At 43.7% G+C, this 71,864-nt stretch overlaps 2 protein-coding genes across 7 annotated transcripts; one reads left to right on the forward strand and one right to left on the reverse strand.

The window, feature by feature from the left end:
- Positions 1 to 579: 579 nt before the first annotated feature.
- CCT5 (chaperonin containing TCP1 subunit 5) lies at positions 580 to 13,437 on the reverse strand. The gene is made up of 11 exons (XM_073332363.1): positions 13,227 to 13,437; positions 9,317 to 9,377; positions 9,059 to 9,223; positions 8,405 to 8,603; positions 6,284 to 6,476; positions 5,897 to 6,046; positions 5,448 to 5,567; positions 4,826 to 5,011; positions 3,652 to 3,789; positions 1,593 to 1,773; positions 580 to 869 (listed from the first exon to the last, which is right to left on the reverse strand). Exons 1-11 carry the CDS (start codon positions 13,329 to 13,331, stop codon positions 742 to 744), a joined length of 1,626 nt encoding a protein of 541 aa, XP_073188464.1. The 5' UTR covers positions 13,332 to 13,437; the 3' UTR covers positions 580 to 741.
- Positions 13,438 to 13,465: 28 nt separating this feature from the next.
- ATPSCKMT (ATP synthase c subunit lysine N-methyltransferase) lies at positions 13,466 to 31,289 on the forward strand. Of its 6 annotated transcripts, none has more exons than XM_073332364.2 (5): positions 13,466 to 13,666; positions 20,274 to 20,628; positions 21,354 to 21,491; positions 23,519 to 23,569; positions 29,732 to 31,287. In XM_073332364.2, the coding sequence occupies exons 1-5, from the start codon at positions 13,653 to 13,655 to the stop codon at positions 29,930 to 29,932; spliced, it is 759 nt and encodes a 252-aa protein (XP_073188465.1). In that variant the 5' UTR covers positions 13,466 to 13,652; the 3' UTR covers positions 29,933 to 31,287. The 6 variants fall into 6 exon arrangements, with proteins under 6 accessions (XP_073188465.1, XP_073188470.1, XP_073188468.1 ...); XM_073332367.2 differs by having other exon boundaries at positions 13,470 to 13,666; positions 20,274 to 20,571; positions 29,732 to 30,443; XM_073332366.2 differs by lacking the exon at positions 13,466 to 13,666 and adding an exon at positions 13,745 to 13,826.
- Positions 31,290 to 71,864: the final 40,575 nt, after the last annotated feature.

Consider the following 71,864-nt stretch of genomic DNA (forward strand, 5'->3'; position numbering starts at 1 on the left):
TTCAGCAAAGCACTTTAACATGTGCAATTTTCAGCACGAGTAGTCCCAATTACTAAAGTTAAGCACAGATTGAAGTGCTTTGCTGAAACTGAGCCAAAATAAAGATAACAAATAAAGTAGTCCAATTTAAGAGGAAAATGAAAGGAATGGACTTTCTACATGTCTAAAATACAGCTATTAGTAATAAAAAATTCTGCAACAAAACTGAAAATTAGGGAGGATGGGACAGTGTAAAATCAAATTTATCACGTGAACAAAGAATACTGCATTATTCGTTTGCATATTTAATTCCATACAAGACTCCATTTTTAAAGTTTATGTAAATTGACAGAGAATTTCCAGTCTGCTGCACTGAAAAGCTAGAGAATCCAGACCATCGGACAGTCAATGGAAAGAGATTCTGTCTACAGGCAACAGCAGGAGTCTGCTGCAGGGACAACGGATGAAGGGCCATAAATAATTTGAACAATGGAACATCTGAGCTACCTTTCTTGCCACATATCAGTATAAAAGGATGTATTTGCTAGGAAACATGTAAGAACATACAATGATGCCTCAAATAACTCTTGAAGCCACAACTGCTAAATGGCATTTTATTGTCTTCAACAACTAGCAGTTACAGTATCTAAAACAAAAAGAAAAGTTGTCAAGAAATAAATAGCTGAAGATGAACTGTTGAGATCTCACTAATTTTTGTTACTGCAGTGGCTCCATTACATTTTATTCCTTGTTTTTCAGCCTTCATTCTTCAGATTCTCCAGGCCTACGAATATCATCAATCTTTAGAATCATTCTAACCATCTGAGTAGCCAGAGCAATCTGTTGCTTTTTACCAATTAAGGTTTCTATGACATGCTGTTTCTTCATATCTGTCAAAAGAGGGGAAATATTTAGACATCCCCCCCAAAATCAAAAATTAAAGACACACTAAAAGAGCCCGTAGAGCGCAAATCACATTTCAGATTTAAAATTCTACCACCATACAATCACACCCTTCTACCAAATCCCAGAATTTTGGTATTATTCCCTTTCAGCTGTTTAGAGATTACAGTGAGGTATCATTACACATACTGAATCTATTTCCTTAAGTTAAGTATCCTCACACCTTCCTGTCAACTGTCTAAATGGGCCATCTTGATTATCACTACAGAAGTTGTTTTTTCCTGCTGATAATAGCTCATCTTAACTAATTAGCCTCTCAGTTTGTATGGTAACTTCCAACGTGCGTGCGTGCATCTCTCTTACTATATGTTCCTTTCTATGCATCTGATGAAGTGAGCTATAGCTCACGAAAACTTATGCTCAAATAAATTGGTTAGTCTCTAAGGTGCCACAAGTACTCCTTTTCTTTTTTCTAAAAGCAAAGACAGTTCCAAGTCAAATTCTCACCTGAACTCATTCTACTTATGCCAAAATGTTTTGCTCATGTGGTGTAAAATTAAGGGTTTTTATTCCAAATTCTTCAAATATGAAGTACTAAGTGACTGCATTTTCCAAAGTCTTTGTAGCATGCACGGTAAGTCTACTATGGCTTTTTACATTTGCTGAGAAATGCCTTCCACAATATTCACAGTGTACCAAGGATTTCTTACCATTTGTTCCTTTGCGCAAACAATCGATCCCAAGAGCAGGATTGTTTTCTTTCACTTGCCTAGCTCGCACTTCAGTCATAGTCTGTATGGGATTCATTCCACTGTTTTCAGAAAGCGCAATGGGAATGACTTCTAGGGCATCAGCAAAAGCCCTCATAGCATACTGTTCCAAAGAGGGGCACTAGAAGAGTACAGGCTTATATTAGACTGTTGGAAAAACCAGGTTACCACACTAAAACAGTGAAAGAATTTATCCATATACAATAGATACAAGTGTTCCTTAAAAACATGGTCCACCCTACCCAACAGGATGTTTATATGTGGTGCCAAAGTACTTATATGCATAATACATCCTACATCAGTCTTAAGGACAAATGGCTTGTCTACATGATAAGCCATTTCACTGTGTGAATCTACAATGCATCAGCTGGCTGCTCAGTAACTCATCACATAGACCCTGCTACATTAAAAGTCCTGGCATGAAATGGTGGGAGTGACTGCAATTTAATTATCATATTGAAATGAGGGTCTAGGGGTAGGGGATGGAGTCATGTGACACTGAATGCCTCATCTACAACCACAGTCTCCACTCCAGGGGCTGCACATTGTGACCTGGCTAAAGGTTACATCCTTTTAAAGCCAAACCCTAAGATCTGTACTTGAATTCAGACATGACTTTGATATGTTTAAGTTGCCCCATTTCATCTTTCAAAAGACAATTTTAGTATTGCAAAAGGAACATCACTGATAACACTACATCAGTCTGGAAAGGCCGCTAGCAATCCAATGGAAAATTTCACAGTATCATTTAATCAGTAACCACAAAGTAGTTTACTAAAGCACAACAGCTTTTCTTCTTCTACTTTGCTTTCCTATGCTGAAGCAGCAGCAGTTACTATGTGAAAAACTATGTATAGTTTTTCAGAAACTATACGACACTGTGCATAAGTGAAAGCATGAAATTCCTTAGCATACACTTGTTTTGCAAAAAGGAGTACTTGTGGCACCTTAGAGACTAACCAATTTATTTGAGCATGAGCTTTCGTGAGCTACAGCTCACTTCATCGGATGCATACCGTGGAAACTGCAGCAGACTTTATATACACACAGAGAATATGAAACAATACCTCCTCCCACCCCACTGTCCTGCTGGTAATAGCTTATCTAAAGTGATCATCAGGTTGGGCCATTTCCAGCACAAATCCAGGTTTTCTCACCCTCCACCCCCCCCACACAAATTCACTCTCCTGCTGGTGATAGCCCATCCAAAGTGACAACTCTTTACACAATGTGCATGATAATCAAGTTGGGCCATTTCCTGCACAAATCCAGGTTCTCTCACCCCCTCACCCCCTCCCAAAAACCACACACACAAACTCACTCTCCTGCTGGTAATAGCTCATTCAAAGTGACCACTCTCCCTACAATGTGCATGATAATCAAGGTGGGCCATTTCCAGCACAAATCCAGGTTCTCTCACCCCCCCACCCCCATACACACACAAACTCACTCTCCTGCTGGTAGCTTACCAGCAGGAGAGTGAGTTTGTGTGTGTATGGGGGTGGGGGTGTGTGGAAAACCTGGATTTGTGCTGGAAATGGCCCACCTTGATTATCATGCACATTGTGTAAAGAGTTGTCACTTTGGATGGGCTATCACCAGCAGGAGAGTGAATTTGTGTGTGGGGGGTGGAGGGTGAGAAAACCTGGATTTGTGCTGGAAATGGCCCAACTTGATGATCACTTTAGATAAGCTATTACCAGCAGGACAGTGGGGTGGGAGGAGGTATTGTTTCATATTCTCTGTGTGTATATAAAGTCTGCTGCAGTTTCCACGGTATGCATCCGATGAAGTGAGCTGTAGCTCACGAAAGCTTATGCTCTAATAAATTGGTTAGTCTCTAAGGTGCCACAAGTACTCCTTTTCTTTTTGCGAATACAGACTAACACGGCTGTTACTCTGAAACTTGTTTTGCAGTTACAGATACGAAAGGCTGATTTTTTTCCTTGAGCGGGAGAATGATGAAAAAGGTTGTTTTTTTTTTTTTTTTTTTTTTTACCTTATCTGCTGTTTCACTAACTGCCAAAGCACAAGAGATCTCGGCAGCACCTCCTCCATACACAATGCGGTTATCACGAACCAGGTTCCGGATTACACACAAGGCATCATGAAGAGATCGTTTTGCTTCTTCGATTATCTTGAATTTTAGAATATAACAAGTTATGTTACAGTATGTAAAGTTAGGAGAGTCCTGAAAATCTTACTTCATCAAGGTTTCCTAATACAAAATCAGAAACTCCACACAGCCAAGTAATATCTGAATAGAAATCTGTTGTTGTAATGATTTTTTTAATTCACTGTTTTCATGAAACTTTACATTTTGAAATAATCAACTTTTCAATACTTAGAAATTGCACATGCACATTTTAAAGATTTTTCAACCCTTCACTTGGATGATCAAATTGCATTTCAAGCCTGGGGTATTTCCAAGATAAAAACAAGGCTTTTTACACTAAAATATTTATGGTTCATACTTCAGAAAGTCCACTTAATAGCTTGATGCATTTTATTTTTTTTTAAAAAGTTAAGCAAACATCAAAAAGTTGTTTTGTTTTTTTTTAAAAAGATTACAAATCTATTTTTAACTCTTTATTTGCACCCTCTCAGTTTTCCCCTTTTTCTTATGCTTTTGGCTCCAAATAGGACTTAAGTACCAGCAGGATACGAGCAACACACTAGACACCAACCGATTTAATGCAAAGTTTTGAAATTTTGTTTTGCTGTACAGGAGATACCATTCTTATCTAAAGGTCAGGCCAAGACTTACAGATGAAGATTAGATATCTACTGCTATGTGAAAATGAGTAAGAACCTGATCCTCCAAATTATTCAATATCATTTTATTCACATGAGCAGTCCATTAAAAGTAAAAGGGATTAGGCACAAGAGTAAAGTTACTCGTAGAGCATGATAACAAACAATCATCAGTTTTACTCAACACCAAACAAAGTGATTCTTGTGGTACTTTGCACAGCGAGTTGCCACTCTTAACAAGCAATCACTGTTGGCTATCCCAGTCAGGTGGACTACGGATTTATTCACTCCCTCTAGCCACTCTTCAGATAAGACAGTACAACACTGAGGCTTCTTTTGGATGCACCTGCTGATTTTGCAAGCTGATAGAATTAGCAGGAGACATGATCAAACTCTCATTTACATATTGAGCATCTCACCATCTTATTTCCTCCTCTAATGAAGATGGTCACAGCTCTGGAATTCTGACATTGCTCAATGACAAGCATTTTATCCTTTGTTGTTCCAAATGAGATCTCCCTGACAATGCCAGCAAAGCCTAGTTTCTCAGATGTGAGTTCGCAGAAACGAGGAACGATGCGCCCTCCAGTTGCAATGGCAATCAACTACAAGTTAAAAAAACAAAACCAAACCAGTCATTTTGAAAAGAATTTTTTCTCAAGGGTTTTTTATTGTGGGACATGGATGGAAGAAGGCCATCTTATGGACTAGACTCTGAAAGGGACACTTCCCCTCCTTCAGAGTATTTCAGGGAACCAGTTGCTTCTGCAGAGCAAGGAATGACATTTTAGATGTGGAGTCTTAGGTCACCTTTCTGTAACCCATCACACTTTTTTAGCTCAATTTTAACTCCCATCCTTCAGTTATTATTTGTATTGGGGTAGTGTCTAGAGGATTCAATTGTGGATCATGGCCCCATTCACAAGTGATATTTTACAATCAGTGATTTAGACTCGTATATATTAGTTGTGCTGCTCTCCTCCTGAAAGCCAGAGCTTCTGAAGTGATCATGTGTTAGAAGTCTGACAGAAGTTTACTTACTTCTATTTCAGGTCCGCCAACCCAACGAACAGCAGGTAGCTCATTCTGAAGCAGTAAGTGATTTGCCTCATCATCAAACCCCCACTGGCAAATAGCTAGGTTTGCACCAGTGTCTTTAATCTGAAAACAATTCCAATATATGTTGCTAAGTTAAAAGCAATACAATGCATTTAATTTGAACCCACAAGTACCAAAATACAGTGGATACAAAGGATGACCCATAAAGACACTAACCATGGAGCTGAATTTCAAAATAGTCTGTTAATTAATTACAGCTATTTTTTTTGAATAGTTTGTCATTCAGTTGTAACTTTTTAAAAGTATATGTATGCAAACAGGTCTGCTTCTTTTGAGACTACTGGTCAAATCATACATGAAAAGCAAAATATTTCACTCTTATATACACTGGGGAAAAGTCATCAGGGATAAATACGTTTATAAACTCTAACCTGTTTTATCATCTCTTCAAATTTCTCCTTTTCATATTTCTGCAGTGCCTTGTAATCTTCCACGGATGTTACATCAAGCTTGTGCTTGGTTTTAGGCTTAGGTGGCTCAAATGGACAAGTGAGAATTGCAATTTTAGCATCTTTAACTTCCTACATGTTAAAATAAAGTTTAAGATTAATTATTTTGACCTCAAAAATATTTGCACTCTCTCCCCCCCGCCCAACCCCATACTAATAAAGCTATTTTTTCTACAAGCTAGGAAAGAGCAACTTCTATTTTAGAATACATGAGAGGTGTTCAGAGACAGTAGTTAGAGGGGCAAAGAAAAGTTCCTTGATGATTTAATAAAGCCTAACATACAGACACACCAGAAAAGACTAACTCACTTTAGGCATCTGTGGATGGCTGAAATCTTTATCCACAATCACTCCTTTGACCAACTGGGTATCTTCCAGTCTCCCTCCCACTTTGCCTTGTACTTTGATTAGCTCAAAATCAACATCTTTGCGTTCCATATCAGCCACCGTCAGTACAGCATTGACAGCGATTTCTGCCATTTGTCTGTTGCAACGATTAATTCTAAATTTAAGCAAAATGTAATGAAGTTAGTTAAGATTGTTTAAAACATCCCCCCAAGAGAACAACTGTCCTAATAGAGAACAAACATTATTTGAGCATTGAATGTTTGTTCATTGTAGGAAGATGGGAGAAGAGGAGAAAAAGGAAGTTAAACTATAAAACAGGAGACAAAGACCTGAATATGTCTGCCTGTGTAGTGGAGACGGACACCTCTTCTTGGATATGTTACCAAGAAGCAGATTTGCGCTCTCACACTTAACTGATTACAAGTGAGTTATAACCAATGAACGACCTATAGGCTGCACGCCAAACAACATGCAAGGTACATCTTGGAAAGGACCTCTTTTAACGTGCTTACATATACTTGGTATACTGGTGCATGCTATAGACAACTGGTGCTAGACCATATGTAGATTTTTGGTTGCACAGAACAAGTTAAATTCTCGATTAATCTTTAAGATTAAAGCAAAATGGTTTGACTATATCCACTTTAATATGCCCCAAAGACAGGGGAAGGAGAGAGTTGCCTCCAACTACGACACTAATTGAACAGTTTTCTGAGAGACCTGAAACGTTCCTTAGTGTAAGACAAGCAGCAAATGTCACAGAGTTAACTGAAAAAAACCAAGTGTTTTTTGAAACTTTCTTTATAGTGCCATTGTTCTACCTGCCCTCCATTAAGAACAAAACAAACAGTAAAAAGAAGAATACTACTTGTGGCACCTCAGAGACTAACCAATTTATCTGAAATAGTGTTAATCAGACTTACAGTTAAGTCAAGCATCACTAGTAGCTTTTCCTTTGTTCCAATAGCGACAGGAAGGAACAAGTGGATTACTTTTGTTTTAAAAAGAAAAGGAGGACTTGTGGCACCTTAGAGACTAACCAATTTATTTGCACATGAGAAGATAACTCACACCTACTATCTTAAAGGGAACTGAGAAAAACCGTCAATGGTCAATTGATCTGTTGAATACTTGTTGATGCATCATGCTGGGTTACCCTATACTGTGTTTCTTAACTAGGGGGTCATGAACGGCAATGGAGGGGTCATGAACATTTATTAAGTCTAAAGCAAAGGACATCTCGCTCTCCCCTCCCCGTCCCCATTACCTTTCAAGGTTAAATACTCTTCGTCAGCCTCTCAATACACACACAAGTTATATAAGCTTATTATCGTCATCACTGATATAAATTAAATGTAAGGAGGTAGTGGAAAAACTTTGACTTCAAAAAAAGGGGCGGCACACCTGAAAAGGTTGAGAGGCTGTCACCTAAAATGCCTGCACCACTTTGGGCTGGTCTACTGACAAAAGGGGAAAACTATATTATGCCATCAAATCATTATCCCAGCAAATTAAAGAGCCACATTTCATTAATTAACCCATGATGAGTATCAAATTAACTACCTAAATACCATTTTACTATAGCCAAAAAAATAAGAGCAGTGACAGAGCAAATTAATAGAAGTAAAGGAGCAGATAAGGCTATAATAATATTAGCTATTTGTCACATGTGAAATCCATCTACTGTCATCTTTTCTTTAAGCAAACTATCATCTTTTAAAAGTGAGGGGAAACAACCACACAAATATATAAAGGGCAGTTAGGAAGCGTGGAAGTGGAAAAGAAAGGAATTAGACAGATAGCATAGAGGAATTTCTATTGCAGCTGCTTGTCACATGTCATCAAATCTGTAAAGAGAATGGTTTACTAATGTCTTCTCCTAAACTTGCTGCATCAGGGAGTTACAGAAGAGAAATTAACTGGCAATAAAAATAAAAAGTGACTTTAAGGAAAAATTTCATTGACGAATGCAACAAATGTTATATTCCAGCTAAAAAAGTCAAACAACTGTAAAGGATTTTTTCCCCAAAATGCTTTCAAGTATGAAACTACATTAGTTAGGTTTTTCAAGTATAAACTTACACTTTAGAACCTAGAGTTGTCTTTGCAGTCTGGATAAGAGGTTCGCTGTTCTGTGGATCAACTGGAAAGCTGTCACTGATTTTGTCTAGATTCTCAATGGCAACGCGTGCAGCCTGTTCATAACCATCTGCTATTCGCATAGGGTGAATACCGCGATCTAACAACTGCTCAGCCTGTTCTAATAATGCACCAGCCAGAACTACAAAACAAAATAAAAACAAGGATTTACTTTCCTCCATCGATTTATTAAGTTATTTGATCTTGCAACACGTTCTTAGAACACGGAAAGTGTGTTTAACGGACTTGCCCCTGCAAGTTTACACTAATTTCTAAAATTCATCAACAGCGGTTGACCAATTATAGTGAGGAAACTACCCAATTATTGCTTTTTCTTAAGGAGTGAAGATGGAATTGGAAGAAAATTAAGATATGTGAAAAAATAAATACATGGATGCATTTTTAAAAACAAAAACAAACCACCCCCTTTCCCCAGACTTCTGATACAGAGCCTGCAATATGGGAGCTGCAAGAGGATTAAAATGCTAGCTACTCTACTAGGTTTGTTCGAGATGCTAATTGTTTATGTAGGGCCAACTCTTTAAATATTTTTAAATAACCTAATTTCAGAGGTGACAGATTTGAAATGTCTCTTACCAACAACCCCTGTAGTTCCATCCCCAATCTCATCATCCTGCGATTTAGACAACTCTACCATAAGTTTAGCTATTTGATGATCCACATCCATCATACTTAGAATGGTGGCCCCATCATTCGTGACAGTCACCTCACCATCCTTGTCCACCATCATTTTATCAAGACCTAAAACAAGTGTTCAAAAAGTATACAAGTTATAAATAATAAAAGAAACCTTACAAAAAAAAAAAGTTTTTAAACTTACATTCTCAAACTTACCATTGGGCCCCAGTGATGTTCTCAGTGTATTTGCCACAGCCTTTGCTGCCATTATATGAGACTATGAAACAAAAATGCAAACATAAATTCAGTCATTATGACACATCCTTAAAAATACAATGCTTTATTAGTAACACTAAGCAAATAAATAGTGAAAAAGAAAGTCCTTTGATTTTAGTTGTTTGCAGATACAGTTATGTGTCAGAGAAGATTAGGTGTTAGTGTTTTCAGGGCCATCAGTTAGCCAGTAGCAATTCCCATCTCCAATGTTTTCCATCGGTGCAAATATGAAAAAAACTGGCACGGGTAATGAAAAAGGCAAAGTAACTTCTCCCCCCCAAACACCAAAAAAACCCAACAAAAACAGCATTAAATGGGGCTGAGATACAAAACAACTGCTACAAATGATTTTACTCCATTTCAAGCAGAAGTTAAACTAAATAAAAATGTATACTAAAATTATACCTAGATCAGGCAAATTGTGTGTGTTGAGATCGAGGGATGTGATCAACCCCCTCTATTCGACATTGGTGAGGCCTCATCTGGAGTACTGTGTCCAGTTTTGGGCCCCACACTACAAGGATGTGGATAAATTGGAAAGAGTCCAGAGAACGGCAACAAAAATGATTAGGGGTCTGGAACACATGACTTATGAGGAGAGGCTGAGGGAACTAGGATTGTTTAGTCTGCAGAAGAGAAGAATGAGGGGGGATTTGATAGCTGCTTTCAACTACCTGAGAGGTGGTTCCAGAGAGGATGGTTCTAGACTATTCTCAGTGGTAGAAGAGGACAGGACAAGGAGTAATGGTCTCAAGTTGCAGTGGGGGAGGTTTAGGTTGGATATTAGGAAAAACCTTTTCACTAGGAGGGTGGTGAAACACTGGAATGCGTTGCCTAGGGAGGTGGTGGAATCTTCTTCCTTAGAAGTTTTTAAGGTCGGGCTTGACAAAGCCCTGGCTGGGATGATTTAATTGGGGATTGGTCCTGCTTTTGAGCAGGGGGTTGGACTAGATGACCTCCTGAGGTCCCTTCCAACCCTGATATTCTATGATTCTATGATATATAAATATAGACCCCAACTTTACCTTCTGCACACCCACTAGCACGTGCATGCATTAAAGGCATTTGACTAGTGGGCTGGATCTTTGCCTGTGAACTCTAACTCTCTCATACAAAAGGGATGATCTGCGAAGGACTTTCGCCAGATAAAGGATTATTGACATTCAGTCATTCTTTAAAAATCCCTTGGCCTTTCAACATACCATTGGATTACTAGTATATCCAAACTGCTCACATTATCCACTAGGATAAAACAAGAGCATCCCATCTCTGCTGTTGCAAAACACCAAAAATCCTGGGTTTTTAAAATTATACTTTCCTTCTCTTTCAGTGATGCAACAGGTGAATTATTGAAATGCAACACATTTATTATTTGTGTTACCAAAGCACGTAGGAGCTCTAATAATGGACCAGTACCCCATTGTGCTATATACTGTAGAAACAAAAAAATACGGTCCCTATCCAATCATTTATAATCTAAGGACTGGTCTACTCTGAAAACTTTACCCGAGAGACATAATTATGCTGACCTAACCCTCAGTGTAGACAATACTAGGTCGATGGAAGAATTCCTCCATTTACCTACCACTTCTCAAGGAGGTAGATTAATTACAGCGATGGGACAACCCTTCTCGTCACCGTACACTGTATATGGGATGAAGTGCTACAGAGGCGCCGCTGTAGCATGGCAGCTGTGCCGCTGTAGCATTTTTAGTGTAGATGTACCCTAAGTACGAGACAAGAGCCAACAGATGGATATAGACAAGGGAGTTCATGTAAACAATGAGACGATACATGATCTCGCACACCAGCTGTCCAGTATTTCATAGGCAACATGGTAAAACAAAATTTTAGGTCTTTATAGTCCTGAAGTTTGGGCTATCGGGCATCTGAGTCGCATGCCCCGAAGTGTTGTACTGTAACTGCACCATGTAAACCCTGCTGGCGTGAGCTAAAAGGTACCTAATTCATGTTTCCAGGACTATGTTGATATGAACTGGGTACTTTTTAGTTTACACTACGTAGTTAAGTGCAATGCTATAGTGCACGGCAATTCACACCCCCATAATCCACATCTATGTAGACAAGCCCTTAGGAAGTAGGATCAGAAGGATAATGAGGTAGCTTTGAGAATGTTTATGAGGAGTGCTTCCCAAAGGTGAGAGGCAGCATGAGAGAAAGCACAAAGGTGTTTGTTTGAAAAATGCAACAAGTGGGCAATGGAGGCTGAAATCATGGGCTGATTGTAGGAGAATATGGACTGCTCAATAATCAATGACAGATAATAGGTAGCGTGACCATGAAACACCTTGAAAATTAAGACAAGTAGCTTATGTTTGAAGGGATTGAGAAGGGGGAGCCAGTAGAGGAACACAAAGAGAGGACTGACATGGTCAAAGCAACAGGTTAGGAAAATGATCTTTGCAACAGCATTCTGAATGGATGTGAACAGGACATAACTGCATCTGTCAAATCAGAGAAAAGAACGTTGCAGTAATCTAGATGCAAGATGACAAGAGCCTGGACAAGAATTTTAGTTGTGTGGATGGAGTAGATAGGCCATATCTTAGCCATGTTAGCCAGAAAGAATTGGCAAGATTCACACACTGCCTGGATATGAATACAGAGGTCAAAGACAAAGCCCAGTTTAACGGCATAAGTGACAGGCAGGATGGTGGTGTTGTCTACAGTGACTGAAAAAGGAAGGAGCAGGGAGAACAGATTAGGAGTTATGTTATAGCCATATTCACCTGGAGCTGACAGCTAGATATGCATGAGATGTCAAAGAGAGGGGCCAAGATTTTAGCTTGGGCAGAAGGAGACAGGTTTGCTGCAGGCAGGTAAATGCGCGAGTTGTCAACATACATGTGGTCGTTTAATTTGTATTTGTGGATGAAATGGATTAACCAGAGGTAAGTTGTAAAGCGAACGGAGAAAGGTACAGTGCCCTGTGGTCCCCTCCCCCCAAAAGTTGAAAGTGGGGGGAGGGCTGAAGAGCATTCTCCAAAGGACATGCTGAAGAAGTAGTTAGAGATCGGAGAAAAACCAAGAGAAAACAGAGTCCAGGAAGCCAAAGGAGGAAACATTTCAAGAGAAGGAGGGTGGTTAACTGTATCAAAAGCAGGTGACAGGTCAAAGAGAATGGGGATAACATCCTGGCTGTGAGCTCTGAGATCATTAGAGACTCTGAGTGGGTTCAGTTGAGTGCAAGGCAGAGAAACTTGGACTGGAGGAAGCGGGCTGTAAACAACGTGCTCAATGCGGTTATTAGGTGGAAGGGAGACGGGACAATAACCGGGGCGAGGGGTTAAGACAGGGGAGACTAAAGCACGTTTGCACGGGAGGGGGTGGAGGGGGGGGGGTTCAGCGCGTGAGAGATTTAAGGGAAGACGCAGACTGATGCTAGTTTAGTGACTCCGTGACAACAGGGCCCGGCCATGGCGTTTAACAAGGCACCCGGCGGATGCCGCCGCCCCGCTCCATCCGCACCAGGAGCCAGCTCCGGGCAGCCTGGGGCGCTTCCGCAAAGGCTTCGCTGGGGCCGCGGCCGGGCCAGGCGGGGAGCCCCCGATGGGGCAGGCCTAAGAGCTCCGCGCCCGAGCCGGGTCACGGCTCCCCCCGCACCCGCCTGGCCCGGCCCGGCCCGGCCCGGCCCGGGGGGGAGGGCGGGAGAGACACACAAAGGTCCGGCGGCTCCAGACCCTACAGGGGGAAGGGGGATTAGTGACCAACCGGGGGGCGGGGGGGAGAAATCGGGGGGTGGCGCGCTCTGATCCCGAGGTGGGGGAGGGGAAGCACATGGAGCCGGGGCTGGGAACCGGCGGTTCCCCGGTGGCGCATGCGCAGTTACCTTGAGTGCCTCCAGCCCCATGAGGCGGCTCTTGCGATCCTGGTCCTTGAGGATCAGGAAGGGCCGCCCGTACTCATCGAACGCGAGAGTCCCCATCGCCGACATGGTCCTGCCGCCACTGGGGCCGCACGCAGAGAGCCGCTCGGACACCAACCGACCGAGCACGAGCCGCGGCTGCTGCCCGCCACGCCCAATTGCAACGTAACGTGATGGGCGGGAGATGCCGCGCCGCGCATGCGCAGCGGCTTACTACCGGAAGGATTTCTCAGCTGGGACCAATGTGGCGCCCCCCTGAGCCCTTCTGGAAGCGTCTAACGGAAAGAAGGGCGCAAGTCAGAGTGGGAGAGACCATTAAGCGGAACTCCGACACACGTCATATTCGCAGGGTCCACGGCGCTACAGCGCGAGCAGAAAGAAACGGCGCAAATGCGCGCTGCGAGGTGGGATACGCTACTCTACAGTGCTGCGCAGCCTGCCCCGGGCGATCCTCCCCCCTGCGTTTCGGGTGGTATCGTCCACTCCGCGGCTCCTGCTTCCGTCCAAGTCCCCCCACGAGGAGTTCCCGCCTGTTCCTCCGAGTCTCGCGGTATCGGCCCTTCGGTGAGTGGGGAGGGCGCTGGCCTGGCTCGGCGAGGCAGGGCCCTTGGCTGCGCCGCCGGGGTGGGGTGGAGCCCCTGCGTGCCGGACCGGGCCTGGGCTACCGCCGCCCCCGCCGGTGCACGGCGCGTTGGCCAAGGACCCGCCCGCTAGCCGGGGGACCCTGGGTCTGCCACGCCGCGGAGCCGCGCCCGCCCCTGCCGCGGTGACTCCTGAAGCGACGCGCCGGGGGAAGCCGGCTCGGGCTGCTGGTTTTCCCCCTTTATTAAGTCCCTTGAGGCTCGAAGAGTGGAAGTTAGAGCCAGAGAGATGCAGGAGTGGAAGGGGCCTTGCTAGATCATCCAGTCCCGTCCCCTGCACTGAGGCAGGATCAAGTGTTCTCTCGAGCAGTGGTCTCCAAGCTCCTTCGGTCGCCCACCCCTACCAGTAAATATTTTTTGAGCACGCACCCCAATATATGTATATTTGTTTATGTATAAATTATATACATGTACTACTGTACTAATATATTAGGTAAATTATAAAACATACACAAAAAGACATTAGAAACAATGAGATAAAGATGAAATAAACAATATTTTTAACTTTTTAAATTTTTTATTAACGGTACAAAAAACCTTTTTGCTCTCACTAAAAAAATATTAGTGAGAGTAATGTGGTTGAATATGCTTTTATTATTTTTGAAAATCTTGGTTTAACATTTTGTGATACAGCGGGCGCTCAGGGTGGGGTGCAGGGTCTGGGAGGGAGTTCATAGAATAGAATATCAGGGTTGGAAGGGACCTCAGGAGGTCATCTAGTCCAACCTCCTGCTCAGAAAGCAGGACCAATCCCCAGTTTTTGCCCCAGATCCTAAATGGCCCTCTGAAGGATTGAACTCACAACCCTGGGTTTGCAAAAAGAAAAGGAGTACTTGTGGCACCTTAGAGACTAACCAATTTATTTGAGCATGAGCTGTCGTGAGCTACACCTCACTTCATTGGATGCATACCGTGGAAACTGCAGCAGACATTATATACACACAGAGATCATGAAACATTACCTCCTTCCACCCCGCTGTCCTGCTGGTAATAGCTTATCTAAAGTGATCATCAAGTTGGGCCATTTCCAGCACAAATCCAGGTTTTCTCACCCTCCACCCCCCCCCCCACACAAACTCACTCTCCTGCTGGTAATAGCCCATCCAAAGTGACAACTCTCTTCACAATGTGCATGATAATCAAGGTGGGCCAATTCCTGCACAAATCCAGGTTCTCTCACCCCCCTCCAAAAACCACACACACAAACTCACTCTCCTGCTGGTGATAGCTCATCCAAAGTGACCACTCTCCCTACAATGTGCATGATAATCAAGGTGGGCCATTTCCAGCACAAATCCAGGTTTTCTCACCCCTCCCACCCCCATACACACACAAACTCACTCTCCTGCTGGTAATAGCCGTCAAGAACACTATCCCCAATAATGTCACGGCTAACCTGGTGGCTGAACTTTGTGACTTTGTCCTTACCCATAACTATTTTACATTTGGGGACAATGTATACCTTCAGATCAGCGGCACTGCTATGGGTACCCGCATGGCCCCACAGTATGCCAACATTTTTATGGCTGATTTAGAACAACGCTTCCTCAGCTCTCGTCCCCTAAAGCCCCTACTCTACTTGCCCTGTATTGATGACATCATCATCTGGACCCATGGAAAAGAAGCCCTTGAGGAATTCCACCATGATTTCAACAATTTCCATCCCATCATCAACCTCAGCCTGGTTCAGTCCACACAAGAGATCCACTTCCTGGACACTACAGTGCTAATAAGCGATGGTCACATAAACACCACCCTATACCGGAAACCTACTGACCACTATTCCTACCTACATGCTTCCAGCTTTCACCCTGACCACACCACATGATCCATTGTCTACAGCCAAGCTCTGCGATACAACCGCATTTGCTCCAACCCCTCAGACAGAGACAAACACCTACAAGATCTCTGTCAAGCTTTCTTACAACTACAATACCCACCTGCGGAAGTGAAGAAACAGATTGATAGAGCCAGAAGAGTTCCCAGAAGTCACCTACTACAGGACAGGCCTAACAAAGAAAAGAACAGAACGCCACTAGCCGTCACCTTCAGCCCCCAACTAAAACCCCTCCAACGCATTATTAAGGATCTACAACCTATCCTAAAGGATGACCCAACACTCTCACAAATCTTGGGAGACAGGCCAGTCCTTGCCTACAGACAGCCCTGCAACCTGAAGCAAATACTCACCAGCAACCACATACCACACAACAGAACCACTAACCCAGGAACCTATCCTTGCAACAAAGTCCCGTTGCCAACTGTGCCCACATATCTATTCAGGGGACACCATCACAGGGCCTAATAACATCAGCCACACTATCAGAGGCTCGTTCACCTGCACATCCACCAATGTGATATATACCATCATGTGCCAGCAATGCCCCTCTGCCATTTACATTGGTCAAACTGGACAGTCTCTACGTAAAAGAATAAATGGACACAAATCAGATGTCAAGAATTATACCATTCATAAACCAGTCGGAGAACACTTCAATCTCTCTGGTCACGCAATCACAGACATGAAGGTCACTATTTTAAAACAAAAAAAACTTCAAATCCAGACTCCAGCGAGAAACTGCTGAATTGGAATTCATTTGCAAATTGGATACTATTAATTTAGGCTTAAATAGAGACTTGGAGTGTCTAAGTCATTATGCAAGGTAGCCTATTTCCCCTTGTTTTTTCCTCCCCTCCCCCCCGACATTCTGGTTAAACTTGGATTTAAACTTGGAGAGTGGTCAGTTTGGATGAGCTATTGCCAGCAGGAGAGTGAGTGTGTGTGTGTGTCCCCGGAAAAAAAAAAGGGGGGGGGGTGAGAGAGCCTGGATTTGTGCTGGACATGGCCCACCTTGATTACCATGCACATTGTAGGGAGAGTGGTCACTTTGGATGGGCTATTACCAGCAGGAGAGTGAGTTTGTGTGTGGGGGGGTGGAGGGTGAGAAAACCTGGATTTGTGCTGGAAATGGCCCAACTTGATGATCACTTTAGATAAGCTATTACCAGCAGGACAGTGGGGTGGGAGGAGGTATTGTTTCATGATCTCTGTGTGTATATAATGTCTGCTGCAGTTTCCACGGTATGCATCCAATGAAGTGAGGTGTAGCTCACGAAAGCTCATGCTCAAATAAATTGGTTAGTCTCTAAGGTGCCACAAGTACTCCTTTTCTTTTTGCGAATACAGACTAACACGGCTGTTACTCTGAACCCTGGGTTTAGCAGGCCAATGCTCAAACCACTGAGCTAGAGGGTGCTCAGGGCTGGGGCAGGCAGGAGGTGCAGAGCATTTACGTGGGGCAGCTCCTGTTTGGTGCAGAGAGTGTGCAGGTGGCTCTGCGCAGCGCGGCACCACCCCCAGGGCCACAATTCTGGGAGCTGCCCCCCACCCCCGGCAGGCAGGGCCACCCGGAACACAGGGGCTTTAGGGGCTTCAGGGCCCTGGGCTAAGGGCGCCCCGGGGCCCTGGCCTGCAGCTCTAAAGCCCTGTTCTGAATGCGGCCCTGCGAGCGTGGGCCGGAGGACTCAGGGGCAGCTGCGCAGCCAGCGGCCGGAGGGAGGTGGCACTTTCCCCTTCACCCCACTTTGGAGACCGCTGATCTAGAGAGTGACCCTGACAGGTGTTTGTCTAACCTGATCTTAAACCCCTTCCCCCCCCAAGCGACAGAGATTCCGTAACCTCCCTAGGCAATTTGTGGCAGTGCTTAACCACCCTGACAGGTTTTTCATGATGTGTAGCTTACACCTTTGCTGCAGTTTTAGCCTATTATTTGTCCTGTCCTCAGCAGCGAAGGAGAACAGTTTATCACCTTTCTCTTTATAAAACCTTTTACATATTTGCAGACTGGTGTCATGTCCTCCTTTGGTCTTCTCCCGTTGTTTGTCTTTCATCGTAGATCTTTTTTTTAGACATTTAATAATTTTTGTTGCTCTCCTTTGGACTTTTTTCTTTTTGGGCACATCTTTCCCAAAGTGTGGTGCTTAGAACTGGGTGCAATACTCCAGTTGAGGCCTTACTAGCGCTGTGTGGAGTGGAAGTATTCTTGTTTTGTATACAACACTCCTACTAATATATCCCAGAAGGAGGTTTGCTTTTTTTACAACAATATTATATTGTTGGCTCATATTTAGTTTGTGATCCATTGTAATCCCAAGTATCAGAGGGGTAGCTCTCAGTCTGTGTCCACAAAAACAATGACCTTAAACACCTTAAAGACTAATAGATTTATTTGTGCATAAGCTTTTGTGGGTAAAAAACCCCCAGATCCTTTTCTGCAAGATTTATTTGAGGCATTTTCCATTTGGGGACAGCTACTGAACTGATATGACTAAGACACGTCTACATTAGAGCCAAAGGTGTAATTCCCAGCTGAGATCCAGCTAGCATGCTAAAAATAGCTGTGTAGCTTGGCCATGGGTGGTAGGGTTTGCTGGCTTCCCAGAGTACAAACCAGTTTGAAACAGTAGGTGTGCTGGAAGAAGCTAGTGCATGCCACCACCTGTGCATCTACACTCCTTTTTTTTTTAGCATGCTGAGTCAGGGCTAGTGCAGGTTTGTCTACACCAGGGGTGGGCAAACTTTTTGGCCCAAGGGCCACATCGGGGTTGCAAAACTATGGAGGGCTGGGTAGGGAAGGCTGTGCCTCCCCAAACAGCCTGGCCCCTGCCCCCTATCTGCCCCATCCCACTTACTGGCCCCTTCAGAACCCCGCACCCATCCAACCCCCCCACCCCTCCAGGAACCCACCCCCTATCCAACCCTCTGCTCCCTGACTGCCCCAACCCCTATCCACACCCCTGCCCCCTGACAGGCCCCCTAGGACTCCCCTGCCTCATCCAACTGCCTCCTGCCCCCTGGAACCCCTCCACTTCCCTCCCCCTTACCATGCCGGAGCCTGCCGCGCTACCTGGCAGGAGCGGTGGGCCAGAGTATTGGCGGCGCGGTACAGCAAGCTGAGGCTGCGGGGGAGGGGCCGGGGGTAGCTCCCCTGGCTGGGAGCTCAGGGGCTGGGCAGGACGGTCCCGCAGGCCATAGTTTGCCCACCTCTGGTCTATACCTTTCACACCCTGCCCACCCCTTGAAATTACAACTTTTTGAAAATTAGGATATTTACTTAAGTGTGTGAAAATAGAGCTTAGGCACTTTGGGCACTCATTTTTAAAAATCTTGGCCATTGATTCTGCAAATGGCTCATACTTCTATCATGCCATAGCTCTTTTGGCACAAAGCAGCTTGCTCTCAACACCATGTGGTACTGGATCTTGAGTGGTAAATGTCACACTTGTATGGACAATGCCTGATGACGTGAGGGGAGGGGGGGCCCTCCTGTTTATGTAAGTGTAGCAACATCGTATTAACTATTTTGATGTTCTCAAAAAAATTGATCAAGACGGAAGCACACCAGTGGGACAATGTGGGGAAGCCTGCACTTTCACTGACTTTGCTATATTGTGTTGCAAAATATAAGACAGGGTTGTCAGGTCAACCTTTCATGAGCACTATATTCATTTCACATAAAAAATACGATATTCAGATTCTCTCTAAGATTTTTAAAGGCATATTGTGTCTGGAGTGTTAATATGATATTACAATGAGTTGAAAGAAAAATTATCAGACTTACATTATTTCTGTACAACTGTTTGTCTGTGTTCCTTGAGAATGCTTGGCTACCTTTGGATATTAAATAAAGTACATAAAGAAGAATGTGTTGTACTTTTTACATTGAACCATAGGTTTATTAGCAGGCTTTGCACTGCACTGCACTTAACTACTTGATTTTTTTTACCTATTTTTCTCTGTTTTAAGTAGAAGAAACCTGCTCCTTTCATGACTGAACACAGTTCTATTTTGATGAGAAAACAGCTACTGATATTTTAAAATAAAAATTTTGCAATCATTATGCACAAGAACAGGTTTTTTGAGTGGAGGTGTTTTCATTTCTCTGTATGTGGGATTTATGTACTTAACTTCTATTTGTATTAATGGGAGTTAAATGTGTAATTTCCCTGTGTTCTGGATGAAAATAGGCTGTGTGCTTCTTAGTTATGTATTCCTTGCTCTCCAGTACATTTATGATGGCCCAAGGTGAGCAAAAAAGTCAATTATGGTAGAAAGAACAGATTTTAAAATTCAATTCTATTCTGATGATTTTCTCCAAGGCCACTTAATATTTTGTTAATAGGATTTATGAATACATCCCAGCTCAAAAGGAGGTAAGCTTTATATAAAATGTAGCTTAAGCCTTAGAGTTTAGTATATGATTCTATTATTGTATACTGTTCACCAACAAGCTTTTGTCTGTAGAAATAAATAGGTTTGTACTTGGCATTTCAAAGGAGTCATGTTATATATGTTTTTCCCTTTCTTCAGGTACACTTTGTCAATGTCAAAAGTACTTCAAGGAGAAAGCCATACCCAAGGCATCTTGCATATGAACCTTGATAATGACAATGCAAGAAAAAGAAATTGGGGAATGTTGGTCCCTGGCATTGTTGGTGGCACACTGGTAGTACTGTATGCTGTTGTCACTCCATTCATAACTCCAGCACTGAGAAAAATTTGCCTTCCTTTTGTACCTGCAACTTCAACTCAGATTGAAAATGTTTTGAAAATGTTACAGTACAGAAGTGGATCTCTGGTTGACATAGGTAGCGGTGATGGACGTATTGTGAGTTATAAAACTCTGGCTCCTCTAAATTCATGTACATCAAACAGTGTTATAAAAGTGAGCTACTGTAGTAGATATTTTCCATTATGCACCCCTTTTTCCTGGTATTTGTGAAGGTTCTCTACCCTGTTTAAAAGTTTTCCTCTCCATCCCACAAAAATTCAGACAAAATCAGTTAGACTGTTTTTAAAAGTATATATTACAGGCTTCAGGAATACCTTTGGGCAAATAATGAAAATAGTATTCTTCAAATAATATGAAAATGTCAAGTTATTTGACTGTGAATTTTTTTAATAGTGCATAATGGAAAAAATGTTCATTAACTAATAGATATGGAAAACTTCAAAATGTGTGGAATAAACTATTTGAATATTTGACTAGTTTTATTCAGGAACAAAAAATATTTACTTTCTTATCCTTTTCTACTTTTCCATACATTTCTAATACAGAATTTTTAAATTTTAGTTTCACATGATTTGAGTCATTTTATTATTTAAAGATACTTGTCAAGTAGTTTAAATTTTACATATTGCATATCTTGAAAGTTGCTAATTTTGTTACCATATTATTCTCCTGATTAATTAATTGGGGCTTTAGTGTTCAAGCAGCCAGAGGTGGATAAACACAACTAATAAAGACATAGAGCACTCTTCTTTTGGGTTCTGCTGTTAATAAAATTACACTATTCTCTTATGTTTCCTGCAAGCACAATTCTATCATAAATAGTGTCATGCTGTAGGTTTATTCTGGCCCTGAATGAAGACTGCTTTTTCTTTTTGTAGGTGATAGCAGCTGCAAAAGAAGGATTCAAAGCTGTTGGTTATGAATTAAATCCCTGGCTAGTCTGGTACTCCAGATACCGTGCTTGGAGAGAAGGGATGCATCATAATGCCAAATTTTATATTTCAGATTTGTGGAAGGTACGTGTTTTGTGAAAAAGTACTATAGAAATCAAAGTATGCAATAATAATTTCACTGGTGAATTAGAAGTGATCAATTTGAAAACACACAGCTGTAGATAATATAATTATTAAAAAACCCTCTGCTAAAATAATGTTAATGTTATATATTTAGCATTCATAAGTCAGGAAATACCAAAGGTAAAGATGCAAAGTGAATGTGCTCATGCATTATGATGCAGATACTAATTAGATAATCTCACTGTTTCTCAAATAATACCCTATATCATATAATATTTTCTACAACTTTAACTATGCTAATGTATACAAATATATAGTTTCTACAACTTTCACTAGATTATTTTGTATTATTTGAGAATAGTGTGGTATTATGTAACTCATTCATGTGCACAAGGGAAAAGAGTTATGGTTGCACTGGCAAGTTCAACTTTAGCATTTACTGACTTAAGTATGCTTGTGTGCAGCCTCAACATTCTCATACTGCAGTATTTTTTTTTCTTTTTAAATAATGGAAACCTCAGGTATTTCTTTTTAAGGGAAAGAAAAAAATAAATTTCATAATCTGGAATTATTTTATTAGACACCACTGGAATGTTGTCTCCTATAATGTGCTCTTCCAAGCCATGATACAGCAAAGTACACAAACACATGCTAACTATGACTACTCACTAGCTTAAATGCTTTGCTGTTTTTTGGTCCTTGGATATACACCCTTTGCAAAAAGAAAAGGAGTACTTGTGGCACCTTAGAGACTAACCAATTTATTTGAGCATGAGCTTTCGTGAGCTACAGCTCACTTCATTGGATGCATCCGATGAAGTGACTGTAGCTCACGAAAGCTTATGCTCAAATAAATTGGTTAGTCTCTAAGGTGCCACCAGTCCTCCTTTTCTTTTTGCGAATACAGACTAACACGGCTGCTACTCTGAAACCCTTTGCAAGGGCTCTTTTGGGGCCCTGATTCATTGAGTACTTCGCTCACATTTGTGTACTTACTGAATGAGGCTGGGTGCTACAAAGCCCTGCCATAGACAGATCTTGATCCTGCACTCCCTGAAATCAGTGGCAAGACTACTCTCTGTAATGGTGCAGGATCAGGCCTCCATGGGCACTGTATAAGATGTGCATGTTCATATTCTTATTGTGCCTACATGTCATGTAGGACTATCTTTCATTTTATGTGTGTATATAATATGTGTGCGTGTGCACACACACACTCGATTTTTGAACACAGCTGTTTTAAAGCAACATAGTGCAGTTTGATTTTTTTCAAAGCCTCATAATTCAGATAAATCAGAATAATTTTCTATCAGAACACTTCTTAGTGATTAATTCTCTGCAGGATTTCAGTTTACCTACCCCCTGCAGTTTCAGCCATTGAGTGATAAAGAAAAAGAATGGCAAGAATTTTATATAATGGGAAAAGTGTATTCCCCCCCACCCCCATGTTCAGAAACAGATAAACTATTTTTGAATGAGAGTTTTTTTGTTTTTTCTTTAAATCATCTTAAGGCAGAGAACTGACCCAGACATTCCTTCCCAATAATTAAAAACTGCAGAAAGTTGTGAGGGACTCAAAACACAGTCTTGGATTAGAAATGGTTAGTCCATTTTAACTCTAGATATATTGCTAAAGAGTTAATTGACAGGTGGCAAAGTTAGGATGTTAAATGAGCAAAGTTTTCCTTAGGGATAAGAACTGGAGTAAAAATGAGTAAACTTGTGCAACTTCTCTGAATTGATTAATATTCTGGAACTTAGGGCCAGAGCCTTGGTGACACTGAAGCAGTTTTGTGCCACTCAATTGGTGCAAAGCTACCCTGTGTTGCGGAATCCTTGGGCTATGTTGAGCTGGTGTAGTGGCTTCTATATAATTCCATGTCCTTGTCCTTGGTGTAGGAGGCCTGGCTGTGAAAAAGAGTGTGAATAAAGGGAAGATTATTATTACTAACATTCCCCCCACTATCCACTCATATTATAAATATTGATTGTCCACAATGACGGTAATATACAATTTTTTTTAATAGGTTAGCTTTTCCCAGTATACAAATGTTGTTGTTTTTGGGGTACCTCAAATGGTAAGTCTCTTTTCATTCTTTCATTGTCTGTATTGTGTTTTATGACCATAATAGCAAGGCATTCAGCATTGGGATATTGATCTATAAAGTGAGTCCACTTATCGGGACCTTTGACATTCAAGTCTTTGGTTTGACAAAATGCTGATTATAGTTTATAGACATTTAAATAATAAAACCTGTTACAATTTGAAACTTCTGCAGAAGATCTAAATCTCAATTGTCTGTCTGTTCTTCCGAAATTCCAATTTGTGCACTGTCTAATGAAGTCCAAATTCCAATATAGTTCAGAACCATAATTCTGTGAACTCTTACAAACAGCTTAAATTACTTGAAAAGTTAATGGAATGTTCAAAATTCCATTTTTAAATTGGAATTTGAAATTCCATTTTGAAATTTCAATTTCCATTTGATCATTGAAATTGATCATTCTACAGATTTTCAGTAAAATAGTTTTCAGGGAGGATGAGTATTGACTAGTTTCAGCTCGCTTCTGTAGACTTGTATGGTAAAGAACAAAGTATTGAACTTTGATTATACACTTTTCAAAAACTGAAAGCACCTCGACCGTGTATCAGTTCGTAGTACTGAAGTACTCTTCAATTACCTTTGTAAAGATTAGTAAGATGGAGTGCTTTTAATATAATTGCTAGTTTGCAGAGCGTACAGGGAAACTGTTTTTCACTTTGAGAAAGCTGTATATCACCCATAAAATGTCAGGTTCCAGATGAAATTGTATGGCTTTTTAAAATTACTGTGAAAATGGTATTTCGAGAGACCACTTTTATGATACAGTAGATGGATGGGTAGTGATCAATGGCTCCATGTCTAGTTGGCAGCCGGTGTCAAGTGGAGTGCCCCAGGAGTCGGTCCTGGGGCTGGTTTTGTTCAATATCTTCATAAATGATCTGGAGGATGGTGTGGATTGCAATCTCAGCAAATTTGCGGATGATACTAAACAGGGAGGAGTGGTAGATACGCTGGAGGGCAGGGATAGGATACAGAGGGACCTAGACAAATTGGAGGATTGGGCCAAAAGAAATCTGATGAGGTTCAATAAGGATAAGTGCAGGGTCCTGCACTTAGGACGGAAGAACCCAATGCACAGCTACAGACTAGGGACAGAATGGCTAGGCAGTAGTTCTGCTGAAAAGGACCTAGGGGTGACCGTGCACGAGAAACTGGATATGAGTCAGCAGTGTGCCCTTGTTGCCAAGAAGGCCAATGGCATTTTGGGATGTATAAGTAGGGGTATAGCGAGCAGATCGAGGGACGTGATCGTCCCCCTCTATTCAACATTGGTGAGGCCTCATCTGGAGTACTGTGTCCAGTTTTGGGCCCCACACTTCAAGAAGGATGTGGATAAATTGGAAAGAGTCCAGCGAAGGGCAACAAAAATGATTAGGGGTCTGGAACACATGATTTATGAGGAGAGGCTGAGGGAACTGGGATTGTTTAGTCTGCAGAAGAAAAGAATGAGGGGGGATTTGGTAGCTGCTTTCAACTACCTGAGAGGTGGTTCCAGAGAGGATGTTTCTAGACTATTCTCAGTGGTAGAAGAGGACAGGACAAGGAGTAATGGTCTCAAGTTGCAGTGGGGGAGGTTTAGGTTGGATATTAGGAAAAACCTTTTCACTAGGAGGGTGGTGAAACACTGGAATGCGTTGCCTAGGGAGGTGGTGGAATCTCCTTCCTTAGAAGTTTTTAAGGTCAGGCTTGACAAAGCCCTGGCTGGGATGATTTAATTGGGGATTGGTCCTGCTTTTGAGCAGGGGGGTTGGACTAGATGACCTCCTGAGGTCCCTTCCAACCCTGATATTCTATGATTCTATGATTCTGTGACTCATTCAAACTTTTAAAACTCATTTTTGGTTTTTTTTTCAAGTGCTATTTGGTTATATTTTTACATTTTCCTTTGAAGGGCAAGAAAATACAATATTTATTCCATTTACATACTTTTATGACAGTAATAAGAGCACTAGCCTTGTATGTGTTATGAATGGACTGAGATATCTCCCTTTCACTCCCCCATTAATGTTTGTAAGTAGTTTCATTCCTTAGGGCAGGCGACTGTGTGGCATGGAATGTGTGAAGAGTTTATGCCAGAGAAATGCGGTATATGGTCGTAGTGTAAAACGGGAATAGTGTGTGATTAAAATATCGTTGTAACATAAACAGGGAGTCACAGTAGGAAGCATAATAATACCAACATTCTGTTTTGTTTTCTGTCTTTTTTTTTTTTTTTCTCTTGTAGGGAATAGGACTAAAAGCTTATCTGATTCAGACACCAACCACAGTACTCTCTCATTTTGAAAACTGTGTATTTTAAAATGCAGTTTTATTTCTACTTCTGTAGTTGGCATATTGAAGGAAAGTCTACATTATCAAGTGTTCCAACAGTTTTATTGTATGCGTTCCCAAGAGACTGGGTAATAAACTAACCATTTTGGTTGATTTACTGCACCGGAGCAGTCTTTGTTCCAGGAGAGGGCAGTAGATGCCTTTGTTACAGGGATATCTGTAATTAGAAAACAAAGTGTTCAATTGCATGATTTTGACAAGACTATCATGTAGTAATTGTTCTTTGAAGCAGTTAATATGTGAGGAAATTAGACCACCCTTTCTGAACTGAGTGATATTATGATCACTCTCTGGTTCACTTGCCAGTACAGATATGAATTTGCAATTAGAAATTCTGTAGCCGCATTGCAGAATCTCTAAGGGCAAAGGTGCAGAGGCAGGAAGACTATTTGGCAAATAGGAAGTTAACAGTTGCACAGAAAAACAAATGTGAACAAATTGATTAGACATACGTGTTTGGAACAAACTTCAGAATTAGTAGCAGCCTAAGATGAGGTAGATTAGTTATTGTTGCTATCTGACCTAATTAGGTAGAAGGAAGATCCACAAACGTTTGTGGGGGGGAAAAAGAGTATTTTACTTATTTAATCCAATATTGTGGTAGTATGCGTTTTTTGTTTGTTTGTTTTTGTTTTAAATCCCTCAAATAATAAAATACTTTTTGGTATGATCACAAATGTTGCCATAAATGCAATGGGCCCAAATGTCTGAAGTAAATGCTGAGGGCTTCCTTCTGGTTGTGGAATGCCCCCATTGCCTTCAGTATGGTGGTTGTGAGAGCTCAGCCTCAGGACACTTTGTAACACATATTTTCTTATATCTTATTACTTGTAGAAAGGTCAGTTACAGTGTTGGCCTAGTTTGAAGCCATGAGCATATTACTTTTTTTCTATTTAATGTCTAAGGCTAACTTACAAAGACAGAGCCTGGATTTATTGACCCACAGGCCACACTGCAAGATCTCTGTTCCCACAAGCTTTTTCTGAAGGAGAGGGTTGATCAGTATGTGTGTATGGGTGGACTGAAGGGAGAGGATCTTATCTGTGGTGGTTGGAGATGTTTTGGAGATATTGAGTGGACTGAAAGGAGAGAACTTTGGGATTGGATGGGGAGATTTTTTTAAACATGTTAATCCAGTGAAAATTTTGTATATATTTTATAATATATTTGTATAGTGCCTATTGCTTTAGTTTCAGAGTAACAGCCGTGTTAGTCTGTATTCGCAAAAAGAAAAGGAGTACTTGTGGCACCTTAGAGACTAACCAATTTATTTGAGCATGAGCTTTCGTGAGCTACAGCTCACTTCATCGGATGCATTCCGTGGAAACTGCAGCAGACTTTATATACACACAGAGAATATGAAACAATACCTCCTCCCACCCCACTGTCCTGCTGGTAATAGCTTATCTAAAGTGATCATCAGGTTGGGCCATTTCCAGCACAAATCCAGGTTTTCTCACCCTCCACCCCCCCACACAAATTCACTCTCCTGCTGGTGATAGCCCATCCAAAGTGACAACTTGGATATGTATAAGCATACCATGAGCCCTTTCCTGAGCCAGGATACAAATTAGAAGGTCTGTCAGCCTTCTTCCTTCAGGTCATAAAGTGGCGAGCATCTGGGGTAAGGCCTTTTAGGTCTAGGTACATGATGAATCTTTTTCACTTTCCTCTGAGTGTTAGGGGGCTTATTCCTTCACCCACTTACTTCCCTGGTCCTTCTTGCATGAACAGAGAGCAACAATACCCGAAGTCTAAAGGTGCAAACAATTCGATGTTTATTGGGGTGAACTTCCAGCAAGCATGATTCCAGTTTCCTTCCTTAGTATCCTCCTTCCAGCTCTGACACCACAGAGCCTTAAGCCTGTGTCCCTGTTCCCATTCCTACCCTTTAGCCAAACATGATTCCAATTTCCTTACTCCCATTCCCTGCTCCCATTTCCCACACCCAGTCACTTCCTCATTGACTACAGATTATATAGTAAAACTTGAGTTCTGCTTAGCTATACCTTAACCAATCATTTTCCTGAAATTTAACTAACCAATCCTAACATTGTAACATGATTATGTAACCAATTATATCCCACCACCTTAATTAGTTTACACCCAGCAAAATTAATTATACAGCAGACAGGAACAATCACAGAACCAGACAGAGATTATACAGACAAACAATAGCAAAGTGGGAACTACAATGACAAGACAACACAGAAGCGAGGATTTCACATCCCAGCTATTGATAAGTGAGTTCTTGCCAGACAGGATGCTATCAAATTAAGTTTCCTTTTACATTTTCTAGGCACTTCCCTTTCTCTGGAGGTGATAGGAACTATCAGGACAGGATTGTATTCCTAACAGCCGAATAGCACCTTATTTCAGTGTGACTAGTTTGGAATGTGAGGATGTGACTGTTCGCTTCCCAGCTTATGGCTGCCTCTGCTGCTTAGCCAAAGGTCTTAGCCTAAGAACAGGGCCACAAACTGTCACAGTAATAGAAGGCACTTACACCGGCAGACAGTGATTTCTTTCTTTTATACCTCTAGAACTAGCCAAGCGATAAGAATACACCTAAATTCTTAGAGTATAGGCCTTTACAGACAGGCCTGAATATCTATATCCTAACACTGAGCATCTGGTATAAGTTATTGCTGGAGGTAAAATGACCAATTAGATGAACCATTGGTCTGTTCTGGTCTGGCAAATCCTATTTTCTTTGTCCCTGACTATATACTCAGCTTTCTGCAGGTGGAGGGAAGCTGGATTGAATGGATCTCGGGCCAGAGGGTTGTAGATGTAGGGGGAGTTGTGCATATTGGCCCTGTGGTACTATGGCAGGGATTAACCTGCACAAGGTGAGAGCGTGGAGCCAAGGGGACTGGCCTCTCTGTAGCATTGTTTCCTCTTCAATCACCGTATTATTCAGTAACTCCACCTTCCAATTCCCACTCCTGTTGATTTGGTCATTAGCCATCAGGGATGCACTGACTTCTCCAAAAGATGCCGTAGGGGCATGAAGCATCATAGAGGCACTAGCCTCCAAGATGTATGTGGATTCTGGAACATAATAAAGTTTTAGGGGGATGAAAACACGTGAATGTTCAATAGAGGGTCAAACCCCACCACCAGTCCAGTGAGCTGGATGAAATTGAGTCAAAACTTGTGGAGTATCCTGTCCCCCTACACAAGTTTTTCTGTGTAAAGCAGGGGTCGGCAACCTTTCAGAAGTGGTGTGCCGAGTCTTCATTTATTCACTTTAATTTAAGGTTTTGCATGCCAGTAATACATTTTAACGTTTTTAGAAGGTCTCTTTCTATAAGTCTATAATATATAACTAAACTGTTGTTGTATGTAAAGTAAATAAGGTTTTTAAAATGTTTAAGCTTCATTTAAAATTAAATTAAAATGCAGAGCCCCCTAGACCGGTGACCAGGACCAAGGCATTGTGTGTGCCCCTGAAAATCAGCTTGCGTGCCGCCTTTGGCCCATGTGCCATAGGTTGCCTACCCCGGTGTAGAGGATGATATAGCTCCCAATAAATGTGATATGTAAGTTCTAAAAAGTTATGTAAACTTAAAATTTTCTTGCTCTTACCATTACTCAGAATAAATTAAAGACTGTGTTTTGGCTTCATATACTGTGTACCTGCATATCAAAGTTAGCATATGACCCTGCATCATGGAAGCTTTCTAAGACTGAAACAGGGATCTTCAAGCCTTGGATTAGTTTTGAGTGCCTGAAGTAGTTTCAAGAGGGAACGCTTCTGTCTTGCACACCATCTGAAGGGCTTTTGTTGTTGCTCCACAGATGCCACAGTTGGAGAAGAAGCTTGAAGAAGAACTTGTTCACAATGCCAGAGTTGTTGCCTGCCGTTTTCCTTTCCCACATTGGATGCCTGATCATACTACTGGAGAAGGAATAGATGTGGTGTGGGCCTATGATTCAAAAGCTTTCAAAGGAAATTTAAAGACATGCTCAGAAACTCTGCAAAAGATGCATCCTTTGTAAGATTTGACGTTAAAAAATGATGTTGATGCTAACTGTAAATGGTGACCATCTGATTTGGTTTTTAGTATACTTTAAAGTGGTGGGAGGATAAAAATAAGTAACATTGAATGTTTCTTAAACCCATTTAATTGTCAGAATGTCTTATGGTGTTAAGCAAAACTGCATTGTACTTTTATTTTATATGAAAACAAAGCAAAGGCCAGTAAAATGTAGGCAAGGTGTAGACATGGAAAACTGCAAAAAAGACTTGTATGCATTGATTACAAGAAGAAACTCAAGAAATTTTGTTAGTATTATTTTTTAAAAATTCAACATGAAAAGTTGTAGGATGCAGACAGAGTTCAGTACTGTTAAGGACACATGTATAAACTAAATGCTCTACTAATATTAAAGTTATTGTTAACTGGTTTTGGTCTGGCCATATTTTGAGCTCTCAACATTGGTGCTTATAAGCTTATTTATTTATTACTTTTGCGTAGCCAGAAGTGGTTGGCAAGCTGCTTTGCAGAAACAAGTAATGACTTGGAGCCTGAAACTCGAAGTGCAAGGCAGTGGAGTCATTTACACATCTATAAAATTAGTGTAAAATGTTAGCACTCTGATCTGTCGGCGAGTTGCATTTACCTTACTCTCACTTGGACTTCATTGTGCAAGGTAGTGCAGAATCAGGCCCATAGCCCTGGACCTGAGCAGCTTACATTCTAAATTCAGATTGACAAACAAGTGAGGGTCATAGAGGGAAAGGAAGGACTTGGGTTACAATATCAAGATAACTCAGTAGAGCATATACACATCTTGATGGCCTCGTTAAATTGAATTCACTTATTTGAATTAACTCCTTTAAGGCAAATTGCAGAAATGATGATTTAGGAGAGACTTCTACTGTTACAGGTGTTTGCAAATTATCATGACTTTCCTTACACCAGAGTCACTCTACCTCTGTTGACAAATGAGACAAAACAAAGGATTTAAAGGTGACTTGGGGAAAAAAAATATTTGTCTCCTTTCTGCTGCTTTATCATATATCAAACAGGCCTGAAAATTCCCCCCTTCCCCCCTCCCGCCCTCCCATTTTTGCAGAAGGGCATTTTGGAAGACTGGAGATCTATTGTGAGATCAGAGGAGATAGAAATCTGCAACTGAGAGAGAGAGAATTTTTGTCACAGTATTTAGAACTCTTTGAATTTAGTTTGGTGGCACCTTAAAGACTTACAGATTTATTTGGGCATAAGCTTTTGTGAGTAAAAAGCCCCAGTTCTTCAGATGGATAGAGTGAAAATTACAGATACTGGTATAAATATGTATAAATATAAGAGAAAATAAGTAAATATTACAGATACCTGTAATTACAGATATCTGTAATTTTTACTCCATGCATCTGAAGAAGTGGCTTAAATAAATCTGTTAGTCTTTAAGGTGCCACCAGACTCCTCGTTGTTTTTGTGGATACAGACTAACACGGCTACCCCTCTGATACGTGAATTTAGTTTGGTTTTATTAATACCGACTTCACTTAAATTCTTGGCAAACACTTGAGAAAAGAGCTTTTTTTTTGAGAGACTTGGCATTGCTGCATGTTTGAGGCCCAAAAAAGCTAGTTTTCTAGTCCTTCAAGGTCAGGGAAGGGCTGGAGCCAAAATAGGGAACACAAGATCTGGTATTTCTAATGCAAAAAACCAAGCAGAAGCCCCTCCCACTCTTCCCCAACAAAAATATTCAGACTTTCTTTGTATATCAGTTACTATGCTCCTTAAACATGATTCTCATCTATGATCCTATTTCCACCTGTCAGATCACAGTACTGAGCAAAAACTAAGCCAGATAGATTTGCCTTAGGTTTAGTTGACATAGAATGAAAGTATTCTCTTTTTCTCTTATGGCTTTGGATAAAGAGTTTCAGTTCTGTTTTCCTGTTCCTCCTCTCCATCTTTTAAAATAAATACATAAATAAATAAATACATAAATAAATGTACCAAAGATGACTGCTATTTCTGCTGATCTTCAGGACCATGCTTTCATATGTTAACACTTTCATCCAAAATAGTTATCTTGGACTATTTTTAAAGAGACAAAGCTGATATAATTTTTAAAAATTCATTCTTAATATTATACTCTAGATAATCTGTCCAATCATATTTGATAATCTCTTAACATTAGTGTGCAATATTTACTTAGTACTTTACCTTTTCTTCTGCACATCAAATTTTGTTATAGCCTATAGCCTTTGATCTCTACTTTTGATGTTTGAACCAAAGTCTACTTGTATGCACTGCTGCAGTTCCTGTGTCAGCTAGCTTCATAAAATGTAATGCATGACTCTTACTGTGTGGGAAATTTGGTTACAGGAGCACACTTAGAGCTCCTATTTTCAGGCTGCTGGAAGATAAATGTGCAGTTGCTGTCCAGGAATGAATGTTAGATTGCGTCTGGTGGCTAATCTATAGGCTGGTGGTCATAACTAGAGTGTCTCTTTTGAACCAGGTTACTTTCTTCACTGCAGCCTTTGTGCGTCCATCTGGTGGCACAAACGCACTGAAAAGGCCAATGAACTTTCCCAGTGGGGTATTCTGGCATGGAGGAGTCCCCAGCTAGAATAGAGCTTCCATAGCTGTTTCCACACCAGCCACTTGCAGCCCCTGGTGGGGTGGAGTGGAGTGGGGCTGGATTGGTACAGTATTCCAGCTTTTCTGGGCTGGCATAACAGCTTCTGGGGGGCCATAGTCGGGCAGTGTGCTTCAGAGAAGCCCTAAGGCTGCTCTAAAGTATTTCAGGGACAATCTAGAAGCAATGCCAGGATCAACCAGCTCCTTTGTCGTCCTCATAACCACAACTCTGCCCAGTGGATAGTGGGCACAGTGCGAATCTGGACCTGTATGACTAGTATGTGAAAAGGCATAGAAAAGGCAGCATTGGTGACAGCAGGTGGCTTTCAAGATAGGCAGAGAGAAGACGAAAAGTTTGTGTGGAATAGCAGACACAAGATAGAAAATTCCTGTTGTGAAAGGTAACAAGAAAGTGAGACACTCTACAATACTCTGGGATTCTCCGTGTTATAAAAGAATTACATTATTAATTAGGAAACCAAGGGGAGGAATAAGTGGTCAGTTTTCACAATGGAGAGGTAAATAGCGAGGTCTCCCAAGGATCTGTTCTGTGATGTTCAACATAATCATAAATTATCTGGGAAAGGGGGTGAACAATGAGGTGGCAAAATTTGCAGACCACACAAAATTACTCAAGATCGTTAAGTCCAAAGCTGCTAGTGAAGAGTTACAAATGGATCTCACTACACTGGGTGGCAAAATGGAAGATGAAGTTCAGTGTTGTTATGTGCAAAGTAATGCACATTGGAAAATATAATCCCAACTATGCATGCAAAACAATAGGGTCTAAATTAGCTGTTACCACTCAAGAAACAGATCTTGGCGTCATTGTGGATAGTTCCCTAAAAACATCAACTCGATATGCAGCAGCAGTCAACAAAGCAAACAATGTTAGGAACCGTCAGGAAAGGGATAGATTAAAAAACAGAAGGTATAATGCCACTGAAAATCGCTGATATGTCTACATCTTGAATACTGTGTGATATTCTGGTCACCCCTTTCAGAAAAGATATATTTTGGAAAAAGTACAGAAAAGAGTACCAAAAATGATTGGTGGTATGGAACATCTTCCATATGAGGAGAGATTAAAAAGACTAGGACTGTTCATTTTAGAAAAGAGATGACGAAAGGGGGATATAATAGAGGTCTATACAATTATGAATGGTGGGGAGGCAGAATAAGGAAGTGATATTTATCCCTTCACATAACACAGAAACTCGGGATCACCCAATGAAAGCAATAGGCAGTGCGTTTTAAAACAAACAGAAGTACTCCTTTACACAATGCACAGTCAAACTGTGGAGCTTGTTCATAGAATATAAGGGTTGGAAGGGACCTCAGGAGGTCATCTAGTCCAACCCCCTGCTCAAAGCAGGACCAATCTCCCATTTTTGTCCCAGATCTCTAAATGGCCCCCTCAAGGATTGAACTCACAACCCTGGGTTTAGCAGGCCAATGCTCAAACCACTGAGCTATCCCTCCCTGTTGCCAGAGGATGTTGGGAAGGCCAAAAGTATAATTTGTTTCCAAAAAAAAATTAGATAAATTCATGGAGGAGAAGTCCATCAGTGGCTTAGTCAAGATGCAATCTCATGCTCCAGGTGTCCCTAAATCTTCAATTGACAGAAGCTGGGGCTGGACAATGGGGGATGAATAACTCAAAATTGCCTTGTTTTGTTCATTCTTCTGAAGAGTTTGGAACTGGCCACTGTTAGGCTAGAGCAGGGGTGGGCAAACTTTTTGGCCTGAGGGCTATATCGGGGTTCCAAAACTGTATGGAGGGCTGGGTAGGGAAGGCTGTGCCCCCCGCAAACAGCCTGGCCCCTGCCCCCTATCTGCCCCCTATCCGCCCCCTCCCACTTCCTGCCCCCTGACTGTCCCCCTCAAAATCCCTGACCCATCCAAGACCCCTGCTCCTTGTGCCCTGACCGCCCCCTCCTGGGACCACCCACCCCTAACTGCTCCCCAGGACCCCACCCCCTATCTAACCCCCCCGTTCCCTGTCCCCTGACTGCCCTATCCACACCCCCGCCCCCAACAGGCCCCTTGGGACTCCCACGCCTATCCAACCGCCCCCTGCTCCCTGTCCCCTGGCTGCCCCCCGGCACCCCCTGCCCTATCCAACCCCCCTGCTTCCTTACCATGCCGCTTAGAGCACCAGAACTGGCAGCCATGCCGCCTGGCTGCGGGCGCGCAGTCTAGAGCACTGCGGCAGGCCGGCGGCTCTTGCAGCCCTGCCTCCCAGAGCACTGGTGGCATGGCGAGCTGAGGCTGCAGGGGAGGGGAGATATCAGGGGAGGGGCCGGGGGTAGCCTTCCCGGCCGGGAGCTCAAGGGCTGGGCAGGATGGTCTCGTGGGCTGGATGTGGCCCGAGGGCAGTAGTTTGCCCACCTCTGGGCTACATGAACCATTGGTCTGACCCAGTATGGCCCCTTCTTATGCTCAAAATACATAAGAAAATTTATTAACAGCAAGGCCTGATATTTGATGAGGCTTGATGAGGCTGTTGAGGTACCCTCCCCCAACTCCTGAGCAGAGTGGCTGGAAAGATAATGATGTTCTTCTGTGACTGGTGGATATACTAGGGGGAAAGTATTTTCCACACTAAACCAAGTAAAGATATTCAAATATGAAATATCTAGTTGCAGCAGGATTAAAGAATAATAGAGCCAGTTATAGCAGCTTTTTATTGCTGGGAAAAAATTGTTCATCAACTATTAGATCCACTGAGACATGCTCTGTTATTGCAATGAACAATGTTTTGGCTTTCACTAACTAAAAAGGATACAAGTATTTATGTTACTCTCACATCAGGGACAGCCACAATTAGATCATACATTATGTCAATTGCAGACTCCAATGCCAATACAGTTTAACACAAACATGTGTCTGTTGTACACAAAAGGATTTCTCTAGAGGAACAGCAGTGAAATCCATGCTGTATCTGGATGATGGAGAAACCCTTGCTATGTCTATAGTACAGACAAAAAGCAAATCATCCTGACAGAGTGCTGGTTGTAGATAGAAACTCATTAGCTTGCAATACCTTTACTAGAACATTATAGTTATATAGAAAACAAATGTCTGAAAGTCAGGAAATAAGCATGCTGTAATTAAAAAAAAAAGTCCTCCCATCCAGCCAGTGTAGCTGGTGGAATTTGCATAGGTATTAAGTTGCACTGCAGAGCTTTGGAACTCCTGTGACCCAGACTGTTCAGGTGGTGGAGTTTGCAAATGTCACAGATTCAGTTGCTCTGCATGGTTGACATAAGTTTATATGTTCTTGAGGGGGTTGAATACCGTGTTCCCAGACCTGCCAACTAGACTGGGTTTTCCTGTTGGTATGCAGGGAAAACCACACTTCTTTGGGCAGCAGCTGAAACCTTATCAAATATGATCCTGGACATATAGGTGGAATAGGAAAAGGTGTATAAAAAAGGATGTGGCTATTCAATCTGTTATTGGGATGCCGAGACGATGACATGGGACAACTGGGTAGGAAACTTTTCTTTTGGGGTGAGCTCCACTTACTTTTTTTCCATCTTTGCTTCTAATGGTCCCCATAAGGTTGTAAGTATGCACAAATCTAAAATTGTAAGTCTGAACAATGCAGGAAACCACTTTCCTGTACCTATCTTATTCTGACACTTATGTATAATGATTTTTCCTATGATTTCAATTGTATTTGTCTTCATTAACTGTACGCTTCATCTTCTTAATTAACTGTAAGTTGCTGCCTGAAAAAGAATAGCAGGTGCACTTTGCAACCTAGATTAATACCAGACTATGCACAAAAATATACTATGGGTCTGATTCTCCACTGCCTTGCTCCTTGTAGCATCATTTACTCTTGTGCAAAGTGTGTACAAAATGCTACCATTCTGATCTGGTAGTGTTTTACACTCATGTTGTTGCATTAGGGCTGTTGGCTACAGAAGGAGCAAGGCAGGAGTATGATTGCAAAGAAAGCCATCTGAATGTAAATAGCTTCAGTAATTAGGTTAATTGATTATATAACATTGGTAAAGTTGCTTCTGCTGTTGCTAGACATCCCCCAACTGATTAAACAGGCTCAAATAGTACTTTTCCATGTTAAAATCTGAGTGTGGGTTGCATGGAAGAACCAGGGATTCTCAGCTGTGTTCTCTCGAAGCTACGTGGTTGCCCGTCCACCCAGGAGTGAATCAAGTGCCACACACTTCATTAGCAGAGCCACTGTCATAAATATAAAGGGAAGAGTAACCACCTTTCTGTATACAGAACTATAAAATCCCTCCTGGCCAGAGGAAAAACCCTTTCACCTGTAAAGGATTAAGAAGCTAAGATAACCTCGCTGGCACCTGACCAAAATGACCAATGAGGAGACAAGATACTTTCAAAGCTGGGGTGAGGGGGAAATAAAGGGTTTGTCTGTCTGTGTGATGCTTTTGCTAGGAACAGATCAGGAATGCTCTTCAGAACTCCTGTAAAAAGTTAGTAAGTAATCTAGCTAGAAATGTGTTAGATTTCTTTTGTTTAAATGGCTGGTAAATAAACTATGCTGAATGGAATGCATATTCCTGTTTTTGTGTCTTTTTGTAACTTAAGGTTTTGCCTAGAGGGATTCTCTATGTTTTGAATCTGATTACCCTGTAAGGTATTTACCATCCTGATTTTACAGAGGTGATTCTTTTACTTTTTTCTTTAATTAAAATTCTTCTTTTAAGAACCTGATTTGCTTTTTCATTGTTCTTAAGATCCAAGGGTTTGGGTCTGTGCTCACCTATGCAAATTGGTGAGGCTTTTTATCAAGCCTTCCCCAGGAAAGGGGGTGTAGGGCTAGGAGGGATATTTTGGGGGGGAAGACATCTCCAAGTGAGCTCTTTCCCTGTTCTTTGTTTAACACGCTTGGTGGTGGCAGCATAGGGTTCAAGGACAAGGCTAAGTTTGTACCTTTAGAAAGTTTTTAACCTAAGCTAGTTAGAATAAGCTTAGGGGGTCCTTCATGCAGGTCCACACATCTGCACCCTAGAGTTCAGAATGGGGAAGGAACCTTGACAGCCAACACATCTGGCAGCATGTATTCAGGTGCCCCTTCCCCTGCTGCTTTGCAGCCGCTTTTGCAGTATTGCTCCTGCCCTATGCCTTGGAACCCTTGGCCAGCTGCTCCCGGGAGCCTCCTACTTGGTGTGCAGAGTGGGGAGGGAAGGGGGGTGCTGATGTCAGGATGTCCCCCTCCGCCGCCTCCCATCCTGCCCATGTATCCAATGTCCGCAGAGGCGGGACAGGGCTTAGGAGCAGGAGCGCTGCTGCGGTGAGTGATTACCTTAAAGAGGCAGCGCAAAGTCTCTCAAAGACTTCCCCAACAGCCAAACTGTCACTTTATCTCTCTCTCACACGGGGTGTGTGTGTGTGTGTGTCTCTCTCTCTCTCTCTCTCACACACACACACACACACACTGTGTTTCATGCTCATCTTCCTACCTACACTTGTAGTGTTGTTGTTACTACTTGGTACTTCCTGTAATGCGCACATATTCTCTGTAATTGTATTCTTTCAAAGTGCTGTTTTAGTTTTTTGGCTGGTCTGTGCATTTCATAATTTTTATTTCTCTCTTATACTTAAATTTATATACTTTGAATAGTGAGTTCTAAAATGCCTAACCTGGAGTACTTATCCCTATGGTAACTTTTAAAAAATATATATGATGTCTAGGTTTTTTGTGTTGACTGGTGGCACACATCCACACATACCTCGATATTGGTGCACATAACAAAATTCATTCTGCATGTCGGGGAAAAATTAGATGGAACATTGGTTCTCAGCCTTTACACCCTGCAGGTCCCTTGAGAATCTCTGCAGGCACAGATACCTTCCTCTGGGGAGACCCTGTGTTTCTATACTGGCTCCTGGATCCCTACGACTCTGCCCTGCGCATTGGATGTCCTGGTGACCCATGACGAAGGGCATAAAGGGCAGTGTGTGCTTAATCACCACTCAGTTCCTTCACTAATACAACAAGGAGTCCGGTGGCACCTTAAAGACTCACAGATTTATTTGGGCATAAGCTTTCGTGGGTAAAAAACTACTTCTTCAGATGCATGGAGTGAAAATTACCGATGCAGGCATTATATACTGATGCATGAAGAGAAGGGAGTTACCTCACAAGTGGAAGAACCAGTGTTGAAAGGGCCAATACAATCAGGGTGGATGTAGTTCACTCACAATAATTGAGGAAGAGGTGTCAATTTCAGGAGAGGCAAAGCGGCTTTTGTAATGAGCCAGCCACTCCCAGTCCCTATTCAAGCCCAAATTAATGGTGTTAAATTTGCAAATGAATTTTAGTTCTGCAGTTTCTCTTTGAAGTCTGTTTCTGAAGTTTTTTTGTTCAAGTACAGCTATTTTTAAATCTGTTATAGAATGTCCAGGAATATTGAAGTGTTCTCCTGCTGGCTTTTGTATGTTACCATTCCTGATGTCTGATTTGTGCCCATTTATTTTTTTACATAGGGACTGTCCAGTTTGGCCAATGTACATGGCAGAGGGGCATTGCTGGCACATGATGGCATATATCACATTAGTAGACATACAGGTGAATGACCCCTGATGGTGTGGCTGATGTGGTTGGATCTTCTGATGGTATTGCTAGAGGAGATATGGGGACAGAGTGAGCAACGAGGTTTGCTACAGGGATTGGTTCCTGGGTTAGTGTTTCTGTGGTGTGTAGTTGCTGGTGAGTATTTGCTTCTCTAAGCAAGGACTGGCCTGCCTCCCAAAGTCTGAGAGTGAGGGATCGTTTTCCAGGATGGGTTGTAGATTGTTGATAATGTGTTGGAGAGGTTTTATCTGGGGGCTGTACGTGATGGCCAGTGGTGTTCTGTTATTTTCCATGTTGGCCCTGTCCTGTAGTAGGTGATTTCTGGGATACTAATACAGTATCCCTTAGGAGCAGGACCCTGAATAAATGGGGGAGGCAGGTAGGTTGTGGAATATTTGTGGACAACACATTTCAAAGAACCACCGCTATTCTAACTGTTCTTTCTTGTTTAAGTGATTGCCCACTCAGATTCCACTCTTGGTGATTAACCGTCAGTTGCCCAGTTGTTTGGAGGTAGGTAAGAGGTGTCCTACTTGAACAGCAATTACATGATGGCCCTACCCAAACTGGTATCCAATCTGGAAGCCTGGACTAGTTGTAAGTGTGTGGATCAGGCTCCATACTGCTGCCCTACATAGATCAGGTATGGAAATGTTTCCCAGACAGGTAGCAGTCAGTCTGGGCCCCTGAGCTCTAATATTATGGCTAGGGGTTCTTTCTTAGTTAGTTAGTAACAAGTCCTTATGCAGTCAGAGGTTGTCCAAAGTGGGTCTCTAAGTAGGCCTTCGACCCTATCAGTGAATGCCACAAGGAGTGTTCCTGAAAGATTTTGTCCTATCTAAATAAAAATATTATGCTCCCACTACATCTAATGAATGGAGTTTTGCTTCTCCTGGGTTAGAATGAGGTTTGGAGGTGAAAAGATTGATCTTTATGTGGAATTCTGAAACCACCTTTCGCAGGAACTCTGGGTGAGGTCTAAGGGTGATTCTGTCCTTGTGAAAGACTGTATACAAGGGACCCTTCCCTTCCTAGAAAGTCTGGATTTCCCTGTCCTCCTAGCTGATGGAATGACCACCAGAAAAGCCATTTAAATTGAAATACAGTAAAAGGAGCAGATTGCCCTCGGCTCTAAACATCAAACCAGTTAGTACTATATTAAGGTCCCTAGAAGCAGGGGGCTCCCTAGCTGAGAGGGAAAACAAACAAGTTCTTTCAGGAATTTTGTCACTGTAGGGTGTGAAAATAGTGTGGCCCTGGACAGGAGGGTGATTTGCAAATATCTCAGCTAGATAGACTCTTACTGAGCTGATGGATAGTCCAGAGGGCTAGCAAATAATTTAGTATTGCTGGAATTGGAGCTCTCAGCTGTGCTGGTGCTGAGCTGCCTAGATAGCAAACCTTAGATGAGCAGATTCTTTCTATGGATGCCCTTCAGCCTGCTTCCAGGTTGTCTGGTGTAACAGTGCTACGTTCAGCTGCCGGATCTGAATAATGTTCTGGGAAGCAAGATTGGGCAGAACTGGTCGGGTAACTGGGGTCTGTACTGATAGATTCACCAGGACTGAGTACCAGAACTGCCTGACCCATGCTGGGGCTATCGCAATGATGCAACCTTTATTTTGACCCAGCTTTCTCAGAACCCTGGGTATCTTGGGTATTGGTGGGAAGATGTACATTAATCCTGGTTTCCACAGAATGAAGGGGGCATCTGTCAGGGAGCCTGGGCTTGCACTCCCTCTGGAGCAAAATATTTGATACTTGTTGTTGTGATATGTCACAAACAATTCAACTTCAGCATTGTGTCCTTCAGGGACTGCTCATGATTTTTGGAAAAGTCCCTGTTGATCTGAACTGCTAGGGTAATCTGTAGAATGGGTAGGTAGAGAGATACCAGGGTGATATGACCAATCCCAAAGACACATCATTTCTTTAAAGAGTGGAGAGGATCTTGCTTCCATTTGTCTGTTGATATAGTGTATTACTAAGGAGTTTTCTGTCAGCATTTGGATTACTAAATCCTAAAGGAGGAGTAAGAAAGCCTTGCATGCCCTGAGTTCCAGAATGTTTATGCGCAGGTATGCCTCATGAAGAAACCATATCCCTTAAATTTTCTGCTGTTCAACATGCACCCACCCCATCCCTGAATAGAGGCATCTATTGCTGAAGTCTTTGTAGGTGGAGGCATGGAGAAAGGAATTCCATTGCACACCTGAAGTGGTTCTGCTCACCAGTTTCAGGAGAGGACTTCTTGTAGGACTACGATCACCAAATCCATGCAGTGCCTTTGGGTGGGTATAGTGATCTCAACCACCCTGGTGTGAACTGAAGGTGAAGTCTGGCATTCTTTGTAACATAGGTGCATGTCTGACCCATGAGTCTGAGGCATGTTCCCATTGGTGTCCTTAGCTGTGCTTGGAGCTAGTTGATGAGGTCTGTTTTTGTCTGGAATCTCTGAGGAATAAATGCCCTCATTGACCTGGAGTCTAATACTGCCCCACTGAACTCTATGCTCTGGATGGGAGTCAGTGTGGATTTCTCCCTGTTGACTTTGAGTCCGAGCAAGGCAAAGAGATCTAGAATCACAGAAAATGAGTGGGTCACTTTCTGAGGAAATCTTCATCGACCTAACCAGTTTCCAAGATAGGGATATACTTGAAGTCCCTGCATTCTTAGATGAGCTCCCCAACAGCCAGAACCTTGGTGAAGACTCTTGGCAGTGTGGAGAGACTGAAGGTCTGTGCTGGTAGTGTGATGAGCCTCCCAGGAACCTGAAGTATTTCTGTGTGCTGCATGCATCAAAATGTGAAAATATGCATCTTGCAGGTCGTGAACCACAAACCAGTCTATAGCATCCAAGACGGGGGTTATGGAAGTGAGGCTAACCATGCAGAATTTGAAACAATGAATAGAAATGTTCAGATGTCAAAGATTGAGGATGGGTCTCCAACCATTCTCCTTTGGGATTAGGAAATAGTGGGAATAAAAGCCCTTGCCCCGGACTCTAAGGGCACTTCCTCCACTGCTCCCAGGCACTAAAGAGAGTCTCTACCACCTGCTTCAACAATCATTTGTAAGAGAGATCCCTGAAGCAGGACAGAGAGCATGGGATAGGAGTTGGCATAGACTGAAACTGGATGGGAAACTTTGTTTACAATCTCCAGGACCTACCATTCCAAGGTTTCCCTAGCTCAGGCATCTTGAAAATAAAACAGATGGTTGCCAAATGGAGAGGTTGAACACTTCGATGGTGGTCCAGTCAGGCTCTTGACATTGGCATCAAAAGTATTGCCTATTTGAAGTCCCAGACTCTGGGACTGAATTATAAAAGAAGGGTAAAAACATTTACTCTACTCCTCCCTTTATCTCTGCTCACAACATCAGAACAACAAAGAAGAAACACACTGAATTGCTTGGGGGACTCCTGGCTGGAAGGAAATCCAGCCTATTATAGCATGTAGGTGAGAGAGACACATTTGCTCTGAATCCATTTTAGTTTGTTAAATGTCAATTGTGTTTTATTTTTTATTTCTTTTGTAACCAGTCCAGACTTTTTATGACTCATTACTTGTAGTAACATCTTTCTTTTCTTCCTGTAGCTAATAAACTTATCTTATTGTTTTATCTTAACCAGTGTGTTTTGGATTTAAATGTGTAGGAAACTCCATTTGGCATAACAAGGCTGGTGCATTTCATTTTCCTTTGATGAAATGATGGCCTTTCTATAAGCTTACATTGTCCATTAGACTGCTGGGCACATTTCTGGGGGACAGGGCTGAGATTGAGAATTTGCTGGTCTCTGCAATACAATTCATGAGTGGCTGGCAGAGTATTCATGAAACATAGCTTTTTTGCATGCTTGAGACTGTGTGAGAGCAGGCCAGGAGTGGATGTTCTTACAGCAAAGCAGTAGAAAAGACACCCCAGGTTGGAGAATTGAGGGGGTACCGTTGTTCAACAGTTCAGATTGTACCCTGGGGAATGTCTCTCTCTCATCCCTAGACTCACTGATGAATAGATCTTTCAGCTTCTTTGGGTCCTTCTTGCAACGACTTTGGATAACCCTGCTACTTTGATCTTGCCTGGACTGCTTGTACTACCAGGGACACAAGTGCAGGATGCTGGCAAAAGTACCCAACCCCTTTGACCAGTACCAGGGTCAAAGGGGTTGGGTACTTTTACCTCGCACCTCTCCAAGGTAGCTGGGATGGATGCAGGCATGTGCCACGTTACCTTGGCAGGTTTGAGTAAGCTCTCATTTATAGGCATCACCAGCCTTCCTAGTGTTGTCATATGGAGGAAATCCAGAAGTTTATGCTACTTCTCCTGGATGACCTTTAGAGGAAAGTACAGTATTTCTACTATCTTTTATTAGGTCCTGAAAGAGCTTGAACTCATCTGAGGCTGTAGATTGAGGGCTGACAGCCTTGTCTGGGGAAGAAGAGGATATGGTAGGAGGTGCTGGGTGCTCCTGTTCTGGGGAATGATTGTTGTCTTCACTGTGCTCCTCACTGCCTTTCAGTAGCTGAGGTTAAATCATCTGGGTGGTTGTGGAGGTTGAATCTGCTTCCTGTGGGGAGAAAATTTCGCTGTTGAGACGGTTGAGGATGATGGTTTTCTGGCGTAGGGTTTCATACCCTAGGGGGATCTAGTATGACTATGGCTGATACAAGTAACAAGGAGTATCCAACCTGTGTATCCACCAACAAGGGTGTTCCCGATGTTATTCCAATATCTTTCTGGCACCCCAACAGAGCAATCTCTGGAATCCCTCCCAGACTCACTGTGCCACGCAAGGGAGGATGAGTCATGAGCAGGGGAAGAAGCTTTGCTATGCTCTTCCAAAGAAGGAGAGGAAAGGAGTAAACCTCCTCAAGGGGAAGGCAGTCCTATCTGGAGTGCTCTGTCTAGGATATGCAGATGTCAATGTCAGTGGTGACTGAGCAATTGGGGGTTTAGCTACAACCTCCCTTAATAGCTTTTGCTAGTGAGGTTGGAACCAGACCCACTGAGACATAGGATCATAGAATAACAGAGTTGGAAGGGACCTCTGGAGGCCATCTAGTCCAACCCCCTGCCTAGAGCAGCACCAATCCCAACTAAATCGTCCCAGCCAGGACTTTGTCAAGCCTGACCTTAAAAACTTCTAAGGAAGGGGATTCCACCACCTCCCTAGGTAGTGCATTCCAGTGTTTCACCACCCTCCTAGTGAAAAGGTTTTTCCTAATATCCAACCTAAACCTCCCCCACTGCAACTTGAGACCATTACTCCTTGTCCTGTCATCTGCTATCACTGAGAATAGTCTAGATCCATCCTCTTTGGAGCCACCTTTCAGGTAGTTAAAAGCAGCTATCAAATCCCCCCTCATTCTTCTCTTCCGCAGACTAAACAATCCCAGTTCCCTCCGCCTTTCCTCATAACTCATGTGTTCCAGTCCCCTAATCATTTTTGTTGCCCTCCACTGGACTCTTTCCAATTTTTCCACATCCTTCTTGTAGTGTGGGGCCCAAAACTGGACACAGTACTCCAGATGAGGCCTCACCAGTGTCGAATAGAGGGGAATGATCACATCCCTCTATCTGCTGGCAATGCCCCTACATATACATCCCAAAATGCCATTGGCCTTCTTGGCAACAAGGACACACTGTTGACTCATATCCAGCTTCTCGTCCACTGTCACCCCTAGGTCCTTCTCTGCAGAACTGCTGCCTAGCCATTCGGTCCCTAATCTGTAGCGGTGCATTGGATTCTTCCGTCCTAAGTGCAGGACTCTGCACTTGTCCTTGGTGAACCTCATCAGATTTCTTTTGGCCCAATCCTCCAATTTGTCTAGGGCCCTCTGTATCCTATCCCTACCCTCCAGCGTATCTACCACTCCTCCCAGTTTAGTGTCATCCGCAAACTTGCTGAGGGTGCAATGCACACCATCCTCCAGATCATTTAGGAAGATATCGAACAAAACCGGCCCCAGGACCGACCCTTGGGGCACTAGATACCGGCTGCCAACTAGACATGGAGCCATTGATCACAACCCGTTGAGCCCGACAATCTAGCCAACTTTCTACCCATCTTGTAGTGCATCCATCCAGCCCATACTTTTTTAACTTGCTGACAAGGATACTGTGGGAGACCGTGTCAAAAGCTTTGCTAAAGTCGAGGAATAACACATCCACTGCTTTCCCTTCATCCACAGAACCAGTTATCTCTTCATAGAAGGCAATTAGATTAGTCAGGCATGACTTTCCCTTGGTGAATCCATGCTGACTGTTCCTGATCACTTTCCTCTCGTCTAAGTGCTTCGGAATTGATTCCTTTAGGACCTGCTCCATGATTTTTCCGGGGACTGAGGAGAGGCTGACAGGCCTCTAGTTCCCAGGATCATCCTTCTTCCCTCTTTTAAAGATGGGCACTACATTAGCCTTTTTCCAATCTTCTGGGACTTCCCCTGATCGCCATGAGTTTTCAGAGATAATGGCCATGGAACCAAACATCACTCGGTTCCATGAACTGCTTCAGTGCCGAGATTGTGAGTACCAAGGTATCTGGTGCTGTAGGGTCTGTTGGTACCAACACAGCAGTTGGTGTTGTAGACGAGGCGCTTAATACCAAGGGCCGCATAGTCTTTGCTATCTAAAGAAAGCATTGGTGCTGACTTAGTCTTCAGAATGGTGGTACTGTATGGGTCCTAGACTTAAGTCTTTTGGTGGAAAGACTTGAGGCTGTGAGGAGTGGTGTGGGTCTTATGATTCTTGCTGGGCACTGGAGAAGGTGATCTGTGCCTACCCTCTTCCCAGAGTGGTGCTTCTTCCTGCCCCTCTCAGATGCTGATGTTGATGTGGCAGATGAATGGGGTTTGGGAGAAGCAGCCCAAGAGCCTGGAGTGGTGTGGCAGCTCACTGATGCACCAACATTGTGAGATTGACCCATCTGAAGAGGCTTCTCCGAACATCTCTTGGACTCGGAGGTCTGCATAGATCTTCAGTAAGGAAAACTTGAGTCTTGTCTCCTTCATCTTCAGTGTGTGCTTCAAGAACAAACAGCACACAGAACAACATTCCAAGATGTGTCCCTCCCCGAGGTAAATGAGGCATCAAGAGTGCACATTAACAGGCACAGCCATACCATGCTGGGTGCAGGTTGTAAATCCCAGTGGTATCTTGGTATCTGCCATCTTGTAGAATCCTTGTTGCGGAGGAAGGGAGGAAATTTACCAAACTACCTACTTTGAGTCTTGTCAGCGTAACTATGAACTACTCGCACAGTACAAGGGATACAGATGCTTCTGTGTCTTGCAGCCTTAGTGGTGAGATGGCACTGAGGGGTGCTTCAGCCTGCTCCACCCTTTATGCCCTCAGCTTCAGGGGGTAAGGATGCAGGCAATACAACATAGGTCTGTAGATCCTGGTGTGACGATGTGACGCAGCGGAGGGGGGAGTGTTGACCTGGGAATGTGCCCTGGGGATGGGAGACCTGAGAGCCTGTAACCTGAGCCAGGAGGGGGAGGTAACACCTCTGCCCAGGAATGTGAAGACAGGCTGCAGGAGAGTGTTTTTCAGTTTGGGGCTGGGTGGAGGAACACAGGGAACCCCAGGGCTGGGGTCTAAGCTCCCTGCTCCCACAGAAGGACTTGACTGAGGGGTCCTGGGTGTACCCACAAGCTCTGTTTCGGACTGTGTTCCTGTTGTCCAATAAACCTTCTGTTTTACTGGCTGGCTGAGAGTCTCCGTGAATCCCAGGAAGAGGGGTTCAGGGCCTGGACTCCCCCACACTCCGTGGCAGCTGACATTCCTGGGACAGTGCCACCAGGAGGCCATATAGAGGCACAGCCATGGAGCACTGTGGAGAATAGGTGCTGCAGGAAGTACTGCCCAAGGAACTCAGAGTGACCGTACACTATGGCTCTCTGATTGGCTAAGTGCCCTATTTAACCCTAGATGGTGGTCCAGGCAATTGTCTGGGAAACCATACAGACTTCTGGCCTGTTGTGACTCCAGACCTCACTTTGTCTTCTGATGTCTGGTCTCTGACCCTGACGCTTGCCTCCAGACTCTAGCCTGGTGCTACCTCTGATCTCCAGCCTCACTTTGACTCCAACTCTTGCTTACTGAACTCTGCTTTAGTGATTCTTCCGACCCTTGTTCACTGATTGCCATCCTTGATTTGTGAACCCCCGCCTCACTGTGGCTGCTAGACCAGACTGCCTGTGCCTTGGTCACTTACACGGAGCAACACAAGGCACCGAGGGATGCAGGTGGGGCCCCAATGGACACTGCTATTGAAAAAATTCTGATCTTGTATGCACAGGGCACATGTGCACCAAGAGTGGAATCGGTGTGGACAACCACTCAAAGTAGTTCTTATTTCCAGACTATCTGTTAAATTCCAGTGTGTTCCTTATTCTGGGTAGGTCAGTTGGATGTTCTGAGTCAGGCTGCCCTTCCTCTATTCTCTCCAACCATGGAAATTCAGGGCTCTGAATTTCCTTCCTGACTAATTCTGCTACATTGGGAGTTCCCACTGAAAATGTTTAGGGTTGCCATCTTCCATTTGAGTGAACCAGTTCTGCTCCTTAGTTAGCCCCGTGTGAATTTTCCAACCCTGTGAAAGCTTTGTGCCTGTGGTTTAATGTTGCAGCCATTATATGTTTTTTGTTGTTTGTTTTTTTTTAAAGTGGCCAATTTTAGTGCACAGAATATTCTTTTGTTTTAGAGTGAAGTGTGGGAAGAATAAAAATACCGGTACATGAGTAATTTCTTAGAGAAACTTTATTCCTGGGTTGTGAAAACTGCAGAATTAATATTTAGATTAAACAGTTTTTTCTCAGTAGAAATTAGTTTTGTTTCCATTCTTTCATTCTCTTCATCTATATTACATTCCATTCTTTTACAACTACAGTTACCACTTCTACCTTTCTTTTTTTAAATTTCATCCTTTGTTGTCTAAATTCTCTCACTCCTATTTCAGCATTTGGTTTCTGACTTGGATCTTATTTGGATTCTCTGACTCCTTTGTCTATGAACTAGTCCTTTTCCTTCATAGACTCGTCTCAGGTTCTCCTCTCGCTCATTTTCATTCCCTTTTATTTTTTCCTATAAAGCAACTGCCTCCTTCTGCCAACTAACGTCTTTGCAATTTTTAAAGGATAAAATATATTTTTAGAAATGTCCCTTCTTTTTATATTTTAGCATGTATTTAACTTACCTCCCTGTTATATTTAGCATTCTGTATGCTGACGCAGCACCACTTTGTTTCCAGTAAATGAAAGAAAAACACCTTCACCCTCATAGTATTTAGACTAAAAAAATAGTTTGTCTACAGCAATTCTGAGTGTTTTGGAAATTTAAGTACTTAATGATTATTATTATTATATTTTACCAGTTGGCAAATTCATCCAGGATTTTTATCCATTTAGTAGTTTTGTGGGTTTATTTGTTCAGGTGGATTTTTGCTGATTTTCCTTTTTAAATATAATTTGGAGCTGTCTATTTAGAGACTTCCTGTTGAAGTGCAGTGTTGATGTTTTGGGTTTAGCATAGTGATGCGCTATGCAGCCTGTGTAACCCCATCCAGTCACTGTAATACAATCCAGTGGATTGTGTTTGGACTGATCAGTTTTAAAGTAAACCACCGTTTGTATACTGCTACATCTTAAATAATTCAGCATAGTTATGAAGACCAATTCTTCAACAGTAAACCATGTACCAATAGTAGTGGAACAAGTGAGCTGTGTGTGAAGTGAGGACCGAAGAAAGAAAGAAAGAAAGAATGAAAAGTGAGGACCAGCGAACGAAGACCAAATTGAGTGCGACTGCACTCTCCTATATCTGGACTGCACTCTCCTATATCCCAAACATCCTTGGTTGGGCAACTTCTTCATGTATGGGTGGTTAGGTCAAGTTCCTCCAGCATCTGTGGGTTGACAGTAAAGGGATGGTTGAGTAGCTCAGTAAAGTGCTGCATCCATTTTTCAGAGATGCCTCTCTTGTCCTTAATTAAGGTAGTTCCATCTGAACTCTTTCATGGAGCTGGTCCCAGTTCTGATGGGGCATAAATGGTATTCAGGGAATCATAAAACATCTTTGTGTTGCTAGTATTAACATAACACTGTGTTCCTTCTGCTTTCTTTTCCCACCGGTCACCCTCTAGGACAAACAGCTGTCTTTGAACTTTGGCTTTCAGGTGCTTAAATTTATCTTTCTTTGATGTTGATTCGTTGTCATTTTGCCAAGACACAAACACATTATTTTCCTTGAGGATCTTTCTGATTTCATCATCATTTTCATCAAAGCAGTGTTGATGCCGTCTTTGATTTTTGCCTAGAGTTTCTTCCGAGGCTTGGAGAACGGTTGATTTGAATATATTCCACTTTTTGAATGTGTTCTTGGCTGATGATGTAATGCTATCAATTTTTTCTTTTAAGTTTTCCTTCAGTTTTTCTTGAAGAAATGGAAATTTTAGCTTTGCTCTGTTCAGTTTCCGTTTAATCTGTTCAGCATTGCTTTCACTGACAGGCAACAAGTGGATTGTTCTGGTGATCTCTATGTCCCTTTGACTATGTCATTATATGGCAATCAGGTACCAGTGCTTTGATCTTGCCTGAATGCAAGAGGTTTATATTTGTTGGCTTGCCTGCAGATTATGTTGGTAATAACAAGCTCATGCTCAGCACACTTACTGAGAGGAGGAAACCATTGTTGTTTCTCTGATGCCATGGGTTTTTATTACACCACTCCAAGCCTCACTATCTTTTCCAGCTCTGGCATTAAAACCTCAGAGAGGTATGAGCATGTCTTCACTGAGTATAGCTTTAATTATGTCATCCCAGTCATGATAGAACTGCTCTTTTGTTTCGTCTGTATTGTTCACGGTTGGCGCATAAGCACTGATCAGAGTCACAAAGCATGATTTTTCCCATGTAGCGTCATGAGGCATTCGTTTTTGCCCACAAGTAATTGTTTCAGTGATTTCAGGAGGTTGTCTTTAATGGCAAGACTGCTGCCAAAAATTTTGTCTTCCTCTGCTTGTTTCCCTTTCCAAAAGAAGATATAGTCACCTCTTAGTTCCTTTATGGAGACTTAGTCTGCAAGTCTGGTTTAACTCAGGGTAGCTATAACTAGCAAGTTCCCTTGCAATTACTGCTGTATGCCTTTTGGGTTTTGAAGTGTTATCTCTATCCATTACAGTCTGCACACAGGTTCAAAGTGACTTGAGGAGCTAGTGAACAGGAGCAGCAAACAGAAGATTTTGTGAGGGCGTTCTCCAGGTGAAAGAGGAGACTACGTGATTCATGGGGTAAGTTTGTCTGTTTGTTTGCAGATTATAGTGTGATCTCTTTTGGGGGCTGTGTACTGAGCAAAGTGGCTTGCTATGCTAGGTTGAGAGCTTACTAATGAGTTCCTAGATCCTTTATCCCCACCCCTTGTCAAAGGATCCTAAAAAGGAGTTAGGGTTTAATGTATGGAGAACAGGGGTTTAAAAAGTCAGGTTATATGGGACCAGAGGAGCTAGCAAACAGGAGAGTTTTGCAAGGGACTTTAGAGAGGGAATATGTGGCAGATACACCTAATAAATGCAGTCTATACTTAGGCCAATAACCCCTCCTCCCCAGAGCAAACAAAAAAACTCTTGCAAGAGTAAAAATAATGCAGGCAGAAGTCCAGCAGCATGGTGGGATCTATCCAGTTTGTTGCACTGCATATAGCATGTACAATTACCTGCCTTGTGGGCAGGTAGAGTATATGTGCATATGTTGCAAGCAGCTCATGGCCCTCCGAGATCATGTATGGGCTCTTGAGACCACAGTGGCTGAACAGAAGGAGCTAAGGGAGACCGAAAGGTACACAGAGGAGACTTTCCAGAACACCGTAGCGGGGTCTCACCCCTAGTCTGACAGTCTCTGTGCTGTTGAAGAGGATTAAAGTCATGGGGAAGGAGAACATCAAGCTGGAATGGAGGGAAATGATTCCATAGTTGGAATCCTTGTTCCAGAAGATGTTATGGTATCCTCTCAGACTGAGGAACCCCTCCAGGGGAGATCCCCAGTTGTTAGGAAGAGACAGATAGCAATAATGTAGGATTCAGTTATTAGAAATAAAGATAGCTGGGTTTGTGATGACTGGAAGAACTGCATGGTTAATTTTCAGGTTTCAGAGTAACAGCCGTGTTAGTCTGTATTCGCAAAAAGAAAAGGAGTACTTGTGGCACCTTGGAGACTAACCAATTTATTTGAGCATAAGCTTTCATGAGCTACAGCTCACTTCATTGGATGCATACCGTGGAAACTGCAGAAGACATTATATACACAGAGACCATGAAACAATACCTCCTCTGCCTGGTGCAAAAGTTTCAGACCTCTTAAGACATCTAGATAGACATATGTGCCATTCTGGGGAGGAGCCAGTGGTCATAGTATATGTAGATGCCAAAGACATAGGGAAAGGTAGGAGAAAAGTCCTGTAAGCCAAATTTAGGCTGCTAGGTAGAAGATTAAGATCCCGGACCTCCATGGTAGCATTCTCTGAAATGCTTCTGGTTCCACACAGAGGGCCAGTTAGACAGGCAGGACTGCAGAGTCTCAATGTGTGGATGATAAGATGGTGTTGAGAGGAGGGATTTAGATTTATTAGGAACTAGGAATCTTTTGGGAAGCAGGAACCTATACAGGAAGGATGGGCTCCACCTAAATCAAAATGGAACTAGATTGCTAGCAAGTAAAATTAAAAAGATCATGGAAGAGTTTTCAAACCAAGGGCTAGGAGAAACCCAACAGATGTGGAGGAGAACACTATTCGGGCAGATAAACCCTTTAGGTGAGGATTTATTAAAGGGGATACTCTATAGCCCAATAAAGAGGAGAGGCCACTGTATGATAATGGTACTTTTGTAAAGGGAAATCATGCCTCGCCAATCTATTAGAATTCTTTGAGGGAGTCAACAAACATGTGGACAAGGGTAATCCAGTGAATATAGTGTGCTTGGACTTTCAGAAAGCCTTTGACAAGGTTCCTCACTAGAGGCACTTAAGCAAACTAAGCAGTCTTGGGATGAGAGGGAAGGTCCTCTCATGGATCAGCAACTGGTTAAAAGACCAGAAACAAAAGGTAGGAATAAATAGTCAGTTTTCAGAATGGAGAGAGGTAAGTAGGGGGTCCCCAAGGATCTTTCTGGGACCAGTGCTGTTCAACATGTTCATAAATGATCTGGAAATGGGGGTGAACAGTGTGATGGCAAAGTTTGCAGACAATACAAAATTACTCAAGACAGTTAACTCTTCGCTGTCAGCTTTGGAGTTACAAAGGAATCTCATTAAGCTGGGTGACAAAATGGCAGATGACATTCACTGTTAATAAGTGCAAAATTGCATGTTAGAAAAAATAATCACATCTATACGTGCAAAGTGATGGGGTCTAAATTAACTGTTACCACTCAAGAAAGAGACTTGGAGTCATTGTGGATCCTGAAAACATCCACTTAATGTGCGGCGGCAGTCAAAAAAAGCTCACAATGTTAGGAGGATAGATAATAAAACAGAAAATATCATAATGTCTTTATAAATCCATGGTACACCCACACCTTGAAAACTGCGTGCAGTTCTGGTCACCCCATCTCAGAAAAAATATATTCGAAGTGGAAAAGGCCCAGAAAAGGGCTAAGAAATTATCAGGGGGGTGGAACAATTTCCATATGAAAAGAGATTAAAAAGATTGTTCAGTTTTCAAAAGAGATGACCAAGAGGGGATATGACGGAGGTCTATACAATCATGACTGGTGTGGAGAAAGTGAATAGGGAAGTGCTATTTACCACTTCATATATACAAAAACCATTGGTCACGCAATAAAATTAATAGGCAGTGGGTTTAAAACAAACAAAAGGAAGTACTTCACACAATACACAGTCAACCTGTGGAACTTGTTGCCAGGGGATGTTGTGAAGGTGAAAAGTATAACTGGGTTAAAAAAAGGGAATTAGAAAAGTTCATGGAGGAAGGTCCATCAGTGACTATTAGCCAAGATGGTCAGGGATGTAACCCTATGCTCTGTTTATCCCTAAACCTGTGACTATCGGTAGCTGAGACTGGATGACAGGGGATAGATCACTCAGAATGTCCCTGTTTTGTTCATTTCCTCTGAAGCATCTGGTACTGGCCATGGTCAGAAGACAGACCAATGGGCCACCTAGCCCAGTATCCTGACCCAGTATGGCCATTCTTACTTTCTTATGTATGTTCCATGTTGTCACACTGAGAGCTCTTGCTTTGCTTACTGAACGACTGCATGTGTGAATGATATACCAACTGCAGTAATCTGGCCAGATTGGAATGGGGTAGGTAATCACTTGGCAAAGAGATCATGCCAGCTCAAATCTTTAAACTCACAGATCCCAAACTGTCGGCTATCTATGTGAAATCATTAAGGATATCTGGAAAGCAGAGGAAATTCCTCAGGACTTCAAAGCTGTAATCATAATTACACTATACAAAAATAAATGCCACAAATGTGGCTGTGGTAACTACCGGGATATCTCCTTACTATATGTAGGTGGTAAAATCCTCACCCATATTTTGCTGAATTGGCTTGTCAGAACAATATAAAGAATTTTCTACCAGAGAACCAATGTGGATTCAGATCAGGTCAGAGCACCACACACATGATTTTCATTCTTAGACAGATTCAGGAAAAATCCAATTCAGAACAAAACATAGAAGGAACTATATGCTGTCTTCACTGATCTAAAAAACCCCTGTGTTCGACACTGAGCAGAAATGGCCTCCCAGAAATTCTAGAAAAGTCTGGCTGCCCCTCCAGTTTCATTAACATCATACATCAATTCCATGAAGACCTGACTGGTCAATTACTCTCAGATGGTGGCCTTTCCAAAGTATTTCCCATATCTAATCGGGTGGAACAAGGCTGTATGGTGGCATCAGCCCTTTTTGGTCTCTTCTTTGCAACCTTTCTATACAAAAGAGAAGGTTCCGAAGGGCATCAACATAAGGTACAGAACTGATGGAAAACTCTTTAGTCTCCGAAGTCTTATTGCAAAGATAAAAGTTCTTGAGGAACTTATATGTGAAGCCCTTTTTACTAATGGTTGTGCACTACTTAGTCATAGTGAGAGTGACCTACAGCTTATCAATGACAGGTTCTCAGAGACAACTAAAAAATTTGGACTCACCATCAGTCTGGAAAATAACTGAAGTCCTCTTCCAACCAGCTCCATCAACCATTACCACTGAGCCAAACATCACCATTGATAGTATAGAACTAAAGACCATCAATCACTTTACTTACCTTGGCAGTATCCTCTTAACTGATGGTTCCCTGGATCAAGAAATATCCAAATAGAACATTCAAGGTAAGCCAGGCCTTCTGAAGACTTCACCATAGGATACTCAACCATCAAACAGTCAACAAAACTGATGATATACAATACCGCAGTGATTGTATCCCTTTTACATGGGTGTGAAATGTGGACAGTTTTTATCACAGACACATTAAGCAACTTGAAAAATTTCACATGCACTGTCTCCACTGTATTCTGAAAGTCCGTTGGCAGACAAAGTCTCAAACATTAACATCCTTAAAAGAACAAAACCAAACCGCATTAAGGCATTGATTATCATAGCTCGTCTTAAATAGATGAGCCATGTTATTAGAATGGGCAATGATAAACTCCCCCCCCAAAGGTTTTCTATGGCACTTTGAAAGCACAGGAGTGAAAACTCTTCAAAGAGACCCTTAAGCAGAATCTCATCTCATGCAGCATAAATATTGGTCACTTTGAAGGCATAGCCATGGACAGATCTAAATGGAGAGAAACGATCAATAAATGTTATAAACACTTTGAGGAAGACAGACATGGAAAAAAAAAGTGCCAAGCATCATAATTTTTCAATGGGAGCCTGTGTGTTCCTGTGTGGTATTTGTTCATGATATTGCTCCTCGTGGATCAGACTACACAGCCACATGAAAACACAGGTGATGCCATGACATCAGCATCTGATATGACACACTGTTGTATGATTGTCTAACAATATAATAAATTTTAATTGCATCTTAAACATGAAGGGCAATGACTTTCTGGCTAAGAGTGGTATCAGTTTTTTGTTTTGTTTTTGTTTGTGTGTGATTAATCCTCTGCTCAGAAAACAGGGTGTACTCAGGAAGAAGGGCATCTTCATACAACTAGAACTAAAACTAACTGTAATGGAGAGATTTGTGGTTTTTAAAGTTGAGCTAATGAGAGTGTGTTTCAAAATACTTTAATATTGTAGGTTAAATGAAAATAACAGCCATGTACCATAAAAATTAAACACCATTTGGACAAACATTTAGTTTATGTTGAATACAAAACAGATGCAATAGGTAATCTAGTGGAATATTGGATAAATGCTGCTCACCAACTCTTATTGTAAGGGAAATCACAAACCAGGTCACCCAGAAAGACCAATATAAAGCTTAAAATGTGAGGCAGAGGCACTAGCGAGCTCAAACATAATAGGTAATCTGATGGGATCATGCAAAGTATTGGCCAGGTAGGAATATGTTCACAAAATAGTCACATTTTTTCTGCTCTATTCATTGTTGGTTGTCCTGACAATTGAACTACCTTGGGCACTTGCAATCCACACATCTAAGCCTTTGTGCTGCTTTTCCTGCAAGGACATATCATCACAATTCATTGCACTGTGACAGCGTTGTGTGTTGCTGGTGGAGTTTGGTCAGCTCTGGCTCCACTAGACGCTCTTTGACACTGGCACGGACAGCAACTCTGTGCATACTGCAAAAAATAGAGGCAGGAAAAAATATCCCAAATCTGTGTCCATTCATGTCTTTCCTAACCCTCAAGGAAACCTGGACCCCAAAGCTTTCCTGAGTGCTTGGAAATGATGACAAGAAACTGATATTTTTCTTATGGTCAAATACCACCACACTGCTCTGCAAAGCCCTAGTAACTGGGCTTTGTGTCAGGGACTTATGGGGGTGTTGAGGGCAGAATTCTGTCCCTTAGCCTGGAGTTATGGCAGGAAGCACCTGTGCTGCCTGCCTGTGGCTGCTGCCATAACCCATGAGCTGTAGTAGAGGCTGTGGCCAATGGACAGTGCAGTTTGCAGATCCACTGGCCACACTCCAATCAGGCCTTTGGCTTAGTCAGAAATGTTCCTGTGGCAAATCCACCACAGAACCTAGCTTCATGGCATAGGAAAGCTACAGACTTCCTTTGCTTAGCCTCTCAAGGTCCTGCCTCCCTACAAAGAAAATGTGGTTGTTTTACTATGTGGGGAGCTTCCTGTATTCATGGAAGAAACCAGAGATTTCACTCTTGTTGAATAAATTGCACTTAAGCCTTAGAGCTGTGGCCAGATTGAATTGCAGCTTTTTCCCTATCGCAACAGTTAACATACAGAAGCAGAGTCAGATGTATGCAAGTTGTCACTTGGTGCACATTCATCAGAGATCCCTTTGGCAGAGTGTGACTTTCTCTTTTTTTCTTTAGAACTATATTCTAAAGAGAAGATAGAAGCTCCTCTGTTCCAAGCACTCCAGCTTTCTGTTTTAAAAACATATTTTATTTTATCTTGCTAATTAGACAAAGGAAGGAGGATTACAGATTGGTAGAGGATGGGTATTTACTCAGCACTGATAAAACACGGCCCTACTCCCTCACAGAGAAAACAAACATGAAGAATTGAGCCTAGACTTGGAATGGAATGGTGTGAGAATGCAGACGGCAATCCTCTGCAAATTCCAGCTATAACCATATTCTATCTGAGATCAAGCAAAGGTTATATTTCACATTTGCCAAGATTCCACAGAACTGATGCTTCTATTTAACCTCTGCTGTCAAAGTGTCAAATGCAGTGGAAGAATGAGCCATCTAACCTGGCAGAGTGACACAGTTCACAAAAGGGTGATGGTTGGCTCTCAGAGCAAAGAAATTTGTACTTTTTGCAGTTGGAGATTTCCCTTTATGTTTTAGCAGATAATTTAGGCTTTCCAAGGTTCATAAATCTTAACTAAAAGAAAGCCCTGTTGTTGAGGAGTCCTACTATGCTACAAGGCAGTTGTCAGCTGGCATCTTTTTATCAACAAGGACTTTTTGAGCACCTATTGAGTAAAAATAAATTTGGTACTGCTATAAATAGGTTTGGAGAATGAAGAGGCTACCATTACTTCTATGGAGACTGCCAGAGTGCTAAAAAGCACTAACTCAGATTTCTAGTAAATTCAAATTGTGCTACTCAGACCAAACATTAATAACTAACAGCAAATCATAATGGTTTGGGAATATGAATGTTATTGCTAGTAACAGCTACTAGAAGTTCTCCTTTACCTCAATCAGTAGAATTACTGCTTTTGAACTCGGTCCTAAAGGTGTAGCTGGCTACTCTGAAGGGAAGTGAGGGAGTGAAGGTGCAAGCAGCCAGGTGCACTACTTCTACAGAGCTGTCGGGGCAAGCATGGGACTCTTAGGAGTTTCTGCCCTCTGCCAAGAGTCACCTTCTTTCCTTGACAGTACAGACTTCAGCCAGACTTGGCTCCTCTGCTTCTTTCCCTTGGTGGCAGCAGGCAGCCCACATTGGCTTCTATCTGGCCCTGTCAGTTATCAACTCTGTTTATCCTAACTTAGAAGTATCCTTGAAAGTAACAAAAGAGATGTCACTAGCAGGAGTCCTAAATACAAGCTAACACAACTAATGACAAATTAGATTGGCACATTCCAGGTAGTTTGTTTTTCTTACCTCTTCTTCAGTTAGAGTCAGTGAGACTTTTAGGTATGAATAAAAAGAGGAGATGACTCACAGGGAAAATTTTTTTCCCATTCCCCTTACTCCTGTCCCTGGAGCAGGAGAGACAGTGCACAGGTGCCAGGGGAACAGTAGCACCTGTTCTTATGGCATTGGTGGAGGAGGGGTACATGTTGTGTCTTCATCTAGAAATATTAGATGCCATCAGCTTAGAGAGTAAAACAACAACAAACTCATTAAAAAGGTGAATTTAAAGCAAAGCTCTATTTATCCCCATAAAATTTGTGAACATTTGTTGAAGCTTACAAAAACAGGGCGTTCAAAGTCACTCGCTGTGCTCCTTGATATGAGTTTCTTCTTTCCATCTTGGTTAATATGTGCCGAGGGATGATGGTAACCTCAAGACCATTCTATTGTTTTTCATACATGTCCTGTATAATTCTGAAATTTTAGAGGGAAAAAAATCACTAATTTTCCTTTAATAAATGGTGCAGTTTGGCCAAGCGACAGTTACTACGAGAATTTAGTTTGACTTTCCTATGGTTCTTGACAGTGCAAAATTGCATCCATAAATCTGTATTAACGTAGAGCTAGACTGTGCTCTAGGCAGGGCCCTGAGCAAGGGGAACTGCCCAAGAGTAGCACCATGAGGCACTGTGCATCTCGGCCACAATTCCTTCTCTGCTTCCTCCTTGCTCCACAGGGTTGTAATTTGTTGCTGGTTTAAACGAAAAGCAAATTACAACATTCCTCCCATATGCACACCTGTGCTGGCTGCAGGTAGAGGCTGTGGAGTCAAGACTCTTCCCATCTCTATGCTCCCCAGAGGGTGTAATGAGGTGTGTCCCTATTGTGAGCTAAGGCTCAGGTGCCCACATAGGAGTATAAGTGGCTTCTTCTTTTTCCTTGCTCCATCATGTACTCCAAATCACAATGCAGCCTATATGGTTCATTTATTGCATTTATGTTTGAAAAAGAAAATAATAAATTCAGTGTGTGTAGGATGCATGTGTATTTGTTCCATTGTGTGGAGAGGCAGTGCAATGTATGTTCACACATGTGAAAATCTGAATGCTTTCTCTGTCCTAATTTCTCCTCAGTTACAGCTATGTCACCCCATTGAGAGGAGAATTTGGCAGTTGAAGTGCACTTAAATCAATAAGAATAATATATTATGCACAAACAGTATGCTTTTGTAAAGTAAAAGTAACAGTAAAGCCCTGGCTGGGATGATTTAACTGGGAATTGGTCCTGCTTCGAGCAGGGGGTTGGACTAGATGACCTTCTGGGGTCCCTTCCAACCCTGATATTCTATGATTCTATGATTTTCTCAGCCAAATATATATTTCTCATTAGGGTCTGTACCCATACTAAGTTTGAACTTACAAAAACAAAATAAAACCCCAAACCTATCAATAACCCTAACCCCTGAATAAAGATTTAAAGCATGTAAAAATCACACCTGTTTCATGCTAAAATAAGTAGAAAATGTCTAGGTGAACTTTGCTCAAAGATGGGGGGGGGGAAGGAGAGGAAATAAGGCCCCCTACTCCAGAACCCGAACATTGCTGCTGTATTTTTAAGGTGCTATCACTTTATTACTGATTAGACCTGATGTACTAATTTGATCCAAGCTTCAAAAAAGGTTTTCCATCATGTTTTGTCAGTTCTGTTTGCCTTAGGCATTTCTAATGTTTATCACCTTGGTACAATGGGTGGGTAGGGGTACATTTAAAAAGGTTCCACTAGTGTACCAGAATTTGTTGGCTCCAGAGATTGGCCCTGATACACCTAAGAACTTAAGTACCTGCATAGGCACAGACTCTGTGGGTGCTCTGGGGCTGGAGCACCCATGGGGAAAAATTAGTGGGTGCTCTGCACCCACTGGCAGCCAAGCTCCCCACGACCCTCCTCCTCCTCCCACTCCCCTAAGTTCACTGTGTCCCTGCTCTTCCACCTACCTCCCAGCATTCCCCCACCCCCAGCTGCTGCCAAGCAGCTGTTTGGCATCATTAGCACGCTCCGGGAGGGAGGGGGAGGAGTGGGAACGTAGTGTGGTCAGTGGAGGAGGCGGGGCCGGGGCGGGGATTTGGGGAAGGAGTTGGAATATTGGCAGGGAGGGGGCAGAGTTGGGGTGGGGACTTTGGGGAAGGGTTTGGAATGGGAGCGGGGAAGGGGTGGAGTGGGGATGGGGCCGGGGGCAGAGTGTGGGGAGGGTCGACCATCCACGGGAAAGAGGGGAAGTCGGCACCTATGAGTACATGTGAAACTTTAAGCATGCGAGGAGTCCCATTAACTTCAAGTCTAGATAATACTTAGGGCAGGGGTGGGCAAACTATGGCCCGGGGACTGCATCCGGCCCTCCAGACATTTTAATCTGGCCCTCGAGTTCCTGCCAGGGAGCAGGGTTTGGGGCTTGCCCAGCTCCCTGTGTGCTGTGGCTCCACGCAGCTCCCGGAAGCAGCGGCATGTCCCCCCTCAGGCTTGTACGCATAGGGACAGCCAGGGGGCTCTGCAAACTGCTTCCACCCCAAGTGCTGCCCTCACAGCTCCCATTGGCTGGCAACCATGGCCAATGGGAGCTGCGGGGGTGACGCCTGTGGATAGGGCAGTGCGCAGAGCTGCCTGGCCACGCCTCTGTGTAGGAGCTGGAGAGGGGACATACTGATACTTCCAGGAGCTGCTTGAGATAAGTGCTGCCTAGAGCCTGCACCCCTGAGCCCCCACCATGCTCCAACCCCTGCCCCAGCCCTGATCCCTCTCCCACCCTCTGAACCCCTCAGGCCCAGCCTGGAGCACCCTCCTGCACCCCCAACCCCTCATCCTCAGCTCCATCTCAGAGCTCACACCCCCAGCTGGAGCTCTTACCCCCTTCCGCAACCCAACCCCCAATTTCGTCAGCATTCATGGCCTGCCATACAATTTCCATACAAAGATGTAGCCCTCGGGCCAAAAAGTTTTCCCACCTCTGACTTACAGTATGTCTATACTGGCAGAGTTACAGTGCCAGGAATTACAGCGCTGCTCAGAGAGCTCTGAAGGGAAACTGCTGTTGTGTGTTCACACTGTCAGCTGCCTGAGCAATAGCGTGTTCACACTTGCGGCACTTGCAGCGGTATTTGGAGTGATGCACTCTGGGTAGTTATCACACAGAGCATCTCTTTCTTTTCTGCCGGTAAGAGTTGTGGGAAGGCGGAGAGGGTTGCATCCTGAGTCCTGTCCCAATGCCCCGTGATGCATTGCTTCATATCCTAGCAATCCCTGTGCTTCTGTCTGCATTTGGCGCCATCTTTCAACGGTTTGTGTACTGCGTGCTCTGCCTCTTCAGTCTGCAGTACTGGATCCTGCACTGTTGACCAATATGCTGCTCACTCTGACTAACATGTCATGAGTGGCAGTGGAGTTATTCCTTAAACTACAAAGGTAAGCAGAGTGCAACATTGATCTCACCATACGTAGTAGCTATGACATGAGATTTCTTGTGACATTCACGGAGGTGCTGACCACAGTGGAATGCTACTTTTGGGCTCAGGAAACAAACACTGAGTGGTGGAATCACATCGTCATGCACATCTGGGATGACGAGCAGTGGCTGCAGAACTTTCAGATGAGGAAAGCCACATTCATGGGACTGTGTGATGAGCTCACCCCAGCCCTGCAGCACAAAGACATGAGAATGAGAGCTGCCCTGCTGTTGGAGAAGCGAGTGGCGATTGCATTGTGGAAGCTGACTACTCCAGATTGCTACCGATCGGTTGCTAACCAGTTCAGAGTGGGAAAGTTGACTGTTGGACTCGTGTTGATGGAAGTGTGCAGGGCTGTTAATCGCATCCTGCTTTGAAAGACTGTGACTCTGGGCAACATGCATGACCTTGTAGATAGCTTTCCCTAAGAATACGTGGCATGCATATTCCAATTCTGGCACCAGATCACCTATCCACTGAGTACATTAATCGGAAGGGGTATTTCTCTATGGTTCTCCAGGCGCTTGTGGATCACCATGGGCATTTCACGGACATTAATGGAGGCTCATCCAGAAAGGTGCATGACACACACACCTTTCAGAACACTGGCCTGTTCAGGAAGCTGCAAGCGGGGACTTTCTTTCTGGATGAGAAGATCCCCGTAGGGAAAGTTGAAATGCCCATTGTGATCCTGGGAGACCTGCCTACTCCTTAATGCCATGGCTTATGGAGCCATACACAGGGCACCCTGACAGCAGCAAGGAGCTGTTCAACACCAGGCTGAGCACGTACAGAATTTAAAGGCCAATCGCACTGTCTGTATGGGAAACTGGACCTGGCCAATGACAATATTCCTATGCTTATAGCCGTGTGCTGTACGCTCCATAATATTTGTGAAGGGAAAGTGAAAGCTTCACTCAGGGCTGGACCGCTGAGGCTCAGCGCCTGGAGGCTGAATTTGAACAGCCAGAGACCAGGGCTATTATAGGGGCACAGCACAGGGCCATAAGGATCAGGGATGCCTTGAGGCAGCAATTTGAAGCTGAAAGCTTGTAATGCTAGGAGGTGATTGTGATTGATGCAGATGATGCACTATGAAGGTTTAAGAAAATTTGCCTGTTGCTTTGCAGGGCTTTGTTTGCTTTCAATTAATAGAATAAAGATTGCTTTTCAACCAAAACAATTATTTCATTAAAAAATAACAACCAGAGGGGAGAGACAAATAAAAAAAACATATCAACACTGTGGGGGATGGGGGAAGGGAGAGTCCCAGGAGGAGGTGGGATCCCAGGATGGATAAAGATTTGTGTATATCCAGGGATCATATTCAGCCTTCTCCTTTGGAGTACAGTGCAGTGAGTACTGTACTTCAGCAGGGCTAAACTGCAGAGGGAGGGGTGTTGAGGGCACTGGGAGTAAACAGTGCTGGACTGTGACGGGGGAGGAGTGGAAAGCTGTGGCTACAGACTGGAGCCAGGAGATTGATAAGAGTGTGTTGGCAGGGTGCATGGGAAAGAGTTTTTTGACAGCGGCGGCTGCAGGGGAGGGCGGGCACGGAGCTGTTTGGTTTGTAGTGCTAGTAGCAGCTGGAGTGTGTCCGCTTGGCGCTCCATAACTTTTAAGAGCCGCTCTGTGGCTTCATTCTGGCGCACCACATTCTCCTTTCGGTCCCTCTTCTCCCGGTGCTGTCACTCCTTCAGTTCTTGTTTTTCAGCCACAGAGTGCATCATGACTTCATGCAGAAAGTCCTCTTTAGTTCTTCGTGGCCGCTTTCTACTTCTGTGCAGCTGTTCAGCCGGTGCTAACAAAGAGGGAGGCTGGGCTCCCGAGGTCATATCTGTGAAGCCAAAATTCAACATTTTACAGAAGCAGTATTGTTTGCAACAAGCAGACCACTGATTCAGTGCTTTAAAACACAGCTAGTACTCACATACCTGTCACTAATTGGCCGATCCCAGGCAAGCACACATGAGCCACAAGACTCCCAAAATGGTGAATAACCGCAGGGGCAGGGAAAATCAGTGTTCCAGGACCGTACTGTGCACTGGGCACATGGCTCTTGGGGAGAGCAAGCACTGTATTAGGTTGCTGATAATCATTCCTGTCCCCACATTTTCCACAGGCTGTGTTCATTATGGAAGATATCTTGCTGCTGAGGGAGAGCAGGGAATCAAGGGAGGGTCTTCTCCAAGCCTGTGGCTTCCGCCCTGGCCCTTATGTGACGCACCTGTGTGCAGCAATTGTCCCCCTCGCCCCTGTCCAGTGATGGCAGAGTGGCATGGGAAAGTTACCCTTAATGGGGCAAGAAACAATGCATCTCTGCCAAAGAACCTGAGGCAGCGGCTTGCCATGAGAGTTTCCTGGAGATCTCTGAGGCAGATTCCCGTGAAGTGAGGGAGTCAATCAATAGCCTGTTCCGCCAGTCAGACTAGGCATGTGGTGGTATGTGCATCATACAGACACAAGCCTGCTTTCTGCAACCCTCCTGCCCCTAACAACTCGCTTCAGCGATTCCCAAAATCAAATCCACTTACCAGGGGCCTCCTCTCCTGTTTGTGCTTCGCCAAGATCTGATAGCTGTGACTGGCTAGCCTCCTCCGGGGTAGAGAAGAGCTCCTGGCTGCATGCATCTCTGACCCCTGAGTCATCCTCTGCCTCTGGGCCCCCCTCCCCCTTATCCAAGATTTCCTCCTCCTGGCTTGGTCCACTCTCGACTGGCACATGAGCCACCAAAGTATCCACAGGGGCCTTTGCAGTGGAGGTGGGGTCGCCACCAAGTATCGCGTCCAGCTCTTTGTAGAACTGGCATCTCATGGGTGCAACACCGGAGCAGCGGTTTGCCTCCCTCACCTTGTGGTAGGTGTTCTGCAGCTCCTTCGCTTTGACCCTACACTGCAGTGTGTCCCGGTCATGGCCCCTTTCTGTCATGCATCATGAAATCTGTTCATAGGTATCATAATTCCTATGGCTGGAGTGCAGCTGGGGCTGGACAGCCTCCTCTCCCCAAATGCTGATGAGGTCCAGCAGCTCGGCATTGCTCCCAGCAGGGGAATTGCCTGGTGCGTGGAGCAGGCCTGGCCACCTGGAAAGATGTGCTGAGGCCACTGCATGCATCACTGAGCAAACAGGAAGGGGACTTTCAAAATTCCCAAGGAATTTCAGGGGTGGGGATGATGGTTGGTCACCTGAGGGCAGGGCAGTAGAATTCAAACCGGTGACCAGAGAGGCGAGAACAGGCATTGTGGGACACCTCCCAGAGGCCAATCACAGCGCTGTAATTGCCCAGGGTGTAATTGACTGGCACCGCAGCTCTGTACCCCTGGCGCAGAAAGCTGTCCGCCTCTCGTCAGGGTGGTTATTTTACATCGCTGCAACTGCACAGTTTCTGCGCACTAAGAGGCTTGGCAGTGTGTGCACCTCGGCAGTGACAACGCAGAAAGCTGCTTAACTGCACAGAAACTTGCCAGTGTAGACAAGGCCTGAGTCCTGCCATGAATGTAAGGACTGGACTAGAAGACCTCTTGAGGTCCCTTCCAGCATCTGATTCTATGTTGGATTGGAGCCATATTCCCTACTTTTAAAATGGGAAAATCCTTTAGAACTGGTAGAATCTTTCAAACCAGTGAAACTTTTTCAAGGTGCTCACAATATCTCAGCACGTAGCTTACTCTACACTATATTTTACTACTTCAGTGTTCAGTGACCCAGGCCATGTAAAAAGTAACATAATCTGACCAATAAATTCTACAGTACTTCCCTTGAATCACGTGGACAGTAACATGTGGAACTAGCTAGAAATATATTTGCTTTTTGACATTGACATTATTCCACACATTTACCCAAGGCATGGGTGGGAGGGATAGCTCAATGATTTGAGCATTGGCCTGCTAAACCCAGGGTTGAGAGTTCAATCCTTGAGGGGGCCATTTAGGGATCTGGGGCAAAAATTGGGGCTTGGTCCTGCTTTGAACAGGGGGTTAGACTAGATGATCTCCTGAGGTCCCTTCCAACCCTAAGATTCAATGATAGATTACATTAACAATTATAAGAGCACTAAAAATATTGCTTGGTCATGTTTCTTAAAAAAATGTTCTCACATGTCATCTCTTAGAAACAATGCTTTATTCTGCTAAGCATAAATTGCTTGTAATTCATAATAGATCAGTTTTTAAGCAGCTTAGAAATTGTACTGATCAGCCTGATGAAGTCAACATTCTTGATGCTACTGATCTCCACACGATTGGTCTGATAAAGGGGGAGACAGGAGGGAAGTAAAGGAATTTAGAAGAATATAGACAATTGCTCTTCTTTACTTATAGCAGGCTTTCCTCTCTGTGGCTTCTAGCAAAGCCTTAATACTACCATATAAAAGGGATTATTATCACCACACATTCATATGATGGATGAAAATGTAAAAGTAATCTAATGCAAGCACACTGACCAGAGAATAAGCCAGTGTTACTGAGTTAGGATTTCTGGTTTTCAAAGAGAGAGAAACTATACAGATCTGTTCTCCCCTAGATGAGCACATGTCATTCCTGTTAATGCTAAAGGAATTTGCATGTATGCATTGAAGGAAAATAGAACCATTAAATGGAAATAGGTGTAGAACAAGACAGCCTGAGTGCTAACTACTAAAGAGCTAGCTCTCAGCTCCATAACACTTCTCTAGCACTATTCATCTTCGAAGCACTTTCTAAACTTTCACAGCACGCCTGTGTGGTAAATAGGTGTTACCTCCCTGTTTACAAACAGGGAAACTGGAACAGAGAGGTTGTCACTTGTCTAAGACCACCAAAGGGAATCAGTGGCAAAGCCAGGATTAAAACTTGGAAGTTCCAGGCTCCCAGTGTACAGGCTCATGCCACTGTGGTTTAACACTTCTCTCTCTCTGGCACAGTGTCCTCTCATTGTTTCTAAAGGGCTTTTAGTGTCTCCTTATTTTTCTCTTTTATTGTCTCTTGTCCCTCAGATGCGCCATTTCCAGGCAATCTTCTCCCCCAGTGATACAGGCTGGAGGTGTGTTTGTCTGGCACTCAGCAGGGTTTCTTCCCTCCCTCACCAGAGGCTGATGTGGTGTCTGTGCAGCACTCCTAGCTTCTGTCAACCCAGGAAACTCAGTACCCAGATTTGGCAGCATTCTGCTTTGCCATTATCAGAGGTGGATTACTGTGTTGTGGGCAGGACCGGCTCTAGGCACCAGCAAAGCAAGCATGTGCTTGGGGCGGCACATTTCCAGGGGCGGCCTTCTGGCCATCCCAATACGTGCTTGCTTTGCTGGTGTCTAGAGCAGGTCCTGTCTCCTTCCCTGTGAGCACGCCTTGGGGCTTGGCACTGCCCTCCGGAGCAGGGAGGAGCAAGCAGCAGGCGTTGGTGGTGTCACGGAGTCCCCAGGCGATGCTCTGGAACTGCTCCCTATGAAGCCAGTCAGGACTCTGGTGAAGTCTCCTCTCTGTGAGCAGACTGTCTTCAGGGCAAGAAGCTCACACAGCTTCCACCTTCCTGGGTCTGACCTCCTAGCATTCAGCATCCTCTGCCCCTCTGTGCACTTCCCACAGCGAGTCCGCACAGGCCGGGCTCCTGGGGAAGCCAGTGGGTTCTGCACCCCAATTCTGCAGTCAGACGTGACCTGCAGCCAGCCAGTAAAACAGAAGGTTTATTAGATGACAGGAACATGGTCTAAAACAGAGCTTGTAGGTACAGATTTCAGAGTAGCAGCCGTGTTAATCTGTATTCGCAGAAAGAAAAGGAGTACTTGTGGCACCTTAGAGACTAACCAATTTATTTGCGCATAAGTATTCGTGAGCTACAGCTCACTTCATCGGATGCATAAAAGTAGGTACAGAGAACAGGATCCCTCAGCCGGGTCCATTTTGGGGGGCAGTGAGCCAGACAACCACGTCTGCACTTCACTCCATGTCCCCAGCCAGCCCAAAATGACTCACCCTCCAGCCCCTCCTCCTCTGGGCTTTGTCCCTTTCCTGGGCCAGGATGTCATCCGATTCCTTTGTTCTCCAACCCTTTAGCTATCACCTTGCAGCAGGGAAGGGCCCAGGCCATCAGTTGCCAGGAGACAGAGTGTTGGCCATTTATGTACTCTGGCCCTTTGCTCTGCAACAATTACACCCCCTTATCCCACCAACTAGAGACTTAAGAAATGCATAGGGCAAACTGTGGCACCCCTACAGTATTCAGAGGAAACATTAAGAACGGTCTCACTTCGTCACATTGGTCCCTCCAGCCAGGGCACAATCACCTTCACTCCCCCAGTGCCAATCCCAGTCTGAAATGGCTTTAGCAGCCCTGCCCACGGCCCCACATCTTGCTATGCAGCATGGGGCTGGGAATGTCCCCTAGCACCAATCCCAGCCATTTCAGACTGGGATTGGTGCCGGGGGAGTGGAGGTGATTGTGCCCTGGCTGGAGGGACTGGGCAACCCCCTCCCACCCCCAACGCCCGCTGCTTGCTCCTGCCATAACGGGGCTGCAACGCCCAGATCCAGAGGGCAGCACCAAGTCCCCGGGTGTGCTCGCGGGGAAGGAGAGACAGGAGGCAGAGGTGTTTGGTGCCTCCCACACAGCTCCAGGCCCCTCTGGTTACTCGGCAGCGACAGCCAGGCTGGGCACCCCACCAGCAGCGTGACTTGGGCCAACCCACGTGGACCACGTGAGCCCTGGGGTCGGTGCTGACGTCCTGCCTATGCCAAGGCCTCCGGCGCAGGGACAGCCCTATCTCTGCCCAGGCAGACACAGCCCAGCTCACTCCATGGCCGGCTCGGTAAGTAAATGAGCACACTAGTAGGAAATTGGTTTATTTCACTATCTTCAAATTCTCTGTTTTCATTTTTTTAACATTTAAACAATCAGAAAACAAAACAAAACAAAAATTGCAAAGTGCAAATGTGCGTAAAAGCCAAAAAAAAAAGAGGAGGCAGCCAAAAACTTTTTTGCTTGGGGTGGCAAAAAACCTAGAGCCGGCCCTGGTTGTGGGGCCCTGGGCCAGAGCAAGTGGGGGGTCCCTTCACTCTCCCCCAGGCTCCTGCCAGGGAGCAGGGGTGTGGGGCTTGCCCCACCCCCACCCCACCCCCGCCTGGCACTGCTGCTGCCGGGGAGTGGGGTCGGGGCATGGTGGCTTGCTCTGCCCGCCTGGTGCTCCTGCTAGGGTGTGGGGGCTTGCCCTGCTCTGCCCACCCAACCGGTGCTCCTACCTGGGGAGCGGAGGAAGTCTCCACGCCCTGACCCCAATCCCCAGCAGGAGTGCCAGATGGGCGGGTGGAGCTGGGCAAGCCCCTGCATCCTGACCCCGCTCCCCGTCAGGAGCGCTGGGTGGGTGGAACGGGTGGGGGTGCCCATTTTTCTGGGGTCCCCCCAATTGGCTGGGGCCCCTGGTCACGGACCCCGTTGGCCCAATGGCTAATGCACCACTGGTCATTTTGCCTCCAGACTGACCAATGTTTTCTAGTTCTGATTGTGAAGATACACAGAGCACGAGGGCGACTAGCTATTACCTTGGTGAACCAATACACTTATAATTGAAGGTCATGTGACGGGCAGAGCAGTGATTTAGCTTCCACACTGAAGCTAATAAATTCCCTGCCACCCCCTTTTGTTATGCATTGCTTTCTGATCAGTACTATACTCAATAAGAAAAATCATAGTTTAATTTTGGGAATGTTCATATTTAGAGAAATAAATGTCAAATTGTGGTATTGTCTTTTCTCTCTAGGTGGATTAGTTATATCTGATAATCCCAGAAGATTCCATATACATCAATTTAGTGGATTATTTACTAGGTAGGTGGCTGCAGCAATGTTCATTGCAGTTTTGTGTTAGGTTAATCAAATAAACATCTTTCATAAACAAAAGCGTATTACCAGCAGAGAGAGATATGTGTGTCACCTGACAAATATGAAGTTGCTGAGTGATATAAAAATATCACTTCTAGAAACATGCCTAAAGAACTTTATTGGCTTTTTGGATAATTTAATCTCGATGCTACATCTCGATTGTCATAGCACAATTGCTGAGATGGTCCTATTGTCTGAGCCTATTTTGTATGGTATTAGACATTTTATCCTTTATTAACATCTTTCCCCAAGGACAAGAAATAATTATCTTTGTCTGCAGCAAAGGAGATTTAGGTTAGATATTAAGAAAAATCTTTCTAACTGTAAGGGTAATTAAACTCTGGAATAGGCTTTCAAGGCAGTTCGTGGAATCTCCATGACTGGAGGTTTTCAAGAACAAAATGGATAAACACTTGTCAGAGATGGCTAAGTTTGACTTGGTCCTGTCTTGGCACAAGGGACTGGACTTCAGTTTCTTAAGATCCCTTCCAGCCATACATTTCTGTGATTTTATGAAGTCCTTTTTTTCTTGGTAGATCCAACCTCACTGTATTACCTAATTATCTTGAGACTTTGGACCAGATATTTTGCCTTTTTCTAAAATATTAGTGATACCAGTCCCATTTAATGCTTCATGAGCCTGTCTGTCCCCCTTCTGCATATTAGCTGTATTGCATTTTTCATTTTATGACCTTCCATTTCTTCAAACTGTCCTTTATTACCAGTTTCCCATCATAGTTTGAAAAGTAGAACATTAAAATATCTACTATATTTCTGAATAACACACTAACAACTGAATTGTAATTGTATTCAAGATGGATATGTTATCTAAAATACAAAAGGCTTTATTCCAAGTCTACTTTTCTTTGCAGATGCTTGTTTACTTGTTTGGCTTCCCTTTAACTATCTTCTTGTACAACATGCCAGTTAATTAACTTTTTTTAATGTTTGTACAAAGTGAAATAAAAACCTGTAATCAAAACATGGTTTTGTTAAAGAAAGCATACCAGCTGATTTTTAATAGTCTGAATGATAAGTTTGCAAAATGAGCTTCCCTAGCCACTCAGGAGATTCAGCCTGTGAAACTGATGTGTAATCCACCTGCACTAAACTTACATTTTTAATATACTGAATAAAGATATACTTGTAACTTACTGAAAGGAGAGAAATGTGTTCAACAAAAAGGTTTATTATGAAAATACAATAGGAGCCCTTTGCTGAGTTGAAACAGAATGCCTAGACCACGCCCCAAGTATTTGATTGTGCTAATGGAAAAGTTATCTCCATCTTAAAGGGCTGATTATCCTGGTTTGATGGAAAAAAATGTATAAGGAAAAATAATTGTCAATTGCTAGCAAATTTTCTGTGCAAGATGCAATTCACATATAAATTAATTCTATGCAGCAAGGCATATCTGCAATCAGTTCTTTTGTCTTAATTTGTCTCAGTTAAAATGCAACAGCAATTTCAGACTTCTTTGCATTGAATCTTCAGATGCTGATGGATCTGTGAATTCAGACATCGTGGTGAGGGGATGCAACTTCATCACACCTGACAAAAGTCTCCTGTCATCTCTATTTAATCATGTGGATTTCAAGTTCCACAGGAAAAAAAAAAACATTCTAGAGTTGGTAAGAGACTGCTAGTAAAGTCTATTTAGGACTCTGGGTTTGCTTAGCCATGTCTACATTGCAATCTTAAGTCAACCTATGTTAGGTCCTCACCAGGAAGGCTTCTACAGACTGAAGAGGAGCAGTGTGGGGAGCTGAGAGCCAGGACCCCAGCTGCCCCCCATCTCTAAGTCCCCTTGCCCGGGGCGTCTCACCTTCCCACTTGCTGAGAGTGGCGCAGGGGGTGGGGAAGCCACCTGCGGCTTCTTGCCTTCGTCAAGGAGATCTGTACCCAGGGCAGTGGGCTGCCATGCTCCCAGTGGGGAGTGTGGAGCTGGGACCCTGGGGGTAGCAGGGGTCCCAGTGGGGAGCAGGGAACTAGGGAGCAGCCCTAGCTGGGAAACTGGTTGGCAGCCTGGTTTGGAGTGGAGACCCAGCAGCAGCCTGGCTGGGGAGCCCTGCTGCCACCCGGGATCCCGGCTCCCGATGGGGAGCTGTAAAATTGACAAGACAGCCAACAGCGATGTGAGGAACACAGTGTCTACACCAAGGGTGGGCAAACTACGGCCTGTGGGCTGGGCAAACTGCAGGCAAACTGTGGGCAAACTGCGGCCTGCGAGCCATTTTAAGCTGGCCTGCAAGCTGCACCACGCATCTCGGCCCTGTTCTGGAGCTCCAGCCGGGACGCTGGGTCAGGGCCACACCATGCAGCTCGGCCCTGCTCTGGCCGGGACGCTGGGTTGGGGGCCACACCACGCAGCTTGGCCCAGCTCCAGCGCAGGGTTGGGGGTCCCAAAATGTGGTTCCTGGAAGCCGCAGCATGGCTCCACTCCGGCTCCTATGCACTCCAATGGGAGCTGCAGGGGTGGTGCCTGCGGATGGGGCAGTGTGCAGAACTTCTTGGTCGCACCTCCACGTAGGAGCCGGAGAATGGACATGCCAGTGCTTCCAGGAGCTGCTTGAGGTAAGCACCTCTCAGAGCCTGCACCCCTCAGCCTCTCCCCATGCCCCTGCCCCAGCCCTGATCCTCCTCCCGCTCTCCAAACCCCTCAATACCAGCCTGGAGCACCCTCCTGTACCC

Source organism: Lepidochelys kempii, chromosome 2 (genome assembly GCF_965140285.1).
Source record: "Lepidochelys kempii isolate rLepKem1 chromosome 2, rLepKem1.hap1, whole genome shotgun sequence".
Taxonomy (NCBI): domain Eukaryota; kingdom Metazoa; phylum Chordata; order Testudines; family Cheloniidae; genus Lepidochelys; species Lepidochelys kempii.

Coding starts and splice junctions, on each gene's coding strand:
- CCT5 (XM_073332363.1), bottom strand. CDS start 13,331: ATGTCGGCGATGGGGACTCTCGCGTTCGATGAGTACGGGCGGCCCTTC. Junction 9,224..9,316: donor AACATCACTGGGGCCCAATG/GTAAGTTTGAGA, acceptor CACTTGTTTTAG/GTCTTGATAAAATGATGGTG. Junction 870..1,592: donor TTTGCGCAAAGGAACAAATG/GTAAGAAATCCT, acceptor CTCTTTTGACAG/ATATGAAGAAACAGCATGTC.
- ATPSCKMT (XM_073332364.2), top strand. Junction 21,492..23,518: donor ATATTTCAGATTTGTGGAAG/GTACGTGTTTTG, acceptor TTTTTTTAATAG/GTTAGCTTTTCCCAGTATAC. Junction 23,570..29,731: donor TTTTTGGGGTACCTCAAATG/GTAAGTCTCTTT, acceptor GTTGCTCCACAG/ATGCCACAGTTGGAGAAGAA.